At 36.7% G+C, this 51,695-nt stretch overlaps 2 protein-coding genes across 5 annotated transcripts; both read left to right on the top strand.

The window, feature by feature from the left end:
* The first annotated feature begins 1,979 nt into the window (after window positions 1–1,979).
* LOC129723958 (PDZ domain-containing protein GIPC1) lies at window positions 1,980–47,275 on the top strand. Of its 3 annotated transcripts, none has more exons than XM_055678471.1 (6): window positions 1,980–2,318; window positions 3,221–3,507; window positions 45,121–45,351; window positions 45,415–45,663; window positions 45,734–45,823; window positions 45,880–47,275. In XM_055678471.1, exons 2-6 carry the CDS (start codon window positions 3,325–3,327, stop codon window positions 46,030–46,032), a joined length of 906 nt encoding a protein of 301 aa, XP_055534446.1. In that variant the 5' UTR covers window positions 1,980–2,318; window positions 3,221–3,324; the 3' UTR covers window positions 46,033–47,275. The 3 variants fall into 3 exon arrangements, with proteins under 3 accessions (XP_055534446.1, XP_055534445.1, XP_055534444.1); XM_055678470.1 differs by having other exon boundaries at window positions 3,130–3,507; window positions 45,880–47,274; XM_055678469.1 differs by having other exon boundaries at window positions 1,980–3,053; window positions 3,130–3,507; window positions 45,880–47,274.
* On the top strand, window positions 14,735–17,700 carry LOC129723960 (uncharacterized). 2 transcript variants are annotated; one of them, XM_055678473.1, is made up of 3 exons: window positions 14,735–15,022; window positions 16,833–16,999; window positions 17,060–17,700. In XM_055678473.1, the coding sequence occupies exons 1-3, from the start codon at window positions 15,004–15,006 to the stop codon at window positions 17,285–17,287; spliced, it is 414 nt and encodes a 137-aa protein (XP_055534448.1). In that variant the 5' UTR covers window positions 14,735–15,003; the 3' UTR covers window positions 17,288–17,700. The 2 variants fall into 2 exon arrangements, with proteins under 2 accessions (XP_055534448.1, XP_055534447.1); XM_055678472.1 differs by lacking the exon at window positions 14,735–15,022 and having other exon boundaries at window positions 16,190–16,999; window positions 17,060–17,228; window positions 17,392–17,700.
* Window positions 47,276–51,695: the final 4,420 nt, after the last annotated feature.

Raw genomic sequence — 51,695 nt, 5'->3', positions numbered from 1 at the left:
GCAAGTATTATAAATAGTTCTTAGTTGAGCTCTGTTATATAGCTATGCGTCTTTTTCATTTATTTATTTTATAGTTGAAATGTGATGTCACACTGTCTCAATAATCGAAACCCACCTAAATGCGTGCCATCATTAATGAATGGTCCCTCAGCAGCAAGTGATTGGTTTTTCTGCGAGAGGGAGAAGCAGATCATAAAGCAGATAAAAAAAAAAGTTTGGTACAAACAATCTGGATACATTTGATATGTTGTGATTTTTTTTTATTTTATTTTATTGATTCTTACTGGCTAGTCTTGAAAAAAATATTTTCGTAAGTGTAGTTTTATTCATTGTTACATCGATTAATTCACAACATTTGTTATAACATGACATCATTCTATTGAGAGGTTTATTTTGGCCATAGTTTGTTCTTTGATTACTGATATAAAATGAGTTTCTATTCTTTAGAGAACGGGCGGGAACATAAAAGTTCAAATTCGTTAGAATTTCTCTGCTATTAACTCTTTGTGCAATTATATCGTTTATAAAAGTTACCATTGTGAATTCTCGTCGCTTGTCCATGTGTTCTACATTCCGCACTTCAAAGTATTGGCAATATCATTGAGAGTATGTGAAATGTTTATCGTATCGAAGCCATAAAACATGATCATATTATAGAAGTTCAAGTATTTTGTAAAATTTATGATGCTGCTAGTTTGATATGAGCAGCAACACTTAAACTACGAAAGAGTAGTGACACAGTTATTGTAAAAAAAACGAAACAAATGTAAGAGGTAGCGATGTCGTGTTTACGTTACCAGATTTTCAATGAGTTTAATCATTATATAATTGATGTCGCTACAACGCTTGTCGTTTACTTTCACTAAAACTTGTATCACTGGTCTTTTAAAAACTTGTGAGGTTCTAATCAGATTTTTTTCTTTTCGTGACCTTGATGGTTCCTCCCTGAAGTGAGCTAAAATTAGCATCAGACTGAACATTTTTTTTAATTACGATACAATTTAAATTTATTCCTCCATACCTTACTAAAAATATTCATCAATAAAATTTCACAATTTATAACATTGAAAATTGATAGGACCCCTGGAAGGAATTGATTGATTGGGCCCTTAAAAGGAAAATTGAAATTTTCGTTCTAAGGGCCCTAATAAACTTTTTTTCAAGCCTCCAATGTAAAGAATGCTTCTGTTTCCCGCGCTTTCTTTTTAGTCAAACCGTTTCACCGTGTTCTGTGGAATGGTACAAACAATAACAGTAAAGAATGGCTTGGAGAATCAACTTGTATCTCACAGCCAGCAGAGAGGTAGATAATTACCATATCACATATTATTTATGTTACTGTAAAATCTGTGAACCACGCAACAGCTTTTCCTGTTACCTAAACAACCAACCATCATTACCATGTTATAAAAAATTCTCAAATACTTTCACAAGATCCGCGCATGGTATAGTTTCGCTCACCATCATTGAAGTTTTCCGGAAATTTCGATGCTGTGCTGTTTGTTGTCGTTCTTTCGTAGCTAGATTTGTTCTGTAATAAATGAAATTTGCTACATTTATTTTCGTCAGTCTTACCCAAGAGGTAATTGTTATAGTGGCTGAAGCCTAATTCGCTTTGGTACAAAACTATGTGCGCACAACATGACCATCCAATTTTGTACTTTGCTACACTTAAAAACTAATAATCTCTCGCTCTCGAATTCACTATCTCTTATTTCTCCTACTCTACCTTCTCACCCATCATAACAAAGTTAAGTTGAGTTTACTGCTGCTTTGTGCTTTGGCCAGCTGAAAGCAAAACTCCACAATCGCGGAATTACTACGAACTGTAGTCGGAATGTACGTTGAAAAAGAGAAAATAGGAGAGAATTTACACATTTGAAAAGGGAAACAAGAGAGTAAACATGCCAGCTCGCACAGGTGTCTGGTGGCTTTGCCTATCGCCTCGGCAGGGGCGCTTATTTTCCCAGCTTTTTCTACTGCTAGCAAACATAACGGTCTCAAGCGCCGAACCACTCGCAAGTGTGCCTCTATACTGAAGCTCATTTTCTCCGCCGGTCGGAACTTTCTCGCGTCACGACTGTGGAGGGCTCTCCGCGATCCCGCTCCGGACTGGATTTCCTTTTGCTATCTAGAGTTCAAGTGCAAGATTTGTGCGGATCGCCATCGTGGGACGGTGTGGAATTCATTGAACTTTCTCGCATCAATCAGCTAGCAGTTGCAGAGAGGGGCCAACAGGCAGTACACAGCTCAACTGAACTGAGCGAAGGGGGCCCAAAGCGCAGCAGTGTGTTCCCGTTGTTCCGGGATTTGAAATTGTAATTGATCAAAACCCTAGCCTAGAGAAGAGTGCTGCTTTTGGAGTGATTTTCCCGTAGTGTACAAATCTATATTGTGTGACCTTCTTTTTTGTGTGTGATTGAAATTTATTGCCTTCCAGCGGGCGGAAGTCATCCAAGTGTGCAGTGAATTTATTTGGTTGGTGAAGGGAATTTTTGCTTTGTACATACAAAAAAATGTGACGCTTTATTTTCCTATTCCGAACGAATAGTTTTCTTATCACTCAGGGTCTTATCGGGCGAAATTCAAGTGTATATAAAATTCCCGTTGCTCAAACAGTTTGATACGACTTTCAGTGCTAGTGTGTCAGCACACGATTTTGTTATCAGTAAGATTGTCGGGCAGTGTTGGTGAAAGATAAAAATACATGCTCGTAATTATCACCTCGATTTTTTTTTCACCGTAATTGTTCTGGATGAAAAGGGGTTTCGGATTCGCAGGTAGTGTGTGGCTAGCCGCAGAAGTAATTGATGAGGTGGTCGGTCTCGTTATCTGTTTGAATTTTTGAAGCAAGTGCCAGTGCATTAGATTGTACCGTTTTTCACCTAAAAAGTGGAAACGAGCCGAGAAGGAAGAAAAACCCCGTGAAGCAAACCTATACGAGGTGTGCATGTGTGTTTGTGTCTTGGCTACCAAAGCAAACCAGTAAGCGGGAAGAAGACCCCAAAAGTTTTCTCTGGATTAATTTGGAACTCGGTTTGATTACTCTCTTGGTTCGTTCAGCACGGTTTCGGTTCGAATATTTTTTCAACCTCACACCTCCCCCTCTTCCTTTTGCTACCATCGTAGGCGCGAGTGCAGCCAAAGCAAACACATCAAATGCCTTTGTTCAATAAGAAGAGTGCAAAAATCTCTAACCCATCCCCTCCCATGACGAAAGATCCCCATCACTTGCATCATCATCTGGGTCATAACAACAACAACAACAATAGCGGCGGCGGCTACGACAACAACAACAGCAACTACAAGAATCCACCGACCGCGATGCCCACGGCGCCCCACATCGACGACCTGAATGGCAGCCACGAGAGCAGCGTTACCAAGCCGCAGCTCGTCTTCAATTGCCAGCTGGCCCACGGCAGTCCGACCGGATTCATCACCGGATTTGCCAGCGTTAAGGAACTGTACCAGAAGATTGCCGAATGTTACGACTTTTCCATGGACGAGGTAAGAAACTGCCAGAATTTTTCCCATCAAATAATAGCTAACACTAACGTGAAATCACGCGGTTCTGCCTTGATTGCAATCTGTCTAAGAAATAATATGCCTTGTTTCAAGTGTCTAAAGTGTAACTATGATAAAGTTTTATTAGCATTGTGGATCTATATTATTAGAGTGAATTTCGTTAGATTGTTTTGCATTGGTGAAAATTGGTTCAAAGAAAAAAGTTCTGTTCTAATGGAATCGGAATTCGGGTAACAGTGTCATATGTACTATGCATAGGGTTTATTGAACCTTAAATTTGAGTTACAGTTACAGAAAATTTTGAGCGTGTTTTTGGAGTTCTTTTAGATTCGAAATTTAAAGACATCAGAAAACTAGAACATACTAGAAACAATGGTGGGGATAAAAAGGTAAAATGAGTGAAAAATCAATCTCTCAGCTAACAAATGGGTAATAAACTAATTGACAAAAGGAGGCTGCAATATAGTTTGTCCTAGTTATAAAAAATTGTGAACAGGTTTTTGAAAATGGAACCCAAATTCCATAAGGAAATCGGAGTAAAATGGATATCTAGCTTTTTCTTAGACTGTCATTTAGGTAATTAGGGTACTTTTCCACAAAGTTGTAACTCAAGTCTCATAATCATTTTTCGGCTGAAGTTTGTTCAATTCAAGGTTTACTGCTTAAATTGATACTCAAGTTATACTGAAACTATCTTCATATTTTTCCGTTTTTAAATTAATTTTCAGCCGATTTTTGGTCTTCCCGTTGAGTTAAACAGAAAATATCCTAAAACCTGGGTATTTTATTCCGATTTGAAATAAAAATCGGTGGTCCTTCTTTTTAGGGAAGTGAAAAAATTCAAACTCATGATTAATTATTTTTATGCAGAAATGCTAAAAAATGCAGCTAATAATTATTTATTTGGAACAATGATACTTTTAGATAATTCGGAAAAAAGAACGAACGCCTCAAGGTTATGGGGGAAACACCAAAATTCATTTTCTGTTATCTAAAAACTGTTTTTCACTAGATTTTAAGAGATATTTTATTTTGCAACGCACTTGTTCCGATTTGTAAGTCATTTCTGCCCGAAACAAGCAACTTGTTCATACTAAAAGTGAGCGCTAATTGCGTGCGCCACCGCAGTAAAAGATGTTATCGCGTGTTCATCATTTACTGGCGCTGTAGCAGCAGGTGTTTTTCGCTGCCGCTATGCTTGTTGTGCACCGCTAGGGGCTTCCGCAACTACTAATGTATGTATATTATTTCTATTTCGTCGACTTTCGGTTTCCAGTGACTTTGCTGATACGGATAAAAGTGAGTTCTTGGCTTGGATTGAACGGTGAAGTACTCAACGAATGGCGTCGTTTCAAGTCATCGCGACTTGAGGCATGCCATACCATTATTTTTAAGAATTAGCGAGAATTTTTGTAGTTAGTGTAATATCGCTTTACTTTTACCGCTTATTTTTTGTTTTGTAAATTTAAGTGTCAAGTGTGCACATCTCAGATTTCAAAATTTGTAAAATCGTAAAATTTGCCTCAAAATTTGTAAAATTTATCATATAAGGTCACTATGAAAAAAAATCCATCTTCGGTGCAGATTGAACCACCACTTGTTTCGTGGAACCCTTCCATTTTTTGATAAAAGTGCCATTTCTCATTTAAAATCCTATTTTCTTCCAATTCTGACAAAAGCATCTTAATGCTGACAAAATATTACATAAAAACGCTTATCACCCGAAGGTATTGTGAGAAAAACTCGAGTTACAGCATCTTGAAATAATTCTAGATTTTCTAATCTGCTTAAAATTTCTATTCTCATTGGTTCTCATTAATTCTGAAACTATTACAATTATGGACATACTGAATGATGCAGTTTCAATAAAATTATCGGAGGAAATACGAAAATAGATAAATTTTGACCGGAAGTGTTCCCAGTTATTTGGATCTGCATAAAAAAAGTTATTTTCAATTTTTAAGGGGGTTTGACGAAAAAAATGGCACTTGTATAGAAAAGGTCTCATGGAACGAAAAGTAATTCAATCGGCTCCAAAGCTGGGATTTTTTCGCGGTGAGCAATTTCCCAAAAATCGAATTAAACCTGGGAAGGTCATTGATATGTTTGTTCTTTTTTGCACAGTTCAGAAGGAATGACCCATATAAAAAAACAAAGCTAATTTTTAAAACAACGTTATTCGAAGACATCTAATGTTGTACTCAATAACACGATTTAACAGTAATTTGTTCACTGTCAAACTAATAACCTTCACCCAGAGACCTTTTTGTTATATTTTATTATTCGCTTGTTTTTGGCACGTTTGGAGTAGAAATCTTGATTGACATCCATTTTCGCAGGATTTCTGGTAAAAAGCGGTTCTAGTCAAATTTTAAGTTATTGATCACAATAATTGGCTAAAGATTGAGATTACAATAATTTTTGTGGAAACTTTGTTGTTAAATTTAAAGTGAGAATAAAAATATTCATGAATTGAATCTTCGATTTAGTAATTTTCATATATTTTTACTCTCAGTTTAAAATAACTTTAATTAGTTCAAAACGTCTCGATATCAGTTTTAGTTTTACTTCATTACTAGTGTTACATATTATACACTGTAACAAAATCAGGAAGTGATTTTTTTGGAAAATATCAACCTTTTTTTCGTTTTTATCCAAATTTAAACTACTAAACATTTTTGGTTAATATTGTGTCGTTTTCACTTGAAAAAAACACAGATTTTGGTAAAGTTTCTTTTGAGATATTTAATATATAATAGTATTTTGTGTCCTTTTTCAAACAATTTTTTTGTCTTAGTGTATATTTTTTCTGGAAAGACAAAAATAATATCTACAACTTTGTCGAGAACATCATACAATAGCATAGCATAGGTAGACTGCCCGTAGCTGCACTCCGTGATTGGTCGAATCAACAAAATTTGAAAATATTTTGCTGAGCGTTTTAGTAGATTGATATAAGAATTCAGGAAAAAGAATTATAAGTTTACATTAAACTCTAGGACAAATTTCGAAAAGTAAATATTGAAAATATTACTAGTGCGTACAAATACGTATTTCGATTGCTACATACAATCATCATTAGTGCTGATGTGGACCAGTCCACATAAGCACTAATGATGAGCAAGGCGAAGTTTAAGGTGGGGAATCGTGATATGGAAAAAACGAAACTTGATAGCAGAAAACCAGAACCAAGTTTTTTTGTGCTATTTTGGGCCCCAAACAATGCTGAATTTATTGGGAGTCGATTAGTTTTGTCTCCGCTTGGCGCATTGCATTTTAAATTTATATGGAGATTTGTATGGAAAGAACAACTTTTTTGCATTTTCCATTCTAAAGAGCTCAAAATGGCTTAAACCATAGGTTTCATGACTTTAAATGGTAGGTTTTTTGATGCCTAACAACTTGGCCGAAGACACTAAATAGCTAGGGTGTGCCAAAAAAATACTAGAGCCGTTCAAAGTTGAGTATGTCGAAATTGTACCACCTGCAGTGTACCGGCGTCATTCAGATTTGCATCAGAAGTAACCTCTGGAACACGTTGTAGATTCTACCTACGCCTAGAATATTGACCTGAATTTGTTTGCTTGATCCAGCTGAGTGTATAAACTCGTTACGACAGGTTACTTCTGATGGGAATCCTACTGATGCCGGTACATCGGTAATGTTGGCAGAAAACAAGATTTTCTGCGTTTAAATAGATATACTCAACTTTGAACAGCTATAACTCTTCTTAGGGACATTCTAGCTCTTCAGTACCTTCTGCGAAGTTGTTAGGCATCTAAAATACTATACTTTAACATAATGTAGTGCATTATTAGAGCATAATTAAGCTCTCTATAAAGGCAAAAAAGTAGGTTTTCCCATATGAATTTTCATACAAATTTGAAATGCAATGCGCCAAGCGGAGACAAAATCGATCGACTTCAGGTAAGTTTAGGGTTGTTTGGGACCCCAAAAGAAGCCAAAAAAACTTGGTTCTGGAAAATCGATCACTTTTCCCCACCCTATTGTATGTAGCATTCGAAATGCGTATTTGCACGGACTAGGTAGTAATATTTTCAATATTTACTTCTCAAAATTTTTTGTAGAGTTTAATGGGAACTCATAATTCTTTTTCTGATAACCAACAAATTGCAAAATGAACCAGATGAATGGTGCTTGGGACTAGCATTACATTCTCATTGTGCAATTTTTACTGGGTCATACTTTTCAACTGACCAATAACGACGCCGGCCACGACCAAAAGGCGATAATTTTGTCGAGCACATCATACCAATCAAAAAACTGTTCGGCTTTAACTTTCTTCGTTTTGTAGTAGAATTACGTCTTACAGCAACGTTCTGGAATAGGGAGTGCAAATGAAAATACCGAAAACATCGAGATCGTCGCTTGTCCAATTTCTAATACTAATAACTGTTTCAGTTTTCAACGGATTTTCTCCATTTTTGTAGCAATCGAATAGAAAACTGGCTAAGCGTCCACCAGAATGCGGAGAAATATAATTTTATAATGCTAACTACTGTACTGTTGAAATATGCCTTGTTTTGAACGCAGATTTCAAACAAACAAAGCTGAAAACAAGTACGACCCAAAATGATTATTTTTGGAATGGGGATGATATCCGCAGGTCGAAATTGAGTCCAGATGCCATTTTGAAGTTTAAGGTAAAACGGTATTGAAGCCACAAACAACCGATTTCGAGCCACCACTTCGAATGTTTAGAAGCACAAGACTCGGAAATAGATAATGCGTTCCTTGTGAAAACGCTATTTTATTGTGTTTTACCGCAGCGAACATAAAATAGTGTTTTCACAGGTGACGCATTAATTGTTACCGAGTCTTGTGCCTTTGAAATTTCGAAGTAGTGGCTCGAAGTCGGCCATTTTTGGCTTCAATACCGTTTGGCCCTGAGCAGGGTGGGAAAATGTACTTGTACGCTAGAGTATTCACACGACATTAGCAAGATTTCTGTAATTACCACTGTGGAATGAAACACTACGCGAAACAGCCGCTACCGAAGTTTCATGCGATCTGCTGTAACTCTTTTTGTCACGAATACAATGTGAACAACAATTCTCTCGCTCACTTCTCTCTATATTGTTGTCATTGTACAGATAATCTCTGGCTCGTGTGTTATTGACTGTAGCTGTCTGTGCTGTTTATTGCATTTATTACGAATTGAATCAATCTACTTTGCATTGGTTTTTATTTGGGTCCGAGGACGTTAATTGAATTTGTGAGATTCATGCTTTTATTGTCCTACTTTTGTTTAAATATATTAGATTTGGATGAGACTTTCGCTACAGCGAACTATTTTCGAAAGAAAAAGTTTAGAAGTTGGGATTTAAATCTTCTGGTGTACTCGATTGATAATATTTTTCGGTAGTACATATATAGAAATTATTTGTTTTCCATCTTATTTCTGTACTAAACTGTCGCATGATTGCTAATTATTGTCATTCGCACAATGCGACAGTCGCGTTTATCGAAGCGGCCGGAAATCGGCACAAAAGAGAATCGTTAACCATCCGTGTTAGCCTCTAGTCACACAATTCTCTCAAATAAAGAAGCGTACAGTTGAACGCTGCTGTCGCAGTCTTGAAAAGAGGCAACAGTACTTTTCGATACGGTGTCATGTGAAAATGTCAACTGTTCGACACAGTGGCCTTGAGATTGTGACTCAAAAATTACTAAATACCACCTACACTTAATATGAGTACTCCCTGAATCTTAATGATGCCCAGAGTCCTGAAATCGACCTCAGATGCCATTTTGACATTAAAGACGGTGGCTTCCGGTATTTGGACAACTGCCTAAAATGGCTAAATAAACATCCTGAAATGGTAGAATGCCACCAAATATGACTTACTTATAACAATATGGACCCACATTGACATAGAAGAGCCTTTCGTTATTCTACGTTAACCATGCGTGACTCACCAATGAAAAGACTATTGTGGCTTACACTTTTCCCCTCGTTTTTATGAAAATTTTAACATCATTTTTCTCAATTTTTCTTTGAAAAATGAGCTTTTTAAGATGCTGTTTTTCGAAAAATGTGCTTTTTGAGATAAATATTTAATTTGCAATTTTTTTCTGGGGGAAGCTCGTAACTTCGAAGTTACAGAGTCCGCTTCGATAAGCGATCATAAGTTCGAATTTTAGTAGACCGTTTCCCTCATGCTGGATTCTAAAAAAAATAAGAGCCGACATACAAATGAGTGAATACACATCTCTCCAGGCAAATATAACTGCCGATACTTGGTAACTAACAAGGCTCGGCAAGAATAGTATTATAGTTATAGGCGTAGAGGTAAGGGTTTGAAGAAATCCGTCACTTTACCACGGAGACGAAAGTACCTTCCTCTTCGCAACAGTCGTTAAAGATGCAGAGGCAACCTCGGTCTTTGGTAACAACGATTGAAACATTCCGTTTTTTCCTTCCCTAACCGACCGTAAGGACATAGCCGGCGTCGTTATCGATCTATACAAAGCAGAAGTTACTGAATTTTTGTAATCTCGAATAGTCATCTATATGCGGTTATTTGTGCAACTTCACTAGCTTAGATCCATCACGGAGAAGCAACTACGAAATTTGCGGTCGTTCAAGCTCAATTTAATTAATTTAAAATGTTTTTTATTTTCAAAAAAATTTGGGAAAAACAGTTTTAGAACTCGAAAAGGTTCAATGGAACCAGATGGTTGGAATGAACGACTGCGCAAAGGGCCGATTGCAATTTGTGGGGGAGGTGTGGGGGGGGGGGGGGTCAGTGTCGGGCACATTTTCTTTCTTGATTTTTGATTTTTTTGGTAACTTCAAAAAAGTTCTAAATTCATCCTCGCTGTTACTTATACATCGAAGTATCATCTAAGGCGTGTTAGAAGTGTACGTTAAGGGGTAAATATCCACCAAATGCTAGAAAAACAAGGCTTTTTTCATGAGAACATTTGAGATGTAAGGTATATAAATAATATATCGTTGGATTAAGCAACTCTTGGAGAATAGATAAAAAAGTATTGCTACTTTTTTCACAAAATGGTGGCTGTGCAGCGATTGCCGTGAATGGTTTTTTTTTTAAAAGTTCTTCCGCGGCAAGCAGTAAAAGTCGTGCCCAACTCCACCTATAACCAATACAATTTTTTTTTCATTTTCTACATAAGTGTCGCTAGTGAAATACACATGATTATATTTTTAGAATTGTTCCTCGCAAAATGGCAACGGTTTGGGAAAAAATTGCTTTTCGACAAAAAAATCGACTTTAATTGTTTATAACTTTTGTTGTTGTTAATCAATCGCTAAAATCGTGTGTACTTCACTAGATAATCTAATGAAGAAGCTACAGTTAAAATTTCAAGTCAATCGGATGTAAACTTTTTCAGTTCTGATGCTCGCCGATTTTGAAAACATGGTTTTGAGAAAAACGCGTTCAAAGTTTCAAAATGCTATAAATCTCTACAATCGCAATCATAAAGCCCCTTATATTTTTTTTTTATTTTCAGTCAGCTACCCCTGCGCCGTAAAGTTGTCCTTCCTGGGCTTTATTTTCCTCTTCCTTTTTTTATCTGATGTAGGGCTGCGCCTACCCTCTTTCGCTATATCAGACATGCGATGCTCAGCGACTTTGACGCAGTTGGCATCCAACCCCACGCAAAACTCAAACTTGTCACTCATATTTAAGTATTTTAGAATATACACTCACAGTTTAAAAGTATAGAAAAACTCGAACAAAGAACGTACACAACGAGAACGGCTGATAGACTAAACAAAGGGAAATTGTGAATAAACACGTGCTGTAGAGACGCTGTAATGGTCGAAACTTGATGCAGCGATCTCTACTCTTCAAATTTGAAACACGATATCGATCATAGGCAACTTCTACTAGTTTGCAAAGCCTCGAAATTTAAAAACAAACGAGCATCGCCAAAATAATTTTGGAGCATAAAAGTTGTTCGCTAAAAATTGATTTAAACGAATTTGGAGTTTAGATCAGTACTTGAGCGATGTATATTTTGATTCTAGGATAGTTTTAGCATGATTTAAGCCAATAAAAAAAAGACAGGAAAAATTTTTTTTGGTGGATATTACCCCTTAATGTGATTTCGAATGATTTATTTGAATTTTTTAAAAGTGGTTTCCTGTCCGAATGTGCCTCATGTGTGCGGTAGGTTCGGACAGTCCTGAGGTACTTTCGGACAGCGAGGAAAAACTTTTCTAGATTAATGAAAATTACGACAGCAAGTGAAACCGCATAGCTGCACATAGCACCGGTGCGAGTAAATGCATCTGAAGCAGAGAGCTGATCACCATCAAGCATAGCATAGCATATTTGATCGCCCGTGTGTTGCCCGCGATTGACCAGAATCAGCTGAAATTGCATAAAGAACCGTCAAAATAGTGCCTAGGAGTAGCAAGCCATTTTCGGTGTACAATTCCTGGTGACCTTTCTTTTCACTGGTCAAAAACGTAACTGGCCACGCCCAATGCAGATCAATAGAGGAAGAGGTATCGGGAGTGTTAGTTTAATACTTGTTGCTACTAGAGACCGCGGAATCGTCTGCATCATTCACAAGTATCAGAGGAAGGAATTAGTGTTAGTGGAAAGGAATTGATCTGGATCAATCGAGGTTAACGTGCGATCTTTTCTACACAAATTCGCGCACGATATGGTTACTTCTCGGTCTCTGAGCAACCGGCCACCAGGAGACGATATAAATAGAACCGCGCCACGATCGTTGTATTGGCATACAGGAGAATCGAAGTTTCTAGTTATTCTACCAATCGCTAACAGTCTTTATCACACCAAACTTCGTGTTTCATCCCATGAACTTCTTAAATTTACCTAGAAACGAATGGATTTCGTAAAACGCAACAATCGAGTAAGGAACGAGAAAGGAAAAAGCCCCGCGAGCGCAGTTTCTGACCAGAGAGCCACCACGAGGCACACCCGAGCACTATACGATGTCATTGATGCACAGTCAAAATACCGCGCACGAAACTGAAAAAAAGGAACCGGCAAAATTCTATGCATCCAAAAGCATAGTAAACTTTCACTAAGCTGAGAATTCAAACTTGCTGACGATAACCGTGCTCCCAGCTCTCCTTCCACAGAAAGCTGATCACCATCAAATTGATTAACTTCAATTGAGTGTACTCTTAAACCTATTGCAAAAAATATATTGACATAAGACAGGCTGTCGTATTCTACGTTAACTCTGCGGTCGTGTCTTATAAACAACCTCTCCAACTATTTCTGTGTTGAACGGTATTTTATAATATTGCTGATATTGATCAAAAGCAGAAGTTTGAGGACCGTTTTCTTCGACTGATTAAAATAGGTACCACTGCTTTAGCCGTTCCTTACCCTACAATCATTGCGTGGAAATGCACTGGGGACACTGGTCAACACTATTCTAGGCGAAAATTTATATTTTTAGAAAATTCGCGTACTGAACAAGTAGAAAATGGTGCAGTAAAATCTTGGTCAAGCATCATTGGGCCCCTGATCGCTGTAAGACCGAAGGAATAAAAAAAGCAGAAAAGAGTTATTCGCTAGCTTAATAAAATAACTAGGAAAGCAGATTCCAAGGGAAGAGTTATTCATTAGCTTTTCTGGTTACAGTGGGAAATGGCGACAATTAAAATCAACAACAATGTTGCAAGCGAATTGCAACAATCGAAACGATTTATAGATTTATAGAATCATGAGAAAAGTCTCGCGCTACTTAAGCGAAGTATGAAAAACTAAACAACAGTCGCAGGTTTACTCTATATTTTTGTTTAATTTTAGATTGAGTATATATTTTTTGTTTGTTATTCATGAAAATCATAATCTGGGGAAAAATCAACGTAAATTTTCTCGGTGTAGAAGAATCGGAAAAAAATTTAAAAAAAGAGTCTGATGCTTGAAACTCCATCTGCTAAGTTTTTTTTTAATTCTGAGACCAAACTAACACGGTAACAATAATGCCCTTAGGCATATTTGGTATTCTCTAAGCTAAATGAATTGCTTCGTTGGTCCAGAGACCGAGATTAGAGGAAAATTTGGATCTAGAGCTCGAAATCAACATTCTAGAGAAAAACTTTCTTCAAAAAGGTTGTTATGTGTTAAAGCGCTTATTTCAAAAATTATTTAAAGTTAAGGTGACAAGTATTTAACTTGAAACAAATTGTCGTACAATGTTTTACCTCCGCAATTTTAGGCAACTTTGAAGGAAAAAGAGTTTATCTTTGATAATAATCGCTTTTCTACTTAAATTCTTTATTTCTTTTTTCACATCAAAACTGTCTTTTAGGGCTTTTTAAGACAAACATTTTTCAATGCCTACACCGTAAATATCTCAATTCTACTCAAAATTATCGATGGTTTTCAACAAAAAACATGCTTGCTACATTTGTTTGTCATTCTTTTTAGGGCAAACAAAAACATACTTATATCTTAGTGGTTCCCGTGGCTCTGTGGTTAGCGATGTTGATCGGCTAGCTCTCCCACACGGTTGTGATATTAGGTTCGATTCCCGATCAGGTCGAGGATCTTTTCGAGCTGAAAATTTTCTCGACTCAGCACTGGGGCACGGTCTATCGTTGTACTTATCCTACACATGCAAAGTGTGCCAAAAACAAGATCAATAACGAATTCTCTTAACTAATTAATCTAGTTCAGCGGTTCTCAACATTTTTTTGTCCGCGTACCCCTTGATGATATTTTCCAAATCAATTGTACCCCCTGGGTTGGCATGTTCTCGCAGAGTGGGAAGGAGTAGTGGTAAATTATTTTGTGGTAGTCTAGTTCAGGTTTCAAATTGAACTATGGTTTGTTTGATTGCTACAGTCATGATTCAAGAGCAAGTTTGAGCAACAAATTGAGTATTCTAAAAAAACTGCTTTGTCCGCTATTGCCGATTTTTCTGTCGCGTACCACCTGAAGGCTTTTGCGTACCCCTAGGGGTACGCGTACCCCAGGTTGAGAACCGCTGATCTAGTTGATCGAGACCGCTATTAGCCCCACAAACTAGAGTGCAATATTGTTTTGTTTTTATAAAACATATCTCTTGGTCTCCTCTTGGTATTTTTTATATTTGACTAAATTCAACTTGAAAACATGAAAATAATAATCTTATATCTTTTTTCATTTAAAAGCTCACAGATTTGATTTCTCAGTATTCGTTTCTGAGGACTAGAAAGAATTATCTTTAATTTGAGCATGAGCATGAGCATGAGCATGATTGACCGCCCGCGGTTGCTACTCCGTTATTGCCAGATCAGCTGTAATTACACAGAGAACCAACAGATGATGCTTGGGACCAACATGCATCCTCAATGTGTAAAAACCGGTGACCTTAATCTTTATATTAGGCAATACCAGCGCCGGCCGCATCCGAATGCAGGTCAAAGAAGGAATTTGTATAGGAAAATGTTGACGTGATACTCGCTTATTGGAAGCCGAGAACACCTCTGCACTTCCACGAGAAATCACTGGGATGTTGGAGAAAGGGCAAGGTACACAGCAGGGTTCGTTTTGGTAAACGATGCGCTGATTTCGAGTGTCGGGTTCTTTAGAACAAGTATCGCGCGAACAAGTTCCGTCACGATATTCATAATGCGATTCGAAGTCATTCAGTTTGACAATGTTACACCGCAACAATAAATCGTACGCAAGGATACTGGACCTTTGATCAAATTGGGACAACTTCAAATAATATGATATCTCCTCGTAAGGTGATCCTCTTTACACCGAAATCAGTTGCGCGTTGTTGATCTATATGTAGATAATTCGACCTCATGGAGGTACCGACGCGGAGTCTCTAGGGGTTCGGTCAACCGGACATTTTCTACCTAACAGATCGACCAACGACGTTTCTCGTATACACTTTGTCTGCTCTAAAAAAACGATAAGATACCGCGAAAAACGCTTATTACGAAAACTAACCATGAGTATATTTCTAGCCAACCGTCGCGATCCTCTGCGTACGACGCACGCGATGTAGCCCATGCTACTCGTAGCAATCAGCTATTTGTCGATCCCGAGTCAATCCCAATCCCGAGAAAAAACGAACGCACGTCGCGATTCTTGGGAAGGTATACATCGCGTTTTCGTTAATCGCGATATTTATCGACCGGACGAAATCTTCGGTTAAACAGTCACAGTGAGACATGAACAAGTATCTGGGTATACCCCTCGAAATCATTATATTCCGAAAACGTTAATATAAGTAAAATTCTCCCGAGCCGGAAACGCGGTTTACATCGAAACACTACGACATTTCACGCCGATTCTCTCTTAGTTGTCGATGCGAATGTTGCCTATTAAATAGAAAAATTGGCAAAGTTTCATGCATACAAAGCCTTAATAATTTAAAAATGAAAATTTCCATATTGACCATCCATCGAGCTAATATAGTCTTAAGTTTGTTAACAAAATGCCGACCTAGTCATTATTGGAACATAATATACAAAACATAAGCAGCCCAAAAGCTAGAAAAATCGAAAAAGTGAAGCATAAGATTTCATGTATTATCCACAACCATTGCTTTCGAGGTGAACACATGTTTGGCTGATAGAACCCTACTTGAAGCCTGACCGTGCAAAAACGTGGTAGATGACGGATTCGAGGCATACTATGCGTCATGTTGGCTCATTACTAAGTTGAGCTACTGATTACCTAGGGTGTGATCCTGTTGGAAAGATAGAAAAATGGCAAAGCTTGGTGTATCTAAAACATTAAGTGCAAACATCAGGTGTAGATGTACATACTAATCCAAAGTCTTTAAAATATTGATAAGACCAAACCAATCATGATTATTTCAGGCTGACTAAATAGTCATCAGATGTCAAACTCAACTTTATTGAATTTTCTATTACCTGTCATGCGAGAGTCAGTGCGTTCAAAAATTCATTGCACACGACATATCAGTGAATACATATCAATTAATCTATTCCACCATAAATTCTAATAAACAATACTATTACACAGAACTACACGAGAAAAAGGCTCCAGAAAAACACCTTAATTGCACTCTGTTTTCAATTTGGACATTCAAAACTGTAACAGTTAAACATTCATGACGAGCACAATCAAAACGGCGTGCTACGTCGTTCCGCAAACTGGCAACTACGTGGTATTCGGTGGATCATCACATGATGTGAACCATATTCGAACGCGGACCATTTAGGAAAATAAATATAATACCAAACGCAAATCGTGTATGTCGTATCGAGCCCATTGATAAGTTAACTCACCTGACAATTCTTAGTGCTTTTACTTCTATGCAGCGATTAACAAAAGCACTAACATTTTACTACTCTGCAGTAACCACACCGGAAAAATACTACATTTTATCCTCCGATGAGATTTACGAAGTTCGCGACTCAAATGCACCGTATGTAACTGGATTTTCGTTCCCCTTAGTCGAACCGGAGGAAGTCGAGAGACTCGAGAATTCGGTCTCTCAAAACGATCGCATCCGCGAGGAATATGTAGGTTTTTCAGCTGATTTCAATCGGGCAACATATGAAAACCTCTAACTATTTCGCAAGGTAAACTTTTTGACTCGCAAGAAACCTGCTGGAATGTCGATAGTTCAATTTCTTCCAATGGTTTTCTCGGACGAAGCTCTGGATGGATATAATTACAACGGATCTAATGCGCTCGGAAAATGCAAATTGCCCATGAAAGGGTATGACATATTTTCGCACTGCTTTATTGGTAAGTCTAGCTCAGAACGTCTTAAGTTTGTAATTGCAATTCCACCGTTGAAATACTGATTCCTATTTAATCTAAGAACTATGTAATTGGGATCTTATTTCAATTAAATTAAATTTTAAAACCGTTCCATGAGAATACTTTGTTATAATTTGAAATGTTTCAGACATTGAATTTACCTGCGATGATTCTGTCACATAGCTGAAGCGAGATTTTTATGTTTTGACCGGTCCTGGCCAAAAATGAGACCCCCTCCCCACAAAAAGGGGAGAATCATGTGAAGACAAGCTGTTATTGTATCTTTTAGTGTTGCTTACACTCTTGATGTTACATTAAAGAGATTTCAAATAAGGTAATTTAACGTCGTTATAAACCTATTTTAGTATTGTAGGGGAAAACGACATGTTTCTGACATTTTACGTAGATCAGACACCTGCCAAACGATTTCTAAGACTTTTTTCTCAATATAAGACATAATTTGACTACCACTTTTAGAAATTAGCGCATTACGATCAATGATTATCATACTCCATATTATTTTGCTTTGTAGAATATATAAAAACCATACCAAAACCGTTTTCGTAGAATCATCGTTTTGTGCCCAATTTTTGTTCGATTTAAGATCTGTTTTTTTTAAGGTTGGTAAGAAGATGCTAATATGTGGTCAAACTCTCGAAATTTCGATATTTGGCTTTGGCGTCGAAAAAACATCAAAAATTTCCGATTTCTCAAAAATTCGAAATGGCGCCATTGTTGCGGCTTAAGTTGAAATATATCCAAACTCGGGGAAATTTGTTTTCGCATCAAACTACATCAAAAAATCATACATGGAAGACGGAACCATTTACAGCAAAAATTAGAATATATTTGTCCTGTTGCGTTTCTTAGCCCTTCTAGGCTAAATTTTGACTAGATTCATTTCATTTGTGGCTTTTCTGGTCTAAGCTGCTGAATTTGAAATTATTTTTGTTATTTTTTTGCTGGCAATTATTTATGTTTAATCCCTTAAATAAAGCATAGTAAAGCATAGATAGACTGCCCGCAGTTGCACTCCGTGGTTGATCAAACCAACAGAATTGCAAAATGAACCAGACTAATGGTGCTTGGGACCTAGGATCAACGTTACATTCTCATTGTGTAATTTTCACTGGTTCGAAATACTTTTACAACTAACCAAGAACGACGCTGGCCACGACCAAAAGGCGGTACTACTTGGGAAGAAGAGGGATGGTGATGCTCGTTTGGTTTAGAGACCGCGGGTTCCACTGCATCACTACGAGTATAACAGGGTAGAATTTGTGATCATATGAAAAAGAACAGCTTTTCTCCTTTTTGGTAAATGATACTCTACGTTACGCGAAATTAAACTTTAAATATCACAAAGGCTGTTGTGTGGGCTAATTAGAATTATAGATATTTACCAACTCAATAGCTTCAACATCACCAGTTTTCCTTAGAAAATCCTGGGAGCATATCAGTTACTAAAAATATCTAAAACTACTGAATACCACCTAACTATTACGCAGCAATTCTTCCATTAACTATATTAACGCGTTATGTAAATAATCCTCCATTTTCATCGATGAAATCTAAGACAGAATAGAAATATGCAGGAAAGAATACTTAGCCTTATTTATAAACCATATTTGCGCCGTCTAGGGTTCTATTACAAACATCAATTCGAATTTATACTTTTCCACAATCCTGCGACTTCCACTCACTCAGTGAACTAACACGTTTAACAGCTCACTGGCTTATTATCACAGCAAATTGTTACACTTGGCACTAGTGGCATATGTAGCTTAATAAATTTATGTATATACTTCTGTTGTCGGTTTGTATTTATAATTTTCCTGTAAAAACACGGACGCGAAAAATAAAAGACGTCTACTTGCGTTGCACGCTTGCTTCGATTTCTAGAAAGAATTATCTTTAATTTGATTCAAAAAGATCGAAAATCAGTTATTTGGTTCAAACTTTATGATTTTTTGAAAATCAAATATATTACGAATAACACCCGTTTTTTATGGTCACTCTATTTCGGAACTGGATAATCTTAGTCTAAATCAGTCAAATCCGTATCTTTTTTTTTGGGTCGTAAGAGTGACCAGCTCCAAAATAAGATAACCTCTAAAACAGCTATATTCGATATATATTTTATTTTCAAAAAATTCTTGCAAATGTGTTCGAAAACAATTTTTCAATATTTTTTTTAAACCTGTGAAAAATAATATAAACTATTGATAATTATATATTCTAGAAGCTAGTAAGGTTGTTTTTGTGCCATTTACCAATGTTCTAAAAACATTTTTTTCACACTTGAACTGAAGAAAAATCAGGATCTAGGTCGGGTCCATAATGGGTTAAAGATTCATCGCAGTATGTACAGGTCTACGTGCAAAAGATTGTGTTCTCGCCTCTCACCGCCGGTAACACAAACCGATTAGTATTATCCAGCAGGTTCCATTTCAAGTAGCACAACCAATCAGGAAGCGTCGATAAACGGTCATTACTCAATCCGTCATAAGTTTTTTTTTATTATAGCAGCTCACAGCTGCTTGTTACGAAACCGCCAAAAACTGCAAGCAGGGAAACTGATAAATCTCCTTTACATCATTCGACCGCCCGGCTGCGGCAGCACTGCATTGAGCGCGCGATGCAGAAACAACCTATGGCTTTTCAAACATCTCCAAGACTCATATACATATACAAGCACATAAGAAAGTGTGTTTCGCGTGCACATAAGCAGTCACCAGGTTGGCTTGTCGGCTTTCTGATGATAGATTAGCCACTAATGATAGCTTTTTTATTGTTTGAAAGGAGAAAAAAAAATGAAGAACGTCTAATGGTAATTAAATGACAAAAGCAATGTTAAACAAATTGTTACTGAAAAATTCACGAGTGGAACTTGTAATTCATTTTAGTTTAATTGTTTGGTGACTTGAGATTTTAGTCTTTTAATAACTTTTGTGCATGATAAAGGGTACATTTCTATGGTAGGGTAAAAATCATGCCACAGCAAAGACATGTATAGCAACGTTCCGAGGGTGAAAAGGTTACCCAATAAATAAGCCAATTTCCAGGCACAGGCCCCTCTGTTGCAAATGCATGTGCGTGTTGAATAAATGCAGTCAGGCGGATAACAACGTGAGAAGCGATGGTCCTCAGAATTAACAAATAGTTACAAAACAGGATCATGCACCAATTGAATCCCGCACATGTTTATTTCCTCGATACGTTGTAAATAGGGTTACAGAAGAAATTAAACATTTTTCACACTTTTGGACTTCCTAAGAGACGGCCATCCGAATTATTTTCCTAAAATTTTTAGTTAGATCCAATTTGTGTCAAAACTCGATATCAAGTTGGCAAAACTGGAAATTATGGTGTGAGGAACAAGGTTTTTATAAGGTTCTTTCCTCTCGATGAGTCCGCTCTAGAATAAAACTGACCGGAGGTTCTGCCAGGCATTTGTAATTGACGATGTTGGCAGGAGGAACGAGGTTTCAATTTAACTCCTTTCTCTTGATAAAATATATGTCCCTCTCACAGTTAGACTGCCCAGAGGCCAGAGGACCGTTTGTAAAATCTCTCCAGAGAATTGGCGATACTGGTAAGAGTAAAGAAGGCTCGACACAGTAGAGCAGTAAGCCTACAACTGTTTTAAATAATACAGTTGAAATTTACCAGGAAATGATTTGATCATCACAAAAATATTGGTGTCTGAGGACTTTTGAGCCGAACTGTCAGAAAGGCTTAATCAATATCTCAAAATTTAATTGAGGAGTGTGTTCACATATATGTCATGATGATAATGCACTAAACCTTCTCAATTAAAAGTAAGAAATCAAAACTAAATAAAATCATAAAAGCATTTCAGCATTTTCTGTTTTACTGGTGAAACCACTTCGAAACGATATAAAGTTTCAGTTAGGGTAACCACTGTTGGTCAAATTCCTATCAGAAATCGTGTAATTAATTGTGTGTTTCTTTCTCAATAGTGACGGGTAGAGCGTGCAGAGATAAACTATTGACATTGCTCGCTATCGTATCATCATAGACCGTGACAACTAACCGCTGTTTATGTCACAAATCAGCCATGAAACAAGGTGTTAGTGCCATCGACATGGCATTGATAACCGCCGTTACCTGTGGTCAAGCAGGGTAGTGTTTGCTCAGATTGGGTTGTGAAAACTTTGTTTTTTTTTTCTCTTCAGTTCAGCCGAAAATTGCTTATGTTGTTCTCTTAGTTTCTTATCACTCATTTTCTTCATATTTTCAAAGAAATTTATCGGCTCAGTACAAAGTCATACTGACTTTGCGAGTGATTAAATTTTAAGGAAATACAGTAGAGTGGGGTAAAAATTTCCGTTTATTTTTTTTACGCACCATCTGTGGTTATGAGACTACAAATAAATTTCCAAAACTCTGGTAAAACATACGTTTTGAAGGCAAGAGGCTTATTTTCAAATAAAAAGGAAACCGAACTTTATGATATTTTTACAAACAGTCAGCTATTAACTTTTGCCCCGCGTTACGCCATAAATATCAATCGCCACGCGTGATAATCAATCTTGTTTTTCTGCTCACCTAAATGACATTTGTTGGTGCATAGTCAAAGTACTCAACAATCGACAGGTGGAAAATTTATTCAGAAATGTGAAGATATTTATGCTGCATGATAACATGTTTACACATTGATCATCACAAAAATATTGGTGTCTGAGGACTTTTGAGCCGAACTGTCAGAAAGGCTTAATCAATATCTCAAAATTTAATTGAGGAGTGTGTTCACATATATGTCATGATGATAATGCACTAAACCTTCTCAATTAAAAGTAAGAAATCAAAACTAAATAAAGTCATAAAAGCATTTCAGCATTTTCTGTTTTACTGGTGAAACCACTTCGAAACGATATAAAGTTTCAGTTAGGGTAACCACTGTTGGTCAAATTCCTATCAGAAATCGTGTAATTAATTGTGTGTTTCTTTCTCAATAGTGACGGGTAGAGCGTGCAGAGATAAACTATTGACATTGCTCGCTATCGTATCATCATAGACCGTGACAACTAACCGCTGTTTATGTCACAAATCAGCCATGAAACAAGGTGTTAGTGCCATCGACATGGCATTGATAACCGCCGTTACCTGTGGTCAAGCAGGGTAGTGTTTGCTCAGATTGGGTTGTGAAAACTTTGTTTTTTTTTTTCTCTTCAGTTCAGCCGAAAATTGCTTATGTTGTTCTCTTAGTTTCTTATCACTCATTTTCTTCATATTTTCAAAGAAATTTATCGGCTCAGTACAAAGTCATACTGACTTTGCGAGTGATTAAATTTTAAGGAAATACAGTAGAGTGGGGTAAAAATTTCCGTTTATTTTTTTTACGCACCATCTGTGGTTATGAGACTACAAATAAATTTCCAAAACTCTGGTAAAACATACGTTTTGAAGGCAAGAGGCTTATTTTCAAATAAAAAGGAAACCGAACTTTATGATATTTTTACAAACAGTCAGCTATTAACTTTTGCCCCGCGTTACGCCATAAATATCAATCGCCACGCGTGATAATCAATCTTGTTTTTCTGCTCACCTAAATGACATTTGTTGGTGCATAGTCAAAGTACTCAACAATCGACAGGTGGAAAATTTATTCAGAAATGTGAAGATATTTATGCTGCATGATAACATGTTTACACATTGATCATCACAAAAATATTGGTGTCTGAGGACTTTTGAGCCGAACTGTCAGAAAGGCTTAATCAATATCTCAAAATTTAATTGAGGAGTGTGTTCACATATATGTCATGATGATAATGCACTAAACCTTCTCAATTAAAAGTAAGAAATCAAAACTAAATAAAGTCATAAAAGCATTTCAGCATTTTCTGTTTTACTGGTGAAACCACTTCGAAACGATATAAAGTTTCAGTTAGGGTAACCACTGTTGGTCAAATTCCTATCAGAAATCGTGTAATTAATTGTGTGTTTCTTTCTCAATAGTGACGGGTAGAGCGTGCAGAGATAAACTATTGACATTGCTCGCTATCGTATCATCATAGACCGTGACAACTAACCGCTGTTTATGTCACAAATCAGCCATGAAACAAGGTGTTAGTGCCATCGACATGGCATTGATAACCGCCGTTACCTGTGGTCAAGCAGGGTAGTGTTTGCTCAGATTGGGTTGTGAAAACTTTGTTTTTTTTTTTCTCTTCAGTTCAGCCGAAAATTGCTTATGTTGTTCTCTTAGTTTCTTATCACTCATTTTCTTCATATTTTCAAAGAAATTTATCGGCTCAGTACAAAGTCATACTGACTTTGCGAGTGATTAAATTTTAAGGAAATACAGTAGAGTGGGGTAAAAATTTCCGTTTATTTCTTTTACGCACCATCTGTGGTTATGAGACTACAAATAAATTTCCAAAACTCTGGTAAAACATACGTTTTGAAGGCAAGAGGCTTATTTTCAAATAAAAAGGAAACCGAACTTTATGATATTTTTACAAACAGTCAGCTATTAACTTTTGCCCCGCGTTACGCCATAAATATCAATCGCCACGCGTGATAATCAATCTTGTTTTTCTGCTCACCTAAATGACATTTGTTGGTACATAGTCAAAGTACTCAACAATCGACAGGTGGAAAATTTATTCAGAAATGTGAAGATATTTATGCTGCATGATAACATGTTTACACATTGTATGCTTGATTTTTCTTCCGCTGCAAACAATGATCCAGGAAACAATAAAAGCACAGCGTATTGAAAGTCAAGCCGTATAAATGAGTATAAATATATTATTCAGTGTGCAGTGCATCCGCACTTGGACATAATGAATGGGTTTCCCTGTCCCGCGATGTTTAAAGTTTCCACTCTCGAGATAGATGACTGCACTATCCGTAGTTGGTTGAAGTAGTTATAAGTGCTTTTCCTCGTTATCACAGGCGGTTCGTTGGTTATTGCGAACTCGTTTCAAGAACGTGTACTGTTTCGACTAGACATTCTGAAACTTTATTGTAATCTCGACTTTACATGGGTATGTAAAATAATTGAACTGTTACAATGTATGCAAGCGGCCTTGTTTTCAAGACCATAGAAGATAAGAATTGACATAACTATATACAAATGGGTAGAAGGGTGGGATCTTCGAACCTTACACTGTCGGCACGAACAGCGCAGTAAATCGCACCCGCAGAGGTAAACATCATGTCTGCAACCTTTCATGCATGCATCTTGCACAATTTACAATACACCCGGCATTTTTATTTAACTCCAACAGAGGCACGTTCATCGTCACACTAATCTTTAGCGGCATCAAACGGTATCACTTGATTGTTTCTATTGTGGCCATTAGCAGCAGCATCTCGCTGCTGGTTCCGTCTGTTGTTGGCATTCCGAATAGTGCGGTGTTGTTCATTTTTGCGTGCATCACCTTCATTACAGCAGCTTTTATATGACCACGAGTTCGTCGAAACCGTTCATTGTAACCACAGTGCCATACAATCAAAATGCACTTTACGCGTGGCCCAGCGTTTTCGAAAGTCATGCTTGCCTTCATTAACGTGGTGTGACTTCCCGTGCGTGTTTCCAAGTGTGTATGGCAAGTAACCAAACGGAATATCCATGTCAGGCTGAAGCGGTGTCGCGGTGTGACTGACGACGGTGAGATTTGGAACAAACAATAGTTTTTGGCGGTCGTCATTTCCTTGGCTGTGCACGCTTGGAGTGGCTTGAAATTACCACACATCGATTTTTTAATTCTTTAATAGGCTGTTTAGATTTTATGGCTTTTCATGCAACATGTTGCTCAACTGCTCAACTCAACTTACGGAAATTTATATTGTTACATTTTGTTTCATCGTTTATCTGCCATCAATAGGAAAACTCAATTTTTGGTTCTAACAAGTTATCATACTTTAAGAAATATCCGTGGAAATGTTTTTTTTTTATTCTTGGAGTTTGTTTGATGTGAAGTCGCCTGAAAGTTATTTAACCTGAACATGATAAAACTATGTAAACTTTTCCGGCTACAGAGCATATGACTTATTTTGCGTTGTACCATCTGAAAAATTTAAAAAATAAAATCATTTTTTAACAACTTCTGCGTTTCAAAGTTTAAATTATAACGAAAATATGTATGTACCTTACCAAATAGATCAAAATACGAACTTTCTTAGATCTAAAAATATTCCAAATTCAATTCAGAACCGCAAAAAAGTAGAAAAAGTCAAATTGAGCTCAGAATTGTACAAAAACGCTTCTAAAAATTAGAAAAGGCCAAAACAAATGGTGATCCCAAACTGGGATCGGAACCGCCGGAAAAGGCTGAATGAAAAATGGAAAAAAATGATTACTAAGGAAGCTCAGAATCGCTGAAAACCTGGAACTTTCTGAAAAGGGGTAGTCATAGCCCTAGTAACAATATTGGTTTTATCAAAGTTTTATAGGCCTAATACAACCAAAACAGCGCTTTAAAACTTTGTTAAAACCAGTTTTGTTACTTGGGAGGTTTTGTTCGAAGTATTGTAGCTCAGAAACCTTTGTTTACATGAAAAAACTGTCTGAAAATGAATTGTAGGCAACCAAAAATGACTTGAAAAAAAAAAACACCGTAAAATATATTTTTCGACTTCAATCTCAACTTTCAAATTAATAATCAAGTGCCAACGATGCAATATGATTCTTATCGTATTTTCAAATCATAAAACTCTCGCCGAATAACTTTCTTAATGCATGCGTTTGTTAGATACAGTGCTTTTTCGATTTTATCAATAGTCGTTTTTATCACTACTCGCCAAATTTACGCTCGATTTTCTCACTTTTTTTTTGTTTCGTTTTTATCACACTTTTTCAAAAAAAAAGTAAATCAAAAGAGTAATGTACAGTCCCTCTACAATTAAGGGTCAGTCAACGTGTTGTCTGAATGTTCAAAAATAAATATAAAACCGTAAAAATTATCAACTACGAATGTTTTACTATCTATCTCTGTGTTCTGATGTATACTTTCGATCAACAATTAGTTTCACTGCAGTTGATGCGTGTAAATCGGTTGGGGAGAAAAATATTCCTTACATCGCAAAATACACAATTATGGGCCACTTTTGGCATTCAAAATCATTTAGTCTATAAAATCGTCAAAATACATAATGCAAGTTATTTTATTGTTGTAAAAGCTTGATAATAAGTTAATTTATTCAGTCTTGGATGCATTATCATGTGAAAGTAATGAAAATAGCCAAAATATGGACTGACCCACAATTGTGCACCGTAAAATATAACATTACTAAAATTATGGGTCACTTCACTTCTTGCACCGAGCAGAATTATAGTTTTTAGGGACATTCTCAACTATAAATTATTTTAATCGTATAAATGAGGTTACAAGTGAGTTACAAAAATACCACTGCTAATGAAAATTGTTCAGTTTCGCGAGAATAGACACTGTACTTCCAGTTGTAGAAAGTGTATTTGTAATTCCATTTTCACTTGTGCCTTGTGCCCTTGCATGTGTACAGTTTTATGAACTCAATTTATTTGATCAATTTTCTGAGGCAGCCATAATTTTGAAAAAAAAAAAAATTATCCGTCAAATACGTATTTCATTGAGTTTGGAGCAAAAATTACGTATTACTCGAGCAGTTGAAAAAGAAGATAACCATGCTAAAGAATGGGCAGTTCAAATCACATGATATTCATGTATAATTGCCGTGAGAAAGTTCACGAAAGTGCTATGGAAAAAATATTATGAACTAACTTTTTTTTTGTTTGTTCATTTGTATCTTGAACTAAAATTCCATTGAACTATGAAAAGGGCATCATTTTACTCAAAATATAATGAGTTTCAATTGAATCCAACACAAAAATTCTAATTTTTCATCATTTCGTCTAATTCACGGTTTTTTTTTGAGCGCCATGAAATCGAAAAAGTACTGCATTGCGAACTAAAGTTTGAGAACTTTCGTGAGTTGCTCGTGATTCTCAAGCAACAAGCATTGGTTCATTGAAATGTATGATCAATATAACACATTTCATTATTCGGCAGAAAAAAACTTTGGTTGAATAATTCAGAAACGGATTCATTGAGCTCAGAAAGGTTAAAATAGAAAAGATCCTGAATAAAGATCAGCACCATACCACAAAAGATCGAAACACAGGTCGCAGTAGTCCAAATTTTACAAAAAGATCAGAAACCACCGAAAAACGTTTTTAAAGCCCAAAAAAAAAAAATTCTAAATGCAGCACTGTCGAAATACGCTTCTAGAGGCTAGATAAAACCAAACTGAAAAATTATCTCGAACGAAACTCAGAATCGCTGAAAAACGAACGCTAGAAAATGTTGAAATAAAAAATTATCCTGAATTAGTTCAGAATTGCCGCAAAAAAATGATTGTGGCCAGATAAGGCCAAAGTAGGTCCCATTTTTTTTTTCCAGAAACGTCAAAAAAAGGCTTTGAACAGAGTGTCGAAAACCTAGAAAAACCTGAAAAATCAGGGAATGTCAGAGAATTCATTTTTCGATCAGGAAAATTAGGAAATATCGGGGAAAACTGAATAACAATCAAGGAAAATTTTCAACTAAGACAACCAAGAAAAATTCTTTTTTAAACGGTTCTTTAGCGCCAAAACGGATTTTTTTAGCGTAAAAGGTTAATGCGTTACCTTTACTGTTTGGTTTCATATCCTATCGAACACTTTTTTCACTGGGATTTCAAAGTTGCGTTCATCTACGTTGCACTTTTTTGTTCTGAATACTGAAAAATATCAGGGAAATTCATGTTTTATTTCAGGAAATATCAGGGGATATCAGGGAATTCAATTGTGAAAACTTTTTCGCCCTGTTTGAAGACAAGAAAAAGCCATCCTGGTGATTCCGGGACTGACCAATGCAACCTGTACTTAGAAATATGTCTTTACGAAAATTTCTGATGAGAAATCTTGAAAATAGGTTCGCGCACTACATCTTGATGCAGAACTGTAAATGTTCCCACCACAGGTTCCTTCGGGGCATCAGGGTCGTTCCTGGAGTGGCTAATGCAGCCTATATTGAGAAGTATGTCTTTTTTGTCCTGATAAAAATCGTGGAGCTAGAGGTTTCACACGTTTTATTTTTATTCTCGCATATTTTTTTATTCTCGCTTATTTTCTGTCGGTCTATTTCCGCCACTGTTGTTGTGCCAATCACCGACGCCCGGGGAGGCGACTCCACTAGGACCCTAATTTACGACCCGTTGATCAACGGACCGGCGCCAACGGCTTTACTTCCTCATGCGATGGAAGGTGTGATCCCAGAGATTTTTCGCCTCAGAAAATCTCCCGGTGTCGGCGGATTGAATCTAGACCAGTTGGGTTGGTTGTGAGTGGATCACGCCATCCCACAACCATCGACACCTATGTCGGTGGAGACGTTACCAACCACGCTAGGCCCCCGCCTGTCTTTGATGCAAAAATGTAAATGTCCCATACAGTATGGGCCATACTACAGGTTCTTTTGGGGACTTCAGGATGCAAAAAGCCATTTCTCGATGAGATCTTGGCCGATCTCTAATCTTGATGATTCGCTTCAGGAACGGTTCGCCCACTTATGACCATGATGCAAATAAGCATATTTATTAGGCAACCCGTTACCAAAACCATCCGAAAATTGACAGGTTTGCCGTGCCTATCGGAACTCAAGAATATTTCTTACATCCTAGGCCACATTTGTGGCCAGAAAATCACCGAAGGCATCAAGCAACTTTTGTAGTTTCAGCCAATCACCAAGGCAAGCTAAAATCATGATTTTTATACCGGCCGCAAAAAGGACCTCGCGATAATATATCAGCAACGTCGTTGACGAGAACAAAATTGGGCCCAGATTGCTTTTTTGAGAACAAAATTGGGCCCAGATTGCTCCTTTGCGGTACTCCAGAAGTAGTAGTGAATGGCTCACAATGTGACGATCCAACACAAACACTTGGTTGGTACTTAGAAATGTGAGGTTGTGGTCAGAATTGCCAAAAGCGTGAAAAATTATCACAAATTGAGCTCAGAAACGCTGAAAACAAACATCCATGTATTGGGTTGTCGTCCATAGACAATGTTTTAGTAGAGATTAAAATTTTAAGATAGGATTCTGCTGATAAATTGGATTTCACGTAAGGTTGCACATCTTTTATTTGATTCGAAAATTTGATAATCAAAGCTCAAGTCACATGATATTTGGACCCACTGTTATTTCACTGCAGCGCTTCTAGTGGTCGGATCTAATTTTTTGGCAACAGTTTGTTCTGAAATGTTTCCTCTTTCATTGCTGAATAGTTCGTCACTACTCATTTGTTACACAGTGGAAGTCGTAAACCGAACATTAATTTTAAAGCCCCACTTTGAAAACGCGACGTGCTTCGCTTGGTAAGTCGCGAAGTAATTGAAAATGGTTAAATAGACCATGTACAGTGTTCGAGTCTTGCCTGGATGAGAAATTTTTTTTCTAAGTCACACTTTCTGTTTTCTTTCAGTTTTCCTCATTCTCGAAAAACTACATACATTGGCCGCTTTACTAAAGTTAACATCCCAGTGTTTTAATTTGTTTGTAATTTTGTTTGTTTGTTCTTGCCGGAAAATTCGTAATGAAGTTAATGATTTGGTGAGGTATCTCCAGCTGCGGATAAAAAAATGCAGGTTTTCGTGACAAACAAGAATAGTACATATAGTAGACTCTAAAATGTACAAGCAGAGGTGCTTGAGAAAACAATTTCTGTATACATTAAAGCTCACAATGGGACTGCAATTTTCGGCTGATTTGGCAACCTGTCATCACAGTAGAGAAGTGGTATCGAGATAAGGGGATGGATTTCTTCGAAAAGAACATCAATCCACCCAACTGCACGTAACTCCGACCAATTGAGAAATATAAGTCTATTGTCAAACTGTATGTGAAGAAGAGTGGAAAGATGACAGGATGCGAGATGAAAGAGCAAAATGGTGGCTCAGGTTAGCCAACAGACTCCCCAAAATATGATACGTGGTATTCGAAGAAAAGTGAGAAATTTCATCAAAACCATATCAGAATAATTTTTTGCTATTTTTTAAAGTGGAATAATTGGCCGTATTTTGAGTATAACCATCTTTATCTCATCTATATGATTACAAGATACTTTTTTTGAAAACAGTGTATCTTGGCCACTATAAATCCGACCACGATAAAAACAAAATTGTCCACATAGAATGAACGTTTACATCTTTCTTAAACATCAAACAAATCAAATTGTATAAACTGTTTATGTTGTTGAATATATCAATTCCAACCGAGTTCAAGTCATTGCAAGTATTGCTTTCTTATATTTGTGGGTTTTTATAATAATCGTAATTATTTTTTTTTATTATTATTTTAAAGAGATTTTAAATCGTAATTATGCATGTTTCTTTTTACATTTTTACCAGAAGTTATTAAAAAAAATACAATAAAAAGTTTTTGGACGCTATATTGGCTTTCATTTTGATGAAAACTGTTTTTTGGATGTTGGATTAGAAAAAATCGAATATTTCTGAAAGTATCATTTGAACGTCTATTTGAACTCCTATTACCAAAACTTAGAGTAAGCCTCCTTTTCTTATCATAGAAAATCAGGGGAAATGACAGGGTAGTTTTTGAGTAGATCTAAACTAAAGTAAAGGGCAGACTCTGCACACACGAGAAAAGGGAAAGAGAAATAGGCGAACCGAAAATATGATACAGGACTTGAACCCGCAATCTCCTTGTTTCCGTCATGGTGTTTCGACCAATGAAACTACTCGGACGGTGGTATTGTTCCACAATCTATATACGTATCACATATCACAGCCGACTTATTCTATTGCTCACCCCGGGAAAAGTGAAGAAATTTCAGCCAAATATTGTAATCAGTTTTGGAAATATCGATTTCGAAAAAATAATTGAGTCTAAAACGACCCTAGCGGTCGTGTCTACGGTTGAAACAGTGTAGTTAACTTTGATACATCTTTTTGTAAAATTGCATTATTTTTAAGTTAAACAAATTACGGAGAACGAAAAGATCCCAGACACATTTTCCCGGTTATTTGTGCTTCATTGCATTTGATATTTTCAACGGTAATCAGCAGTTATCTGCCATCATATTGAATTTCCATTTCCCAACCATAAACTTGCAATTACGACGACGTCTATGTGATGATTTAAAATACACTTGGTTTCATGTCTCATCAACTGTTGGACGTGATGACCCATATTTGATCGTGTATATTCGCTATAAACGTCGCTTGTTGACGGTGTTGAACATTTATAGTTGCGACAAAGTAATTGGAATGATAAAAGAAAATGAAAGAAAAAAGTTTACCATTTTTCTCTTCAGCGAAGTCAGTTGACGCCTGTGAAAGCGTGCCGACCATTCGTCACTGAATGTTGTTGACCCAAGGAACAATTGAAACATAATAAAAAAATCTCAAAAAAATTCTCAATTGTGATCATTTGTTGCACTAATGAAATTCCGAGGTTTTAAGAAACATTTTTTGTTACTGCGATGAAATTGTAAAGAAACAAGCAACAACTAAAGTTGCATCGCTGCTTCAAAAATCATCACACCAACAACGTAATTCGCGAGGTTGGATTTGTTGTTGAAACGTGTAAACGGCATTTGAAAATCTAACCTTTACTGAATAGATCTAGTGGGTGGAGCATATAGGTTGCCAACGTGATGCTTGCGAGATACGAAAAACAAACACACAAAAATACTTCTAAAAGTTGCTGTCATGCTCTGAAGCCATGTAACAGCAACTTTTGCTCGATCGTTCGCCTTATATTTGTTTTAGAGATGCGGTAATTTACTGCGTTGTAACTTTTACGTACTTGGACTAGAAGTCGTCCAAAAAGTGTGGGTCTCTAAAACGAAATGTGATAAATTGCTTTGAATTTCATTATCACGCTGAGATACTGATGAATTGAAGAAGCAAAATTAAAACTGGTAATGACCATTAGCATGATAAGGGAAGCAATATTTAAAACTGAGCCATGAACTTGCAAGTGTTTCTACAGCAAATGACGTAAATAGTATAAACGAGAAAAGTGAATAGAAATTAATAACTGGAGTTGAATCCTCAAATTTCTGGAAATAATCAAAGATAAATCGCTATACAGACAATATCTTTCCATTCTGACCATTTGCCGTTTTACAATCTCACCACAACGCCATGAAGTCTCTATTGCGCCCTAGTTGCTGTTACGATGCATCTTCGTAGCTGAAATTTTACCATGCAGCATTTACCATGTTGTTATTAAATTCCATGCATTAGTTCATACACATTGCGGTTTCATTCTTGAAACTTGTGTTGAAACAACGAAAATGTTGCAATTGGCTCCACCACCTGCGCTTTTTTTGTCATTGTATAAGAAACTGAGATGTAACTGCAACTTAATTTCGCATAAGAATTTGTTGCTGTGATGCACAAAGTTCATAATCGAAACAAATTTTGCTGCTTAGGGAGTAAGGTGATTAGCTTTGATTCCTGGCCTCTTAGCGAAAATTGGTAGGCAATCTATCAACTGTGCGAAAAAATCGAATCAAATCACCCAATCAGATCGTGACAACCGTTTGAAAATAATGGCGAGCGTCGTTAAAAATACATTTCACGCTAAGACGAAGTATTTTCCTTTCACTAAAAATATCTGCATCATTTTATTATCATATGAAACTGATTTATGACCCGGTTCGGTAGGTTGTTTGCCACTAAGTCGATCAGCTACGCCATGGCCACAGAGCCCTAAAGCAGATACACAATTTTCACTTTCCATTAAATAATATCGCCATCACCTAATTAGGAGTTTCGCGTTTACGTATGACAACCGTTATCCATTTGTCACCCTCGGCTCGGGTAATCCCCCTTGGGTTACCAGTTGAACGAACCGGGTTCACAACAGATATTGGCCAGATCGATGGAGACTGATAGAAAGTGGCTGGAGGTAGTTGGCCAACAGCAGTACAGGGTAACTTTGACTCCACCGCTAACTAAAACAAACAACTAGCTTGACTAGCCTCACATGATAATCGGTTTCAATTAAATTCACGGCTGCCACTGGCTTCCGCAGCTTTCTGGGAGTTGTGTTGATTAGACAGTTAACCGATCCGTACAACAGGTTTGCCATAAAACCGAGCCTTCAATGTTGTTGAACCTGTTCATTGGCGGCTGCATTTTTGTCTGCCTCCGAGAGGCTTTTCGTCACATCACACTCGACGGACGTTTACATTTTCTTTCAATTTATTGCTGTCTCAATTTGCGTGTTTGTTTGTATCTGAACTTCGAGAAAGTGATCAACATTGTTTGATGTAAAAAGAGTTTAATTCATTGAGGGCTTGTTTTGACGCCTCTCTAAATGTATTTAGTTGTTGCAACAGCTTTTACAATCATCAGCAGTATGCAAAACAAATCCTCGTTGACGCACCGACTCAAAATTACTATCAACGGCGGCTCCGGCGTATGAAAAATTGACGGCAACGTAAAAGTCGATTCAAAATGTTGTATCAAAGTAGTGTTACACAAAGTATGACTTCAGATCCAAAATCAACAGGTACAAGATCTGAACGTATCGACGGAGAAGCCTTATCGAATCAAGAGCAGATAGAGTAATCCAGTTATGTATGCTAAATCCCCTCGCAAGCCGTTCGCACCCGGAAAATTTACTTACGTATGGTAGATGTTTGGCGGCTCGTTTTTCATTGATTACTTACTCTGCTTAAGCTGTTAGTCAGCCTACACTAGCTCTTAGTGAGATTATGCAAATCAACTGCCTTTGCGGCTTCTCTGTACACGGTTTTTAAAGCGCATATTCAAACTACCACCCTACTGCTACGCAGACTATACATTTGTTCCACTGTGAGAAAGTCGGTCATTGTTGATTTAATGGAATTTAGAACATTATACAAGCCATCGTTGAACGCGGGTATTTGTTGCATCGTATTTGGGTCGAATGATGGCAACCTCACCAGCCGCTCTGTAACCTTCAGTGCTTATCCTCGTCTTTGAGAGCTTTTCCGCTGGCAATCGCTTGATGGTTGATGTCGAACAGTCAACATGCAGGAAGCCGTACGGTGTCATCGATTGTGCACTAGGGTGGGTTTATGAATAATATATATAATGTTTAAATTCACAGATGTTATTCGACTAAAACAATTCAGTAGTTGTTTATTTTAAAAATAACATTTGCTTTCTCGGTTATTCCTACCCTGACGAAGATTGGTGTTAAGCAGAGCGTAGTTCCCCCGTTGCGCGCCGTCACCTACGGTGCAGCGTTAGGCGGACAGAGGTCGATGCGCTTTCCGGCTGTAATCATTTCTGATGGAGGTGTCACCTGCTAGATATGTGTGATGTGGGTACCAAAAATAGAAAATTTTTGGACAGTAAACTAACGGTACATAACAATTAATAAAGATGCAACTTAGGTTGTCAATGATAAGATCAAAATGCAATATCATAAAAGATATTTTCAAAAATAGAAAAATATAGTTAATTTAAATTTGATTTTCAATGATGATTTGATTTCACGCAAGATCTTCAAGAATAATTTTAAGAGTCAATGTGAAATTCGCCGAATTCTTTTCATAAAATTTATTGCCATTGCGATGCTCCTGAAAAGAAATGCTCACATATACCTTTTAAATAAGTATTGAATGCGTCATTCTTTTGCTCTTTTATTATATTCGTTAGATACTACACATGGGTATTTATTAGAGCAATGACATGTATGGGGAAAATTTGACTTCTTATTTCGTTTAGAAGTAGGCTTCAATAGTTTCGTCTTCTCGAAAAAAGTCCCAATACGGATTTTTAGCTCAATTGGACTTCGGAAACTCGTAACTTAAAGCGGTCAAAGTTTCATTTTGTTGACGCATAACAAAATGCAAAGAAGTTGTCGACATTGAATTTTTTTGATGCCAAATGTCTTAGAAATGCATTAAACGTGCATATGATCTTCAAAAAAAAAAATGTTCGTGTACAAAATCAGCTTTCTGGGACTTGAAAATTCTCGAGCTGGGGCCAACGGAACGGATGGGGAAAAATGACCTTCGAATTTCGTTTGCATCTAGGGCTCAAATGTTTCGTCACCTCAAAACAGTCAAAGTTTTACTTGTTCGACTAATAAAGAAAAGCACAGGTAGTTGTTTAAAAAATTGTCGATATCGATTTTTTACACCAAATTTGATAGAACTGCAAGAGGATCGGCAACACTACTATTCTAAGTGCTCAATCTATCCTTCATCGGCCCGTAAATAAAACTAATTTCAGTGGTGTAATAACGGCTACGGAATTACATGTGATAGTGAAAGTGAGATGTTTTCACAGGAGGAAGCAGGCTTGCATGAAATATAATAATAAATGGTGCAAATGAAATGTAAATAAATATCGATTTTTTCTTTTGTTGTTTAAAGAGTTTGTCACTCATTGCTTAAATTCATTATTATTATTTTTATTTTAGCTCAATTTTCTTAGTGTTGCGTTTGCTTTATGCATTGACCTCGGAATCGATTAATATACTGTTTATTTAGCACTTTGGCTAGTAATTTTTGCTCTTTGTCAAAAAAATTTGAGCTATACTTTGGTACATATGTTACACAGCAAAGCCTTAGTGCTACATTCCGTATCGAAACTCGACCTTCTGTTTATTATACACAAATTACGCAGCCAAATGTCCAAAAGCCAAGTGTACAGGACAATTGTGGGGCTAGCGCTACGATTCTACTGACACTAACAGTTTCTCCCGAGCCGGGACTCGAACATAGATTACTAGCTTGTAGTGCTGGGACTATCCGGATTAAAATATCCGGATATCCGACCTCGGATATCGGACAAATATCCAAAATCCGGATCAATCGGATATCCGGATATTATCCGACAGGATATCCGGATTTTCGGATAGTCGGATATCCGGATATCCGGATATTGTATCCGAGCATAGTTTAATGGGAATTATGTAAATAAATACTTACGAGGGGATGGGAGATTTTGGAAAAAGCCATTTTTTGTGTTACTTTTCATTCGAACGAGCCTAAAAGCTAGAAATAAAATCCGGATATCCGGATAGTATATCCGGATATCCGACTATTCGATTATCCGTATCCGGATATCCGGAAATCCGAATAGTCTTCGTTTACACATCCGTGATCCGAGCTTCGGATAACCGGATCACGAATATATCCGGTTAAAAGTCCCAGCACTACTAGCTTGTTAGGCCAGCATCGTACCTCGAGACCAACTGGGATACAGGTACATATGTATATTGGAGGATTTATTCATTTTACTTTTCAATCATGGCTTTCTTCTTGTTTTGCTACTCCTCCGTCCAATAAATAAAACATTACATAAACATTAGATACGGGTCAATTTAATTGCAATAAATGAACTGTTTGTTTGTTTGTCCATTTGTATTAAAGATCTTTCAACCATAATGGTAATTCGGGTCCTAAATTAAATGAATTGGAAGTTTGAAAATACAAGATATACAATTTTAATATTATTTAAAGGCAGGGTTTATCGAATGGAAAATTACTCCGGAATGTACTACAAGTAGTCAGTCATTCTGTACAGGGCCTTGGGAAAATCGGTAGAGCTAACATCTTCTCGAAATCGAAAATCTCGAAACTAATTAGTCCAGATTATTAAAAAAAAACTTTGGAAACTTTTGAGAAGGTGCTGCCAACATCTGGCAGAGTTGGAGCGAAATGCGTCTACTGCAAGACGAACTCGAATGATTGATCAAATAAGTTGATTTGTACGATAATCATTAGGGTGCCAATCCCTTATATGAAAAAAAATAACCAGTAAATTAAAAAGAAACCTACACAAAATGTTCATCTACCCCTAAAAACACCTTGTGCAAAATTTTAGCTCGATTGGACTTAAAACGGGGTGGCGCAAGCATCAAAATGGCTATTTTGGTTGGCACCCTAGATCATACTGAGCACAATCAGAAACGTTGATAAACTGGCCAACTTCGGTTGGTTAGTATTTGAACGCGGTTGTGTCTACAACTTTGCTGAGGCAATTCACCCCTCTCCGTGATTAATTTTTATAAAATATACACTTAAAAATCAGCCTCTTAAGAAAATTATTTCATTTTGTGTTTTGTTGTTTTTATTTTAATTTGTTTTTTGCTTGCTAAAAAAAAGCATTTTTCTCACGGTGTATATTATTTTTGGAGAGATAAAGTAAGTTTCCGTTTTTTTGCAATAAAATTTTTAATTTCAGTTGCCAAAATTGGAACCGTGCCAAAAAAGGAAACGTTATATATTAAATTTGAGACTTCAAAATTATTATGATATTTTTTTTATTTATATGATTCAATAGGTTTTTAACAAAATCAGTCGTATATAACGTACTGTTATAACAAATTTTAAATTAGTCGTCACTTTTATTCTCCCGCAGCGCTTGTACAACAGCTTCTGTGACGTCAAACTCTCTGTTCCATTTGAAAGCAAGTGACTGTAAACCACGGCTGGTTTTAGATTGCCAGACCTGCTATATACGACAGTGCGTTGTTCACAGTTGGAGTCAAATACACGTTCAATTTAAGTTACCCATTAGTGAGAGAAATTTCACTCATTTTCAAAAAAGTTGCACGACTTTTTATTGAGGAAATATTTTACCCATTTGACGAGTAACAGCTACCAATTAGTCTTTTGATACATTTTTAATTGATTTTCATAATTTGAATTTTGCGCTTTGTGATATATCATTCTAGCAGAACATTTAATCACGCTGAGCAATTCCACAAAAAACTGGCAACCAATTTAAACGACCCTTATATTTGGTTGCAACTTTGCATAGATATTTTTATTGGCAAAAGATGCCATTTTGTGCTTTTTGTTTAATTTTTTGGAACAAGACTATTGAAAAATGCTATTTTGAAAAGATATTGATGATTAAAAATGTTTTTAGGGCGAAAACGGATTGTTTGATCGGTATGACGTCTTCGGCAAAGTTGTAGATAACAATTTTGTCTCTCCGAAAAAATTACACCCTTGTAAATATGTTTTTTGTAAAAAAAAGTTAAAATAAAGTTTTAAAATTAATTATCTAAAAAAGATCATTTTTAATAACTATTTTTTTAAATAAAAACTACAAAAGATTATCTAAACAATCAAACCGGTTCGATCATGGAAAAATCTGGAAAAAATATAGGTATTGTATAAAAAAATATTTTTTTTTCTCACTAAAAATATTAAACTGGGACATTTTTTATGGAACTGATCCGCTTGATTTGAAATACATAATGGAAAACATATACTTTGCGTGTAAACAAACAGAAAAAAAGGAGACAAGGATACCTCGCGGGGGAATTCCATCGTTACAAAATCGTTGACAGAACAGCCCCCCACGTAACTAAGCATGTGTCTACGGCATATCAATATTATTGGTAGTTGGTAGTTGAGCTCATTAGAAATCATCAGGCATAAATTGTTTCCAGAAACAGTTGAATCAGGTTCAACCCAGAACGAGAGTCAAAATCAGCTCAGTTTGTTGTATAATTTATTGTATACTATTTACTATAAAATGTTGCCAAATACGGAACCCTTTTGTTGCTAAAATCGGAGAGTGCCAAAAAACGGAGCATGCCAAAAACGGAAACCTACTGTATCTACAGCTTTGCCAAAGACGCACATCGATCAAACAAACCTTGCTGGCTCTAAATTATTTGTAGTCATCAATATTCTTTTTATATAAACACTTTTCACAAATTAGCCGAGATTAAAAAAAATACTGATAGCACAAAAAGATATCTTTAGCCCACAGAGTAACATCTTTGTAAAGTTTCAATTCATTCATTTTCCCGATGTTCCTTCGCCGGAATAAACTGCTGGTACTAAACACATTGTTCCCGTGGGAGAAACAACGACGGCCACATTTCAGCGAAGTAGGCAACAAAACAAGCGCAATGCTAAAGATCTCTTTTCGTGGTAACTATAAGTAACAAAGGTAATGTCAAGAATTAAAAGGCTAGAAAAGGACAGAGAGAAAAATTGGAAAAGAGAAGCAGAATTTGTTAAATAAAATCAATCAGAAAAGATTTTCCGAGCGGTCATTGGTCACGTACGGGGTCCCTCTCTCTTGTAACTGATGTTGAATGTCACCCATGTCAATTCTCCGTGAAAGCCATGTCAGTGAAATAAATGATATATCTTAATAGATATCGGAATTCCTTGATCTGAGCCAATCCATTGCATGAGGTCGGTGTTGTGTAGTGTGTTGGGAGGGCTCATGTTCTTTGGCACCACCTGGACGTTCTTCCGTTATGACAAAATGCCAAATCTGGCCAAAACAGAACGGAGAAACTGTGTTGCTCCAACAGACGTTTTTTTCAGGTGCTCTTTGCCCAAAAATTTCCTAGTTGACGGAATCTTTGAGATGAAAATGCTATTCAAACCACAGGAACAGAAGGTCTGCATACGAGGAACTTATTAGCAAACTTCGAAAGCTAAGTGTGTTTGGAAATGTCTGCCACGTTTCCTCTTTCAGTTTCCTTATAATATTCCTATCCAGGAAGCTGTTTGGAGTCTGCCTTGACGTAAGTTTCAATATCCTGTACCACGCAATCAAACTACGTTAGCATCTTCACGATTTGGAGTCACCACATCGAGCTAAAAAACAAGCCGAACTGTCAAAAGGCTCGTTTTTTAGCTCGATTCACAGTTGTAGACGACACTTCCAGCTTGCCTGCGACACTTCGGACGGAAAGGTTAGGTTTCCGCTTGAAACTGCTGGCCACTCTTTTTTGTCGTTTCTGCGGCCTGTAGATTTCGATTTCTCCCCGATCCTGTGATGGTTGATTTGTCCACATTCAACAATTTCGCCACTTTGGCGTGCGAGTAGTTTGAATGCGCGAGCAAAACTTACGACGCCATTTTACAACTGAAAAGCAAATGCCAAAATTAAACATAAGACTATACACACACATCTTTAAAATGAGGGGTGTTCAGGTTTTTTTTTACACGATAAAAATGATACGGCAAATTGAAGTTGACCAGTTTTTGACCATAACACCCTTTAATTGTCGTGAATTCGTCACGCTGACGCCGAATTGGATTATATTCAATAAAATGGTTAGATATAATACAACATTTGCTTAAAAAGTAGAAAAAGCGAAAAATAGGAGCACGACAAGGAATTATAGTGTTCAATTAAAATTCGAAGGCGGGGACTTTGCGTAGTTGGTAACATCTCCGCCAACCACGCTGATGGCCTGGGTCCGAGTCCCAACGCCGACATAGGTGTCGTTCAACTCACAACCAACCGAACTAGTCTAGAATTAATCCTAGCCGACATCGGAAGATTTTCTGAGACGAAAAATCTCTGGGATCACGCCCTTCATCATGAGGAAGTAAAGCTGTTGGTGCTGGTCCGTTAATCAACGGGTGATAAATTAGGGTCCTGGATCGAGTCGCCTCCCCGGGCGTTGCTGACTGGCATAATAGTGGCAGAACTAGACCGACGAAAAATAACCGAAAAAAAATCATAATGTCAACGTTTTGTGAATATTGAAAGTATTGCGAAAAATACAGAGAAGGTATTGCGAAAAATACAGAAAACTCTCTCAGAAACTCTCCGTCTTGTGACATAAACCCCTTTAAGGTGAAATTCTGTAGAAGACACAAATGGCCGACTTTGAACTTTTAAAAGCACAAGACATGGAAATAAAGTGTGTGACATCTGAGAGCGCACTACCTTATGGTTGTTGTGGTGAAACAAATATAAAGCAGTATTTTCCCAAGTGATGCACAAACTATTTCCGAGTTTTGTGCCTTTGAAATGCGAACTTGGCCATTTGTGGCTCGTACCTTGAGATTTTTACGCGTGGACTAATCTTCAAATTCAATTTAGTCTTTTATACGCGGTCTCATAAAAAGTTGGAATGTATCTCCCGCGTGAAAAAACATGGCTGTATACAATATTCGGAACTGAAGCGAACATGAACGAACTAATGCAGCACTTGAAACAGAATTGTCGGAATTACGGGCACATACAATATTTTTTTTATACTAATTTAGTTGGAGTTGTTACATTATGGATAACAGTTTTTGAAAATTGTGCATCTGCTTATTAGTTAGAGGCTACAACAATAAAAGCAACATGCCTGTTTGTTACCTTCGTTGAAACGGTGTCAACAAAGAGAGAGTTTTGTGTGTTTTACTCTCTACGAAAGAATAAGCCCAGCTGATAGCGGTACGAAAAAAGTCACACTTGTTCGCACACCAACCAACGTGATGGCAATCGTGGTTGACTGGCTGTGAATGGGTTAGCGAAACGAATCGGCTCGACATGCATACAAAGATACGAATTTAGTAGGTAGCGAATATACTCACCGTTCGCGTGACTATTGAAGTCACCCTACGACGCGCGTGTTATGCTTGGCTGGAGACAGAAGAGCAACATCGGACTGTGGCGGCTGGACGAGGGTCGTAATTTGCGCACCGCGCACCTCGCCACACCTATTGTTTCTAATTCAATCAACTGAAGCATAACGATTTTCCCATAACTTTTCGATACACAGCAGCATCACTTCACTGCTGGTACCTAACAGCTACCAGGCCCAAAAGCATCACTGATGAAGCTTACAGTCGAATCCTATAATCATCGTTTGTCTTTGCAAGCGATTGCGGATGAGCTGAGCCAAGGTTGAGAACTGGCCCGGTTTTTGCACCTGTGATGTGTCATGTGCGGGCAACGATGAATCGCGGTGCTGCACATGCCATCGTATCATCACACCGAGGGGGCGCAGCTGCAATTAAATTTTCTTAAAACAAAGTTCAAAATCGCCGAAAAGAAATCTCGCTCCCGCAGCAATGGCTTGCTCAATTTCTATTTTTCGTTGTTACTATAAACAATGAATTTGTCGTGCCACGAATTGTTGCTAGTGAAAGCTGGGGACATTTCGCAAAATGTTCAAACATCGGTAAGCATGGAGGAAAGTGTGTCTCCTTCGTTTATGTAAATTTTTAAAAAAGAACTTTCGGAATTTCAGTTTAGGGTTTTTGGAACTCAATGAACCTAAAATCATAATTTATCAAAACTACCTCCGACAAGCTAATCAGTCGCGAGTGTACTCGAAGGAAATTGATTACTTTAGTGTATCTAACAAAAAGTATTTTCACTCCATCTCCTCTATTCAGTTGAACAGCGTGTAGCCCAAAAAATATCTCAACAGCATTGAACCATTACAAACAACCTTGCAACAAGCTTTATGATTAGGAAGCAGAGTGTAGAGCGAAAGTTTAATCAACTCGCCACCGACAAAGTGGGCTCTCCGCCGATCGATGTTGATGCATAATGGAACAACCTCTTTCGATCCGCTTAGGAGTGCGATCTTGTCTTTCCAGTAAAATATTTACTCAGAAGCTGAGTTTTGCATGCTCGATTCACCTCTCGAATGTGTAGCTTTTTCGCGCAGAAAATTGGTATAAATAACATAACTCGAGAAAAAAAAGTGCAACCACTTTTCAGCCAACTTTTTTTTACTCGCAAATAAAGAAAATGGAAACGGCTCCGATTGGTAGTGATACCAAGAAGAACGAGAGATCGATGGCTGATGACTTGATGATGATGATGATCATGGTGATGATGATGATTATGCATGCTGTGCAAATAGTTGAAGATAATCGGGGGCAACACTATCGTATCAACAGCCGAATAGTATCGAGGCATCAGCGGTAGGTGATCTTTTCCGTGTGAAGTTTGGTTTAGTTGGTACTGGGTGCATACGTTAGTACTGCTGGGGTCGTGTTACGATCGGTTGCGTTTTTTATTGCTCTTCCCTTAAATAGTGGCCAGGGATTCTCGGTGTGGTTAATCGGTGATTACCGGTGACAATCGGTGTACGATTGAGGGTGATTAATTCTTTAATATTTGGGGCTCACAGAAATGTGTTTAGTGCCGTAAAATAATTTAGTGATCGGTATTAATAATTCAAAGACAATGATACAATATTTTCCTGGGGGTTTTACTATTTATTAGTCATTGTGTAGTATCGCGAGTGATTTCTAAGTTTTTCGGTATAATAAAAATTTCCTGAAAAAGTGATTAGACAATGACGTTCACAAGTGATTCAAGTTTGAATAGCTGAAACGATAGCTTCAAAAATCTCTGAAGGACGCTATCTCTCAGATTTTCTTACGCTTCTAGTACTAAAAGTGCTGGAGGAATCTTTAGTCACTAAACTTTGAGGCATGTTCATCCCACCATTACCGAATATAATGAACTATTTAGTAAAAACTAATAAGCGTTTGAACAGAAATAGATTATTGGCGTTTGTTTCCTCAATTTGATTGCTGCCTGCGGTAAGAATGTCCGAATCCGTGTAGAAAATATTTGACTAGATTTATTTATAGACATTCTTATAGATTTACATTTACAATTACTGATTTCTATTTAGTTTTTGCTCAATCATTTTTTTATATTATTTTGACGATATTAACTTTTATCGTAGCTTGTTTGTTAATCCTTTTATAGAGAAATTCTCAATTTATGTCAATGTTTTCATAGTATTTAAGTATTGCTTGGCTCGGTTCCAAAATCTACAAATGTTAGAAATAGAGAGTGTAAAAATGGAAATTATGTAAAAAATGTAAGAAAATGTCAGTATGTTAAAAAAGTTGAAAATAACTAAAATGTCAAAATGTTAAAAGTGCTAAAATATTGAAAATATTAGATGTTTAAAGTGGTAAAAAAGTTGAAAATATCAAAAATGTTAAATATAATAATGTTGAAAATGTTAAATATGTTAAAAATTTTAAAAATGTTAAAAATGTTAAAAATGTTAAAAATGTTAAAAATGTTGAAAATGCTAAAAATGTTAAAAATGTTAAAAATGTTTAAGATGTTAAAAATTTTAAAAATTTTAAAAATGTTAAAATTTTTTAAAATTTTCAAAACGAAAATGTTAAAAATGTTAAAAATGTTGAAAATGTTAAAAATGTTAAAAATGTTAAAAATGTTAAAAATGTTGAAAATGTTGAAAATGTTGAAAATGTTGAAAATGTTGAAAATGTTGAAAATGTTAAAAATGTTAAAAATGTTATTGATGTTAAAAATGTTACAAATGTTAAAAATGATATAAATGCTAAAAATGTTGAAAATGTTATAAATGTTAGAGTTGTTAAAAATAATGGAAATGTTAAAATTGATAGAAATTTTAGACCTTTCATAGGTTAAATGATAAAAATGTTAAAAATTGTAAAAATGGTAAAACTGATATAAATGAAAAAAATGTTGAAAAAAATAAAAATGTTGTAAAGTTCAAAATGCCAAAAATGCCAAAGTGTATTTTAGGTTTTACCAGAAATAACCTGTGCAAAACCCACCGGATGTACGGTATTGAACCCTCGACGCGGCTGTTTTATATTTGCCCAAATGTTTTTTAATGTGTTGATTACCGTTTGGAATGAGTAGTTTTTTCTTTGTCGTATGGTGTAATTTTGTCGTAGTGTAAAGCTAAGTTTTAACATAAAATGAACAATACACTGCGAACTCTGAGAATAGTCTCATGGTAGAAGTGAAACGTCGGCGAGGGCCGAATAGAAATTAACGCATTTCATTAGACTGCAGGCGGAAATATCAAATTGTTTTCAATAATCCAAGAAAATAGATAGGATAAGATGAGAATAACAACTAAAAGTAAAATAAATAACTCATGTTACACAGATAAAATGGTTACTTTTTCCTGAAATACCTTGGAAAATAATCATACGCAACAAACATTTTATGTTTTGCAATATTTTCATCAAGCTAACGGCTTGCTAAGTTCACATAATTTTTTGATAAAATCGAAATTCCTAAAATTATATTTCTAACGGATTGCACAGCAGACTCACGGATATGATTCATATTCTTAAAAACGAAGATTGTGTTTCCACTTTTCCACAGATCCTATTCTGCACGCTGAACTCTCACAAGGTCGACATGAGCAACCTGCTGGGCGGTCAAATCGGCCTTAACGATTTCATCTTCGCACATAAAAAGGGCCGACCCAAGGAGGTGGAAATCGTGAAGTCCGAAGATGCACTTGGTCTTACCATCACCGACAACGGAGCTGGGTATGCCTTTATCAAGCGGATCAAAACCGGAAGCGTGATCGATCGGATTCAACACATTCAGGTGAGTGGGTCTCACGTTGGCTTTGTCCCGTTCAGTAATGAAATTGAATACTTCGCTTTCCAGGTCGGTGATCACATCGAGAAGCTGGATGGGGTGAATGTGGTTGGCAAGCGACACTACGAAGTTGCTCGTATGCTGAAGGACATCCCAACCGGATCGACATTCACGATCCGGTTGGTTGAACCCATGAAGAGCGGTTTCCAGGGAATCGCGCCACGCAAAGGAGGTGCGAAACAAACCAAGCCAGGCTATGGAAGCGGCAAGGAGACACTTAGGTTTAAGTCGAACGGCAACGCAGCCATTGAAGACGAGGTACAGCTACAGTGTTATAGATTTTTGTAATATGAAACCGATTGAAAATAATTGCGTTTTTAATCCGTAGCACGACGATGTAACGCAGTGTGGAATAGATGCCATCAATTCTCTGCTAGATTCGTTCATGGGAATCAACGACACCGAACTAGCGACACAAGTACGAACGCTCTAGTCTATATGAAGATTTTTGTACTAGAACAATATTTTTTGTAGATCTGGGACCTAGGGAGCAATAAAACCAACTCGATGGACTTCGCCGAAGCTATCGACGCATCCGATCTGGAAGCTTTTGGATTCACCGACGACTTCATCATCGAGCTGTGGGGTGCTGTCACTGACGCCCGGCAAGGGCGTCACAAAAGATAAGCCTTTCGTATGATGGGTAAATAGACATCAATTGCCTGTGTATACTTAAACCCGCCACGCATCCTACTATTATACATATAAAACGATAATTGTAAAATCACCGTACTGATGAGTGGAGATGCGTTTGGAAATTTAAGCTTCTCTTGCTTGCCGCGTCACGAGAACGTCGGCCGCCGGTGATTTGCCCTAATTAATAGCATTTAAATACATTCTTTATGATGAGAAGCAAGATCAAACAATAGCAGTTTATTTCGATATCGCGAAAGATTCTAGAGTAGAGCTGACGACAGATGGCATAGTCGTCTGTTGTGTGACTAATTGAACGATAAATAGATGGTGTGGTAATCAAACAGAATAGATATGGAATGTGAATCAAGTGATATGAGTAATTTTAAATAATTTAATCTATTTACGATCAAAAGTGTACTTACAAAAAAACATAAAATAAAACAATGGTGACTGAACCGCCGTTCTGCAGTGGGAGAACTTGAGTCAAGTAGAAAATTAAAAGAAATGTGGTGTTATTTTAGCAAGAGAAAAAAACTCTACTGTTAAGCTCTGTAAAACTAGGCGATTATTAAGATTATCGTTTAATTAAAAATATCATTAAAAATGCGGTATTGTTCCTGAAGATAACCCTCGTGAAGAATTCAACAATCTTAGGTTAAAGCTTGCCAGTAACCCCTGATTATTGGCACGGACTTTTTCAAAAGAACTATCGTTTTGTATTTCCAAATTTCGTGAAATTCCTATAATTCGATAGGATCGTTTTTGCTCGTGAAGTTTTGCTTAGACAAACAGTACCCATAATATTATTTTAAAATTATCAAAATTTCGCTTTTCGTTAATTTTTCTATAAAGGAAAGTATATGAATGCTTTCCGTTGAATTTTCGTTAATATGAATTTGATGTGTGGATTTTGTTTTTCGAGTGTGAATTTCTCGGTATTGTAAATTTTGCACTATTTTGCTGTTACAGATGATATACACTCATTCCTAAGAATAGAATAATTAAATGAGGAACTAATTTTTTATTTTTTTATTCAATTAGGCTATCGATAATTGCAACAAATGATAATTAACTGCTAAAAATTTAAGAAACAAAATTTCTAAAATCCTCTTTAGCCATGCGCCTCCATATTATTATTTACTGTAGAAGCCTTGTCAGGGGTAATCAGCAGTAAATTTTGACGTTTCAGAAGAATTTTCTCGATTAACACGTAAGCAATTTATTTTTGTAAAAAAAGCTTGATTAAATTATCTGAAAACAATAAATTAAATATCTGCATTTCTTATATGTCAGCTACTGTTGAGTCAAATATATCTTTCAGTTTTCATTAAAATATACAAAATATCATAACCTTCAGATATAGCTTGGTGATTGCCTTTCGTTAATCACTTTCTATTTTTATTTGTTAACACGGCTGGTAATAAATTTTAATTTGTTGTTATCACATGTCTGGTTGTGATAATAGGACAATCGATCAAATCTCACCTTATGTTATAGGACTCAGTAACAGTTTGAGGTGCAGTGAATGAATCTATAAAAATCCAATTACGATATATAATTTGTGGTGGATTTACAGTCGCAAGATTACACTTTTACAAGCGCGTAATCGAGGTTTTGAATTATCCATGCATTGGTTTATTCTGACACACTCCATAAACCGCTCTTAACGTTGTGCTTAACAAATATTCGTAAAGTTTTTCTTAAAAATTAAGGTCGCTTGTTACTGGAATTACTGGAATACGTGATTGAATTATGCATATTCTTCCAAACGCGACGTTAAACTTATTTCAGCCTAACGTTTTGTCTTCGTCAGTCGTCTATGACACAAAATCGTCCCTTTACTCACATTTATATTTATTCGTTTAATTGAGATCGAAGCAACCCATGCCTGCATGGTTTTAGTACTACTTCAGTTATTTTTTGTGTGTTGTTTTTGTGTCATGGTGAACATTGGAAAAACATGTGTAACTTTTGCGTTTGTAAAGTGTCAAACTAGCGGAGAGCGTAGCTCAAAATCGGATTCAAGTGACACCGTAACATAAAAACATTTATGCTGAGCATCATTTGGAAGATGAAAACAATCTATAGTGCTACAGTAGTATCGAAAATCGCTGAGCATAAATTACAAGTAACTAGAACAAGTACAGGTTAGCTTCGGTTTTTAGAGTAGATCGTGGTTCCGGCAAAGATAGTGGCAATTGTGACATATAAGTCAATTTCGGACTGCAACATACAACCTCGCATTTTGAAAAGTCATTTGTAAGCATTTTAGAGCATTGCTTGAAAATTCTAAACAAATAAATTGAAAAAAAAAAGAGATACAAAGCTCATTATCGAAAATCGTGATTCAGATTTGCGATCTAAAGCCTCCTGATTAGTTGGTACTCAATGGTCACTATAATGCTGACTAGTATATTTTATTACTTAGAAGTAGCAGACTCTTGCAGACGTACCGTACATACACAAAATAACAACCGCAAAATCAATCCCAGATGATCATGATTTTTGAACGGTTTCTCGCTTCTCTTGGTAAATTCTTTTTTTAGTCCGTGATTTAGAATTACGGAAAGATTGTTACGAGTTCTGTTTTTGATTTCCTTTTTTATTTTGTATTAAACGCTCAATATCTTTCGAAACCTGTGACGACTCGTTTCGGTGAATGAATGAGTTTCGGTGAATGAATGTAAAAACATACTCACATACCATGATATACTAAAATATAATAATTTGCTCTAAATAGCAGCATTAATTTCACCACTGATTAATAACAGTAAATTAAATTAGATTGATCAAAGAAGAAATAAATGCTGAGTTTGATGGCTAGTATAAAATATATGAAGAATCAAACAGACATTGAAACGCTGACAGATGTGCTCCCAAGTTGATAATGCTCTCAATGATATATTTTTTGTCGTCCGAGAGTCATGTCCCTTTTTTCAAAATGTACATCTGTTTAGCTGTTTAGCATCTTTTTTCGTCTTTAAGGCCAATCAGCTAATCGTCAGTTCTTCTCAAAGCAATGAAAAAAATTATCGGTGAACACATCAAGTCATCTTATTTTTCTAAATCTCGTCATAGTACATATCAATTTGCATATCAGGAGGGTAAATCATCTGTAACAGCATTTAATACTATTGTTACAAAACTAGAAAAATCCTTCGAAGCAAAAGAAAATTTCACTTGCAGCATTGCTTGATATAGGAGAAGCATTTGATAATTCATCTCATGGCTCAATGACTGCTATGAGAGACTGGCTAGGTAGAAACGTGGTTTTGACAATTGCATTATTCATTGGATTGACGAGATGTTATCAAAAAGAGAAATATGGACCCTTGGAAGCTTTTACATAAATGGTGCCCGCCAGGAGGCATGATATCTCCTCTTCTGTGGTTTTAAATAATTGATAACTTTCTCAAAAATGAAAGATAATGAAATATTTTGATTCGCTGATCATATAGAGGCCTACTTATTACAGAAGACAAGGTGAACGGCGAGTTACTCGCCTGACCGATTTTGGTATTACAGATAGAGAGTCGGCTTGGAACTCTCAGACAACGTCAAATACTACGGAGTACTCCTTAACAAAAAAATATTTTTACAATATCTAGAATACACATCTAGAGCCGGCAATAAGCAATGCTACAAATATTCTATTAACATGTACTAAAACTGGGTAACCAAACCTAAAATGATTCATTGGATTGATTGGCTATTGTGACACTCGGAATTGGCCTCCGTGGCTCTGTGGTTATCGATGTCGGTCGGCTAGTTCTCCCACACGGTTGTGATATCGGGTTCGATTCCCGATCAGGTCGAGGGTCTTTTCGAGCTGGAAATTTTCTCGACTCAGCACTGGGACACGGTGTATCTTTGTAGTTATCCTACAACATGCAAAATGTGCTAAAACAATATCGATAATAATTTCGCTCAACTAATCTAGTTGATTGAGACCGCTCTTAGCCCCACAGATTAGCGTGCGATATTGTATTGCATTCATTCAAAGATGCTTTCATGTTGAACGGTTTGTAATACATTCGTAAGACAGCCAGTTAATTAAAGTTTTCATTCTAATCATTGAAACTGTCTATATTGATCAAACTTTGGAAGTTTGAAGCCCGTCTTCTACGGCTGATTGAAATAGGCGCAACTGCTCAAGCCGTTACTAACCCTGCGTTACGTTAAAATAGCTGCTTAACAACTTTACCGAAGACACTGAGGAGCCAGTATATCTCTAAATAAGCTATAGCTGTTCAAAGTTGAGTGTGTCGAATTAGATGCTGAAAATCATTTTTCCTGCCAACACCTGTCAGTGTATCGACGTCAAAGAAGTAACTTGTCGTATCAAGTTTATACACTCAGCTGGATTAAGCAAAGAAATGTAGGTAAATATTTTAGGCGTTGGTGGGATCTACAACATGTTGCAGAGGTTACTTTTTATGGAAATCTGACTGGCAGTGTTGGCAGAAAACATGATTCTCAGGTAATAATACGACCTGCTTCACTTGCTCAATACTGGCATTCGTTTGGCGATGTAATTGAGGTTTATTTCTGTCTACTTCATTCTATTTCTGTTAAAAAATATTATTGTAAGATCAATAATATAAATAATTTTCAAATCTCCACACACTATGTGCGTAATTCTCATTTTCAGAAAAAAAAAGATAAAATACGTTTAAGGAAAAAAACGTCATGATTGCGAGTACTCGTTTGACATGCTTGTTCAAGACAACGAGCCTTGCCACCGTCAGAAGTAAAAGAAGTCGATTGTCGCAATGAAAATTGGTTCTAGCGTAATCATTTGCAAGCCTAGGCACAATACAATTAAATGTTTAACGGACCCAGTTATATCTAGTTTCTTACTTTTATAAAGTGTTGTATAAAATAAAAACAATTTTTTGTCCTCGCTGTTGACTACGAGCTAAAATTGAAATTAGCATCTGTTTTAAAATCAGTGATTTGTTGTTTTTATTCAAACAGTCATAAAAAATGAGCAGCATATACGGTATGTTCTGTTGTGCCAGGATATCACGAACTAAGACTACAGGGTGTCACAGTCGAAGTGATACACACACTGTTAATCAGCTTGTTTGTTTTGATTGCGAATAGGGATCAAGGTTGTTAATACGATAGATTATCGTCGATAATCGTCATCGCCGTTACCGATAACGTATGGTATCGTTATTGACGATGACGATACCGTCTTCAAACATTAACGATATCGGCGATAACGATAGTCACTAGACCTTATCAGCTCACTAACGCCTTATGCCAGTTTTGTCTGCTGTGGTAACGAATGGTGTACGACTTGATCAAAAAGCAGGCAAGGGGTGAGGAAACGTTTTTTTACTTCGGAGGATTGGAGACGAAACATCACTAGGCAACAGGAAGAAACTCCTTATTTGTTTATGTTTCGCTTTTCATCAGGAAAATAAACTTCTCAGTTTTGATTATTTTAGATTATGAGGCGCTTTTTAAAGCACAAATTCGAATAGTAAGGTATGTAGCATTGTCATATTTGCATTTAAAATGCATCTAAATGATATATCTAATAAAGCAAAAGATGGTATTGCAGTGGATGGTAATAAACAAACGTTATTGATTCGATACCGCCAGTAGCTATCGTCATTGACAATGACGATAATGTCTGAAGACGT

The sequence above is a fragment of the Wyeomyia smithii genome, chromosome 2 (assembly GCF_029784165.1).
Source record: "Wyeomyia smithii strain HCP4-BCI-WySm-NY-G18 chromosome 2, ASM2978416v1, whole genome shotgun sequence".
Classification (NCBI taxonomy): domain Eukaryota; kingdom Metazoa; phylum Arthropoda; class Insecta; order Diptera; family Culicidae; genus Wyeomyia; species Wyeomyia smithii.
This window is presented reverse-complemented; position numbering and strand designations above follow the sequence as displayed.

Bases quoted from the DNA above. Each gene is read 5' to 3' on its own strand.
- LOC129723958 (XM_055678470.1), top strand. From the start codon at position 3,160: ATGCCTTTGTTCAATAAGAAGAGTGCAAAAATCTCTAACCCATCCCCT. The intron at 45,352-45,414 runs GTGAGTGGGTCT...TTCGCTTTCCAG, and splicing joins ATCGGATTCAACACATTCAG to GTCGGTGATCACATCGAGAA. The intron at 45,664-45,733 runs GTACAGCTACAG...TTTAATCCGTAG, and splicing joins ACGCAGCCATTGAAGACGAG to CACGACGATGTAACGCAGTG.
- LOC129723960 (XM_055678473.1), top strand. The intron at 17,000-17,059 runs GTAGGTTTTTCA...CTATTTCGCAAG, and splicing joins ATCGCATCCGCGAGGAATAT to GTAAACTTTTTGACTCGCAA.